We start from the raw sequence: 72,089 nt of genomic DNA, 5'->3' as shown, positions 1-72,089 counted from the left end.
GGCTCTCTCCTCTCGCGCTGTTTTCACTGTCCCGGCTCTCTCTCCTCTCGCGCTGTTTTCGCTGTCCCGGCTCTCTCTCCTCCCGCGCTGTTTTCACTGTCCCGGCTCTCTCCTCCCGCGCTGTTTTCGCTGTCCCGGCTCTCTCCTCCCGCGCTGTTTTCACTGTCCCGGGTCTCTCCTCCCGCGCTGTTTTCGCTGTCCCGGCTCTCTCCTCCCGCGCTGTTTTCACTGTCCCGGCTCTCTCTCCTCTCGCGCTGTTTTCACTGTCCCGGCTCTCTCTCCTCCCGCGCTGTTTTCACTGGCCCGGCTCTCTCTCCTCTCGCGCTGTTTTCGCTGTCCCAGCTCTCTCTCCTCCCGCGCTGTTTTCACTGTCCCGGCTCTCTCTCCTCCCGCGCTGTTTTCGCTGTCCCGGCTCTCTCCTCTTGCGCTGTTTTCACTGTCCCGGCTCTCTCTCCTCTCGCGCTGTTTTCACTGTCCCGGCTCTCTCCTCTCGCGCTGTTTTCACTGTCCCGGCTCTCTCCTCTCGCGCTGTTTTCACTGTCCCGGCTCTCTCCTCCCGCGCTGTTTTCACTGTCCCGGTTCTCTCCTCCCGCGCTGTTTTCACTGTCCCGGCTCTCTCCTCTCGCGCTGTTTTCACTGTCCCGGCTCTCTCCTCTCGCGCTGTTTTCGCTGTCCCGGCTCTCTCTTCTCTCGCGCTGTTTTCACTGTCCCGGCTCTCTCCTCCCGCGCTGTTTTCACTGTCCCGGCTCTCTCTCCTCTCGCGCTGTTTTCACTGTCCCGGCTCTCTCTCCTCCCGTGCTGTTTTCACTGTCCCGGCTCTCTCTCCTCTCGCGCTGTTTTCGCTGTCCCGGCTCTCTCCTCTCGCGCTGTTTTCACTGTCCCAGCTCTCTCTCCTCTCGCGCTGTTTTCACTGTCCCGGCTCTCTCCTCCCGCGCTGTTTTCAATGTCCCGGCTCTCTCCTCTCGCGCTGTTTTCACTGTCCCAGCTCTCTCTCCTCTCGCGCTGTTTTTACTGTCCCGGCTCTCTCTCCTCTCGCGCTCTTTTCGCTGTCCCGGCTCTCTCCTCCCGCGCTGTTTTCACTGTCCCGGCTCTCTCTCCTCTCGCGCTGTTTTCACTGTCCCGGCTCTCTCTCCTCTCGCCCTGTTTTCACTGTCCCGGCTCTCTCCTCTCGCGCTGTTTTCACTGTCCCGGCTCTCTCCTCCCGCGCTGTTTTCACTGTCCCGGCTCTCACCTCCCGCGCTGTTTTCACTGTCCCGGCTCTCTCCTCCCGCGCTGTTTTCACTGTCCCGGCTCTCTCCTCCCGCGCTGTTTTCAATGTCCCGGCTCTCTCCTCTCGCGCTGTTTTCACTGTCCCGGTTCTCTCCTCTCGCGCTGTTTTCAATGTCCCGGCTCTCTCCTCTCGCGCTGTTTTCACTGTCCCGGTTCTCTCCTCTCGCGCTGTTTTCACTGTCCCGGCTCTCTCCTCTCGCGCTGTTTTCACTGTCCCGGCTCTCTCTCCTCTCGCGCTGTTTTCGCTGTCCCGGCTCTCTCTCCTCCCGCGCTGTTTTCACTGTCCCGGCTCTCTCCTCCCGCGCTGTTTTCGCTGTCCCGGCTCTCTCCTCCCGCGCTGTTTTCACTGTCCCGGGTCTCTCCTCCCGCGCTGTTTTCGCTGTCCCGGCTCTCTCCTCCCGCGCTGTTTTCACTGTCCCGGCTCTCTCTCCTCTCGCGCTGTTTTCACTGTCCCGGCTCTCTCTCCTCCCGCGCTGTTTTCACTGGCCCGGCTCTCTCTCCTCTCGCGCTGTTTTCGCTGTCCCAGCTCTCTCTCCTCCCGCGCTGTTTTCACTGTCCCGGCTCTCTCTCCTCCCGCGCTGTTTTCGCTGTCCCGGCTCTCTCCTCTTGCGCTGTTTTCACTGTCCCGGCTCTCTCTCCTCTCGCGCTGTTTTCACTGTCCCGGCTCTCTCCTCTCGCGCTGTTTTCACTGTCCCGGCTCTCTCCTCTCGCGCTGTTTTCACTGTCCCGGCTCTCTCCTCCCGCGCTGTTTTCACTGTCCCGGTTCTCTCCTCCCGCGCTGTTTTCACTGTCCCGGCTCTCTCCTCTCGCGCTGTTTTCACTGTCCCGGCTCTCTCCTCTCGCGCTGTTTTCGCTGTCCCGGCTCTCTCTTCTCTCGCGCTGTTTTCACTGTCCCGGCTCTCTCCTCCCGCGCTGTTTTCACTGTCCCGGCTCTCTCTCCTCTCGCGCTGTTTTCACTGTCCCGGCTCTCTCTCCTCCCGTGCTGTTTTCACTGTCCCGGCTCTCTCTCCTCTCGCGCTGTTTTCGCTGTCCCGGCTCTCTCCTCTCGCGCTGTTTTCACTGTCCCAGCTCTCTCTCCTCTCGCGCTGTTTTCACTGTCCCGGCTCTCTCCTCCCGCGCTGTTTTCAATGTCCCGGCTCTCTCCTCTCGCGCTGTTTTCACTGTCCCAGCTCTCTCTCCTCTCGCGCTGTTTTCACTGTCCCGGCTCTCTCTCCTCTCGCGCTCTTTTCGCTGTCCCGGCTCTCTCCTCCCGCGCTGTTTTCACTGTCCCGGCTCTCTCTCCTCTCGCGCTGTTTTCACTGTCCCGGCTCTCTCGCCTCTCGCGCTGTTTTCACTGTCCCGGCTCTCTCTCCTCTCGCGCTGTTTTCACTGTCCCGGCTCTCTCTCCTCTCGCGCTGTTTTCACTGTCCCGGCTCTCTCATCCCGCGCTGTTTTCACTGTCCCGGCTCTCTCTCCTCCCGCGCTGTTTTCACTGTCCCGGCTCTCTCCTCTCGCGCTGTTTTCGCTGTCCCGGCTCTCTCCTCTCGCGCTGTTTTCACTGTCCCGGCTCTCTCTCCTCTCGCGCTGTTTTCACTGTCCCGGCTCTCTCCTCCCGCGCTGTTTTCACTGTCCCGGCTCTCTCTCCTCCCGCGCTGTTTTCACTGTCCCGGCTCTCTCCTCTCGCGCTGTTTTCGCTGTCCCGGCTCTCTCCTCTCGCGCTGTTTTCACTGTCCCGGCTCTCTCTCCTCCCGCGCTGTTTTCACTGTCCTGGCTCTCTCCTCCCGCGCTGTTTTCACTGTCCCGGCTCTCTCACCTCCCGCGCTGTTTTCACTGTCCCGGCTCTCTCTCCTCTCGCGCTGTTTTCACTGTCCCGGCTCTCTCCTCTCGCGCTGTTTTCACTGTCCCGGCTCTCTCCTCCCGCGCTGTTTTCACTGTCCCGGCTCTCACCTCCCGCGCTGTTTTCACTGTCCCGGCTCTCTCTCCTCTCGCGCTGTTTTCACTGTCCCGGCTCTCTCCTCTCGCGCTGTTTTCACTGTCCCGGCTCACTCTCCTCTCGCTGTCCCGGCTCTCTCTCCTCTCGCGCTGTTTTCACTGTCCCGGCTCTCTCCTCTCGCGCTGTTTTCACTGTCCCGGCTCTCTCTCCTCCCGCGCTGTTTTCGCTGTCCCGGCTCTCACCTTCCGCGCTGTTTTCACTGTCCCGGCTCTCTCTCCCCTCGCGCTGTTTTCACTGTCCCGGCTCTCTCTCCTCCCGCGCTGTTTTCACTGTCCCGGCTCTCTCCTCCCACGCTGTTTTCGCTGTCCCGGCTCTCTCTCCTCCCGCGCTGTTTTCGCTGTCCCGGCTCTCTCTCCTCCCGCGCTGTTTTCACTGTCCCGGCTCTCTCTCCTCCCGCGCTGTTTTCACTGTCCCGGCTCTCTCCTCTCGCGCTGTTTTCACTGTCCCGGCTCTCTCACCTCCCGCGCTGTTTTCACTGTCCCGGCTCTCTCCTCTCGCGCTGTTTTCACTGTCCCGGCTCTCTCTCCTCCCGCGCTGTTTTCACTGTCCCGGCTCTCTCCTCCCGCGCTGTTTTCACTGTCCCGGCTCTCTCTCCTCCCGCGCTGTTTTCACTGTCCCGGCTCTCTCTCCTCCCGCGCTGTTTTCACTGTCCCGGCTCTCTCCTCCCGCGCTGTTTTCACTGCCCCGGCTCTCTCACCTCCCGCGCTGTTTTCACTGTCCCGGCTCTCACTCCTCTCGCGCTGTTTTCGCTGTCCCGGCTCTCTCTCCCCTCGCGCTGTTTTCACTGTCCCGGCTCTCTCCTCCCGCGCTGTTTTCACTGTCCCGGCTCTCTCACCTCCCGCGCTGTTTTCACTGTCCCGGCTCTCTCTCCTCTCGCGCTGTTTTCACTGTCCCGGCTCTCTCTCCTCCCGCGCTGTTTTCGCTGTCCCGGCTCTCTCCTCCCACGCTGTTTTCGCTGTCCCGGCTCTCTCTCCTCCCGCGCTGTTTTCACTGTCCCGGCTCTCTCTCCTCCCGCGCTGTTTTCGCTGTCCCGGCTCTCTCTCCTCCCGCGCTGTTTTCACTGTCCCGGCTCTCTCTCCTCCCGCGCTGTTTTCACTGTCCCGGCTCTCTCCTCTCGCGCTGTTTTCACTGTCCCGGCTCTCTCTCCTCCCGCGCTGTTTTCACTGTCCCGGCTCTCTCCTCCCGCGCTGTTTTCACTGCCCCGGCTCTCTCACCTCCCGCGCTGTTTTCACTGTCCCGGCTCTCTCTCCTCTCGCGCTGTTTTCGCTGTCCCGGCTCTCTCTCCCCTCGCGCTGTTTTCACTGTCCCGGCTCTCTCCTCCCGCGCTGTTTTCACTGTCCCGGCTCTCTCACCTCCCGCGCTGTTTTCACTGTCCCGGCTCTCTCTCCTCTCGCGCTGTTTTCACTGTCCCGGCTCTCTCCTCTCGCGCTGTTTTCACTGTCCCGGCTCTCTCCTCCCGCACTGTTTTCAGTGTCCCGGCTCTCTCCTCTCGCGCTGTTTTCACTGTCCCGGCTCTCTCCTCCCGCGCTGTTTTCACTGTCCCGGCTCACTCTCCTCCCGCACTGTTTTCAGTGTCCCGGCTCTCTCCTCTCGCGCTGTTTTCACTGTCCCGGCTCTCTCCTCTCGCGCTGTTTTCACTGTCCCGACTCTCTCCTCTCGCGCTGTTTTCACTGTCCCGGCTCTCTCTCCTCCCGCGCTGTTTTCGCTGTCCCGGCTCTCTCCTCCCGCGCTGTTTTCACTGTCCCGGCTCTCTCCTCTCGCGCTGTTTTCACTGTCCCGGCTCTCTCTCCTCTCGCGCTGTTTTCACTGTCCCGGCTCTCTCTCCTCCCGCGCTGTTTTCACTGTCCCGGCTGTCTCTCCTCTTGCGCTGTTTTCGCTGTCCCGGCTCTCTCCTCCCGCGCTGTTTTCACTGTCCCGGCTCTCTCCTCTCGCGCTGTTTTCACTGTCCCGGCTCTCTCCTCCCGCGCTGTTTTCACTGTCCCGGCTCTCTCCTCCCACGCTGTTTTCACTGTCCCGGCTCTCTCTCCTCCCGCGCTGTTTTCGCTGTCCCGGCTCTCTCCTCCCACGCTGTTTTCGCTGTCCCGGCTCTCTCCTCCCGCGCTGTTTTCGCTGTCCCGGCTCTCTCTCCTCTCGCACTGTTTTCACTGTCCCGGCTCTCTCCTCCCGCGCTGTTTTCACTGTCCCGGCTCTCTCTCCTCCCGCGCTGTTTTCGCTGTCCCGGCTCTCTCCTCTCGCGCTGTTTTCGCTGTCCCGGCTCGCTCTCCTCTCGCACTGTTTTCACTGTCCCGGCTCTCTCTCCTCCCGCGCTGTTTTCACTTTCCCGGCTCTCTCTCCTCTCGCGCTGTTTTCACTGTCCCGGCTCTCTCCTCCCGCGCTGTTTTCACTGTCCCGGCTCTCTCTCCTCTCGCGCTGTTTTCACTGTCCCGGCTCTCTCTCCTCCCGTGCTGTTTTCGCTGTCCCGGCTCTCTCCTCTCGCGCTGTTTTCGCTCTCCCGGCTCTCTCCTCTCGCGCTTTTTTCACTGTCCCGGCTCTCTCTCCTCCCGCGCTGTTTATGCTGTCCCGGCTCTCTCCTCCCGCGCTTTTTAAATCTCCCGGCTCTCTCCTCACGCGCAAATATCTCCAATTTGCTGGGGTCGTGCTTTTGGTTAATAGGGCCGCTCCTCTTGGTTATAGTAACTGGTCCCATTTCAGTTCAATATCACTGAAATCTGTCAGCATTCCTCTGAACTCGTTGCCAGTACCCAATGAGAGTAGAGTTATAAATGGTGTTGTGTACATAATCCCACTTTGACACCATACTCTGTCCTTTGGCATTGTCCGAAAGACTCTTGGGGATGACCGGCGTCCTTTCGGACTCAATGGAATGATAAGTGCTGACTGGAGGATGGGTTTCTTCTCAGAGTTTCCTTGGCTGAAGCCTGACTTTGCTCCACACCAGGGAGTTGTCAGTATCACAGTGAGCGCTGTAATAGCTACAAGTGATGAGGGCACTGCTGAGGATGCTGTGCCTGGTTATGATGTCTAACTGGGGTGTGGGGAGTGATCTGAGATGTCTCCAGGACACCATGTGGCATAATCTGGTTTAGAAGTAGCCTCACAGAGCCTCCACTGTAACGGCCGAACTCCAGCAACCTATGTCAACTTACGATCATCTTACTGATTCCCCGCTGCACTGTGCACGTTGCCATGTTGGGTAGTGGATACCCACAATTGGGATGAAGATCCTGAGACGGTCCAGTCAATAAGAGCTGGGAATTCTTCTGGTAGTCGCATTAAATGTCTCTCAGCATTGATCCTTCACATCTGGGTGTAAGTGTTGGGACATAGATACAGATCAGGAAAACTGGACCCTGGCTTGATTACAAGTGACGATTTAGAAATCGCTATGAGATTTCTATGGAGGTTCACTCATCCCGATTAGAGTAATTTGTTTTGCAGTGAAACCGGCTGAATTCCCATTTGTTATCTCTAGGATTTTCCACTGTCACAAGAACGTGTCGTGTTTCCCTTTACGGGATACACATTGAGCGGCTCATGTTTCTTAGATTCAGTAATGACCAAATTGAGCCTTGTAAATTTATTAGCAGCAGCCGTCTTGTATACATCAACAACCTGCAGAAGGTCATTGGTCAGGCCAGGACACATTGTCCGTATTTCAGCTTGTGATGTTTTTGTAGAGTTTGGCTTGCCTGGTGCACAGATTAACAACCTGTCTGTTAAGAGAGGCTTCCCTGAGCTTCAGTAATCAATTGAAACATGTAGGCCGCCATGAGCTGAAGGATTGAGGACTATGGACGGTAGCTGATACTTTCTCCCACTGGCAACAGCAACCCCTGGTGTTCTGGCTCTGTGCCAATTGTGCCATTGTTTATAACCGACAAATGCTTCTTGCTATGTTGTGCCATCGGGAACCACGGAGCTGGAGTGACCTCTCCAGGGTACAGGCCTGTGTAGCCACCTGAGTTGGCCACTTCACGACTTAAAATGGAGATCCGCAAAGGATGCAGGGAAATTCAGCCAACGCAGGAGAAACAAGCAGGTGCAAAGTTTCCTGTGTATTAGAACTTGCAGAAACCCAGACAGCACTGAAACAAACAACCCTCTGCATAATAATTAGCGATCCCCAGGAACAATTGGAAATATTTAAGGTAAAGAAGGCCAAGCCAGACTCCTTGGTGCCAGCAGGAGCCAAGACAAAGGAAGGCCAACGGACACGTAGGAACCACCCAGCGATCAGGGAACAAGTCCAGTATTGGAGAAATCGATCCAAGTGATCGGAACGTAGTCCAGTCATTTGGAACCAGGTACGGGGTCCGCCCCGAATGGCACGAAGTCCCTGGGGACTATAAAATAGAGTCCCCAAGTTCAAATCGTCCTTCTTGGCAGGGTCACTCAGCAGCTTGAAACAACCCTTGACAGTGACCTGCCAAGCCGCCGCATCAACTAAGCAAGTCTCCAGTCAACGCACGCTCCGAGATAGGCGCTCCCAGCTATCAGTCTATTCCAGCTTTGAAGCCTGCAGAACTCAGAATTGAACGAAAGGCCTGGCCTGGTGGGCCAGTTCCGAAGTTAAGTATAGGCCTTTTAGTGATAGAGATAGTCTAGTAAGTAGAGTTTATGCACGAATAGTGATTGACTGTGTATCATAAATGTGTTTTGATTTGAAACTTACGAACTGGTGTATTGAGTTATTGATCAGCACTTGAACTTGAACCTCGTGACGGTATCATAAAGACACCTGGCGTCTCCAGAGCAAAGGTTATCGAAACAGAGCAAATTAAGTAAAGACACAACAGAGCAACATTTAAGAGCCAACCAAAGTTAGCAATACCTGGGTAAATAGTTTGCAGAATCTGAGTAGCCCAAGCATCAGGATCTCTCTCTGGCCATAGCTAGTATTGTTCACAGGGAAGGGTGAAATCAGTGCTGTTTGGTACCAGTTCTGATGCAGAGCTTGTCAGAAAGCTACCTGATAGATATCAGATGGCCACTGACAGGAATTCACTCCGGATTTTCTGTCAGGAAATTACTCCCTCTGGCTTACCTCCCGAGACTCCCACAAGGCAGTGTGATTATTCTCCTGTAGCTGGGGTCTGGGTCGAGGATACCGTGTCGTAACCACATGTCACTGGGACAGCAATGCACATGTTAGAATGCAAGGCCTCCTCCGACTACCCTGTAGCTGAGCCTGGGTCTGGGAGGTGGCCAGTTTAGGAAAGTCACCACAGGGATCTTCTAAACGGGATTTATTGATGAGGAGGCGCCGCGCTGACGGGAGAGGCTCCCAGGCTCACATCTCCTGCTGCAATAGTTCGACTGTTCGCCAGTGGGAGCTGGAAGCAAGCAGCGAAAACAACACTGAGCACTACACTGACACACTGAACACAGCACATCAACCGGGGAGAACAATCCTCCACATTGTTACACCGCAACAGTGTGGGAGGAGGCCCATTCAGCCCCTCGAGTCTGTTACACCAGAGCAGGAGGAGGCCATTCAGCCCCTCGAGTCTATTACACCAGAGCAGGAGGAGGCCATTCAGCCCCTCGAGTCTATTACACCAGAGCAGGAGGAGGCCATTCAGCCCCTCGAGTCTATTACACCAGAGCAGGAGGAGGCCATTCAGCCCCTCGAGTCTGTTACACCAGAGCAGGAGGAGGCCATTCAGCCCCTCGAGTTTGTTACACCAGAACAGGAGGAGGCCATTCAGCCCCTCGAGTCTGTTACACCAGAGCAGGATGAGGCCATTCAGCCCCTCGAATCTATTACACCAGAGCAGGAGGAGGCCATTCAGCCCCTCGTGTCTGCTACACCAGAAGAGGAGCGGGTAGCCATTGAGTCCTTTGAGTCGATTGCACAAAAAAGGAGCAGGAAGTAGCCAATCAGTCCGTCGAGCCTGTTACAGTGGAACACCTATGGGAGTTAGAGGCCATTCAGTACCTAGAGTCTGTTACTCCAGACCAGTATGGGAGAAAGCCATTCAGACCCTCCACCGTGTTAAACCTGAGCTGGAGGAGGAGTCGATTGAGGCCCTCCAATCTATTGCACCAGAAGAGGATGAGGAGACGGCAATTCAGTCCATCGAGTTTGTTACATAAGAGCGTAAGGTCGAGGGCATTGAATCCACAAGTTAAATAAGACAGAAGAGGTGGAGGAATAGGTGTCCTCAATCCTCCAATTTTTTACTCCAGAACAGTATGGGAGTAGGCCATTCAGTTCCTCTAGCCTGTGACACCACAACAAGAGGAGGAGGTGGAGGCCATTCAGTCACTCGAGACTGCAACACCACACCAGGAGGAGGAGGAGGAGTACACCAGAACAGTTGTAGGATGAGGCAATTGAGTTCCTCGAGTCTGTTATACCGGAACAGGAAGGGGAGACCAGTCAGTCTTTTTAGTCTTACATTTGAAGAGGAGGACGATGAAACAACTGAGAACTCGAGCCTGTTATCCAAGCGCTGTGGCGATGGTATGGTGTGTCCATGCCGCTGGCTAGGACACCGAGTCGGTCAAAGAAGAGATTACGCATCACGTGCGCGTCAGCCCAGCCGCACACGTTGCCCGGCCCTCTGTGCCTTCCCGGGTCCCATATCCTACCATCCTCATCCTGCTCCACACCCTCCTGATCATAGTTCATGGCGTTCATCCTCCTCCTCCAGCAGGCCGCCCCACTGCTGTGCTATGCACTGGAGGATGCAGCTGACCACCCGATGTGGGATATTCAAATTGCGCAATGCTACAGGGCCCCTCCAGAGCGAACATGCAACAGAACTGCATCTTCAGGAGCTGAAGTCCGCTCAATGACGTTCATGTTGCTGCGTGGACGTCATTGTAGTGGGTCTCATTGTTGTGGCCTCCTAGTATACGTCTTCAGCTCCAGCCGCAGAGGATATCTCCGTCACCCAGAAGCTAACTCATGAGTCTGGCGTGCGTCTTGAAAAGGTCAGGAAACGTCGGGTCTGCTGGATGAATGCATTGTGCACACTGCCCGGGTATCGGGCGCAGCCGGGCATGTTGTGCTTGTGATGGTCCCTCACCAGCAGCACGTTCAGCGAGTGGCACCCCTTTTGGTTGTGAAGATTGGCCTGTCGATGATGGTGCTCGTAGGACACATGCATGCCGGCGATCACGTTTGTGGCGAACTCCACTGCCCGGGCATAGTGGAGGGCTCAGTTCACATTGAAATGGATGCAATGTGCCGACTGGTCGTATAGGGCCTCCGGGTCAGCGCGGCTGATCTGTACACTGAGCTCTGTGAGGTTCCAGGCAGATCCTCACTCAGCACCTGGAACGACATGGGGCGTAAAGGTTCAGGGCCACCATCAACGTGTCGGCCTCCTGGAGCAGGTGCCTAATAAATGTCTCCAGTGCAAAATGAGGCCATTCGGTCCATCAAGTATGAACCGACCCATCGAAAGAACAATACATCCTTGCCAATGTGGACTAAGCCCTCCACTATACACGGGCAGCGGAATTCGCCACAAGCGTGGAGATGCTGTGCGCCCAGGTGGTAATGTGTCCTACGAGCACCACCTTGATAAGGTAATCTTCACAGGTTCCGACCTATTCCTGAAAACCCAACCTAAAGGGCTATTTCGCATGTCAATTCAACTAACCTGCATATATTTGGACTGTGGGAGGAGTGCGGAGCACTCGGAGAAACCCACCAGACACGTAGAGACTGAGCGAAGTCCACACAGCCAAGGGACCGAGGTCGGAGTAGGACCCGGGTCCCCGGCGCTGTGAGACAGCAGTGCTAACCACTGTGTAAATCATGCTGCCCTTTGATCCTCCCCATTCCCAGGCAGTGCCAGGTGCGCAATGATCTGTCAGATATATCCCACTTTCCTCGTGCTCTGCCGGAGTTTTCAACGCCGTCCCCAGCCGAGCAGGTCCTAGAATTACAGGCACTGCAGGTACACGCAATGACACATGCGGCACTTCTTCCCTCCTCCTATTCGGCCTGTTGGGCGCTTGCTCTCCACCCTCACTGGCTGGCTCATGTTGATCGGGGGCAGGCTCTCCTGCTGCAGGATTCTCCCCGAGCAGCCTCAGTGCACGCGAAGCGGCTCTGCTGACTAGAATGAAGGCGACCATTCCTGGCAGGATTCCGAAGTACAACGCATGATTAAGACGGAAGTAAGACATGTTAGAATAGTACATATCCCCGTGGCAAACCAGGTGCAAAAGCTCCCGATCTGCATTGCAGACATTGCCGCGCATGCCCTCTCCCCCGTTCTCCGCACCCACCCCCTGCCATTCCGCCTGACAGTCTGCCCTCCGCTCCCATAGTGCCATTGTTGCCCGGCGCCGTGGGGGCCTCTGGCACTGGCAACCGTCCTTGCTCCCAGGGGTACCATTGGCTGCCGCTACGATACCAGTGGTCCACTGAGGCTACTGCAGGGGCTGCAGGGGTGCAGGGGCTACTGAGGGTGCTGCGCTTGTGTGAGCGACGTGGTGCCCAGCCAGAGAGTGGCAGCAGTTTGTGGGGAGCGGGGGGGGGGGGGGGGGGGAGAGTTAGCACAATGGATGGTAAGGGAAGCGGGTAGAGGGATGGAGTGTTGGAGCTGGTGAGTGAAGGATGTGATGCAGGATTGTGGTTTCGGTGCAACCATGCAGTCTGTGTCAGGCCGCACAACCGTGTTAGTGGGGTGAGTAGCAATATTGCTGCCTCCCAGCCCGCGGCAATGTCGATCAATGTCTGGATACCCCGGTCCCATCCTGTCACCATCGGCTGAGGCTCCCGAGTCTGATAGACGTTCCCCACCTGCCAACCTTGCCTGTGGAAGACTAGGCAGCCCAACGTCGCGCCCCTGCATGCCCTACCTCCTCTCTCCCTCATCGGCCATGGCACCTGTTTGCCGATTTTTGAGACCACAAGCGACACGACTGATTCTCCGCCCAATCGCCTTTCCCGATTTTTGCGTTTGCCGAGATTGCGGGTTTGGGACAGGCAGAGTATGGATTGTCAGGCGGTGTTTCAGCTATTATTATTCAACGTCAGCAAACAGAAACCTTTGGGGGAAATGGAGAGAGTGTGGGAAAGTCATACGAACAATGTTATGGAGGGATGTGATCAGATGAGTGAGAGGTTAAGGCTTTGCATAAATAAAGAAAAGGAGTCGGGATGGTGTTGTTAGCTGAATAGGGGCAGCACGGTAGCCTTGTGGATAGCACAATTGCTTCACAGCTCCAGGGTCCCAGGTTCGATTCCAGCTTGGGTCACTGTCTGTGCGGAGTCTGCACATCCTCCGCGTGTGTGCGTGGGTTTCCTCCGGGTGCTCCGGTTTCCTCCCACAGTCCAAAGATGTGCAGGTTAGGTGGATTGGCCATGATAAATTGCCCTTAGTGTCCAAAATTGCCCTTAGTTTTGGGTGGGGTTACTGGGTTATGGGGATAGGGAGGAGGTGTTGACCTTGGGTAGGATGCTCTTTCCAAGAGCCGGTGCAGACTCGATGGGCCGCATGGCCTCCTTCTGCACTGTAAATTCTATGATCTATGAATACAATATCAGAGTAACATAGTGAGAGAGAATATTGGCTCAGAACATCTAGAAGTGCAATCAGTCTCAGTGGAACTAAATAGCAACAAGGAGTGGAAGATATGAGTGGGGGTTGTCTGTAGACCCAAGCAGTAGTAGCAAGAGATGATATGGAAGGAAACAGAACATTCGAGATGCAGGTAACAAGTGTGCGATAGTAATAATGGGTAACTTTACTCTCCATATAGTTTATACTAACAAAACTAGCAACACAATTGTGACAGATTTATTCCTCAAACGTCACATGATTTTAGACTGTTGAGGAATAAACTGGGCAACATTATATATAAGAGTGTTGTTTTTTTTAAAAATTCCATTTACAGTATGTGAGTGTCGCTGGATAGGCCAACATTTTTTGCTCATCCCTAGTTGCCTGACACAAAGTAATGGTGAGCTACCTTTTGGAAACGCTGCAGTCCCTGAGTTGCAGGTACAGACACCTTGCTGGGGGAGGGAGTTCCATTATTTTGTTCCAGGGACATTGAAGGAAAAGCGATATATTTCCAAGTCAGGGTAGTGAGTGACTTGGAGGAGAATGCCCAGGTGATGGAGTCCCCAGGTATCTGCTGTTCTTGACCTTCTATATGATTGTTGTGGGATTGTAAGCTGCTGTCTGAGGAACCTTGGTGAGTTACCGCAGTGCATTCTGTGGATGGTACACATGCCTGCCACTGTTGGCTGGTGGTGGACGTTGACTGATTGTGGAAGCGCTGTTATTCAAGAGGGCTGCTTCGTCCTGGATGGCATCGATCTTCTTGAGTGTTGTTGGAGCTGCACTCATCCCGCAAGTGGGGAGTATTTCATTACACTCCTGACTTGTGCCTTGTGGACAAGCTTTGTGACGCGGTGCCATAGCATTAATGTGGCCAGTCCAGTTCAGTTTCTGATCAATGTTAATTCCAGATGTTGTTTGTTTTGGATTCAGCGATGGTAATGCGGTTGGAAAGCAAGCAGCGACGGTTAGACACTTTTGCCGAATGTGTCTGGTACTTGCGTGGTGTGAATGTAACTTGCCACCTGTCAGCGCAAGCTTGGACTTTTTCTGGGTCTTACTGCATTTGGACAGGGACTGCTCCATTATCTGAGGAGTCGTGAGTGGTGCTGAACATTGTGCAGTCATCCGAAAAATCATCCCACTTCTGACCTGATGATGGAAGGGAGATCATTGATGATGCAGCTGTGGATGGTTGGGCCTAGCACACTATCCTAAGGAACTCATGCAGTGATGTCCGGGAGTTGAGGTGATTGACCTCCAACCAGCAGAGTTATCTTCATTTGTGCCAAGTATGACCAACCAGAGGAGAGCTTTCCCCTGAATCCCAGTGACTGTAATATTTCTTGATCCAATACGCAGTCAGGTTCTGCCTTGATGTCAAGGTCAGATTCTTGTTCTCATTGACCTCGCAATCAGGGTCACAGTGAAGCAGTCTGGAGTTTAAAATATGTGACCCACTGGAAGACGGGATGAACTGATAAACAGCCCAAATTATTGCAAGTCAGGGCTATTATAATAACGCAACATAACTGAACACAGTAGGGTTAGGGAAATAACGTTCGCGTAAGGGAGGTAAGTTAATAATAGTCTGATATGAACATAATTTTCTGTTAAAAAAGAGCAAACAAAGGGCCTGAGATGGTCATGTCAGGAGAGCTATCACCCGTTATAGGCTCCTCCTGTACTATGTGGTAAATCGTGGAAGATACCGTTGTCTCTGTTGACCACGTGTACATGAAGTGTGTCCAACTGCGGCTACTGGATAACCGCATTTCAGAGCTGTAATCATAGAATCATAGAATTTACAATGCATCAGGAGGCCTTTCGGATCATCGAGTCTGCACCGGCCCTTACAAAGAGCACCCTACTGAAGCCCACGTGTCTACAGAATTCCCATAACCCACTAACTCCCACTTAACATCTTTTGAACACTAAGGGAAATTTAGCATGGCCAATTCACCTAACCCTCACACCTTTGGACTGTGGGAGGAAACCGGAGCCCCTGGAGGAACCCCACGCAGACACGGGGAGAGCATGCAGACTCCGCACAGAGAGTGACACCGCTGGGAATTGGAGCTGCGACCCTGGAGCTATGAACCAACTGTGCTACGGTGATGCCCATAATTATCAGCTGGAGCTGAGCGTGGATACACTGTGAAGCACCCGTGATGTTGGCAACTCATGAATAGCCGTTCAGTGAGGTGGGCACACAACAGGTGGGATTGAAAGGCAGAAAGGGTGACCACGAGATAGAGTACAGGAATGCAGGTAGTGCAGATGTTCACTGTACCAACCATCTTTCCAACAGATATACGTTTTAGATACTGTCTGGGGGAAAGCAGCCGCAGCCTGGGTGTGTCTGCTGCACCCGAGTGGAGGGGGACGAATGGCAGGGCTATAGTGGGCGGGGATTCAATTGTAAGGGGAACAGGCAGGCAGTATATAATATAACATACAGTGCAGAAGGAGGTCATTCGGCCTTTCGAGTCTGCACCGACCCACCTAAGCCCTCACTTCCACCTCATCCCCGTAAACCAATGTGACAAGTGTCCTTGTAGGGAGATTTGTTACTGCTGTTATAGGTGGTTGATAGCGCAGTTGGGGAGGATTTCAACTAACTTGCCAACGGGCTGGGACCCTGAGAGGTTCGGCAGGGACAGATGTACATCCGAAATTATAAGAAAGCTCATGTGAGTCAAGAAGGCAGAGATTGTTAAGTCCCAATGGGCTTTGTCAAGGTTGAATAGTTTTTTTATTTTACTGTCAGTGGTTTGAAACCTGACGGTATAACATAGATCATAGAAGATACAGTGCAGAAGGAGGCCATTCGACCCATCGATTCTGCACCTATCCAATTAACCCACTTAAGCCCTCACTTCCACCCTCTCCCCGTAAACCAATAACCCCTGCTAACTTTTTTTTTTGGACACTAAGTGCAATTTATCATGGCCAATCCACCTCACCTGCACGTCTTTGGACTGGTAGGAAACCGGAGCACACGGAGGAAACCCACGCAGACACGGGGAGAACGTGCAGACTCCGCACAGACAGTGACCCGGCGGGAAATCGAACCTGGAATCCTGGCGCTGTGAGGCCACAGTGCTATCCACTTGTGCTGCCATGATGCCCCAAATGTGGTATGATGGCAGTGATGTCACTGAGACATGGTTGAGATAGGTACAGGCTTGACAGCTGAATATTCCAGGATACAGAATCATGCGAGATGGAGAAGGAGGTAAAAGAGGAGGAGAGGTCGATATATTGAGCAAGGAATCAATTTCTGCAGTAAGGAGGAACTGTATCTTATAAGGCTCGTCAACTGAAGTCATATCGGTCGAGCCTAAAAACAATAAAGGCGCACTCACAGTGCTGGGAGTGTTCTATTGGCCCCTAATAGTCCAAGAAATATAGAAGAGCAGATATGTTGGCAAATGTCAGAGAAGTGTAAAAGTAACGGGTCGCGATCGCGGGGAATTTCAACTTCCCAAAAATTAACCGGCGTGGTCATAGAGTGAAAGATTTAATTGGAGTGGGTTTCTGACAATGCATGCAGGAGACGATATTAAACCAGTAGAAGGTCGAACAAGACATAATTTAACGGAACAAAGCCAGGCAAGTAGAGAATGTTGCAGGCAGTGATCGGAACTCCATTAGATTCAAGATTGTTATGGACAAGGATTGACTTGAAATCAAAGTTTGAAACTGCGGCAAGGCCGATTTTAATAAGATCGGATATGATTTGCCCAGACTGGACTGGGAGATGACACTTTGAAGTAACTCTGTGACGGAACAGTGGGACGCATTCAGGAAGGAAATCGAGATGTTCAGGGCCAATTTTTTTTACAATCAGCGAAAGAGTGAGACAAGTAAATTCAGTGAACCCTTTATTTCGAAGGAGACAGTGTTGGATCAGTCGAAAAAAAGGGAGGACTGTGACAGACATCGAAGGATCCAACAGCAGATGTGCCAGAGGTGTACAGAATGTGGACGAGGGAACTTATAAGGGAAATTAGGAGAACAGAAAGCGGACATGAAAGGATACTGGTTGGTGAAATAAAGGAAAATCCGAAGTTGTTTTCCAAGTATATTAAGGACAAATTATATATAGTGATTAAATAATGTGCATTAAACATCAAAGTGCTAATTTGTGTCTGGAGCCGGAGTTCTAAAAGAAATACTTTGTGTTCATGTTCACTCGTGAGAGAGACAGTGTTGACTTGGAAATCAGGGAGAAGGACTGTCATAAAATTAAAGATATTAACGTGGACAGAGAGAGAGTTCAGCGTGGCCTGGCAGGCTTAAATTTAGACAATTCACCAGGTCCAGATGGAATGCATCTCAGGCTGTTGAAAGAGGCAATGGAGGAAATAGCAGGAGCACTGACATTAATTTTCAATTCCTTTTTTGAATAAAAATTGAGAGTAACCAATTCATTTTTTCCAATTAAAGGGCAGCTTAGTGTTGTCTATCCACCTACCCTGCACATATTTGGGTTGTGGGGGCGAAACGCACGCAAACACGGGGAGAATGTGCAAACTCCACACGGACAGTGACCCAGAGCCGTGATCGAACGTGTGACCTCAGCGTCGTGAGGCAGCTGTGCTAACCCCTGGGCCAAGGTGCTGCCATTATAATTTTCAGCACCTCTCTGGCCACCGGGGAGGTCCTGGAGGATAACGAGTGTGGTATCATTATTGAAGGAGGAAGAGATGAAGCAGGAAACTGCCAGCCAATCAGTTTAACCTCAGTAGTTGCGAAGCCATTGCAAATAATTATGAGAGACAGAATGAATCCGCATTTGGAGATTGGGGCTAATTAAGAACAGCAAGCATCGTTGTATGAAGGCGAGGTCATGGCTGAATAACTTGACTGACTTTTTCGAAGAGGTTGCCAGATAAATAAACGAGTGGAATGGATTTGACAAATTCCGTTGGGACTTAAGCAAGACTTTTGATAAGGTCCCACATGGGGACTGAAAGCGAAGGTAGGACGCCATGGGAACCAAGTAAATTTAAAAAGTGGATCCTGGGCTAGTTGAGTAACAGGAAGCAGAGGGGGATGATTGAGGCATTTTTTCTGAACGGAAGCCTGTGTCCAGTCGTGTCACTCAGGGATTAACGTGGGGCTCATTCTGTTTGTGGGTTATATAAAATATTTAGATATGGTTCTCGGAGGGCTGATCAGTAAGTTCGCAAACGATACGCAAATCGGTGGGGTGGTAAATCGTGAAGAGTATAGCTATAGACCAGAGGAGGATAGAGGCGGGCTGTTAAGATGTGCTGATCAATACTGTTAGGTACAGAGAATCAGGATTATTATTTTTTTTTAAAATTTAGAGTACCCAATTATATTTTTCCAATTAAGGGGCAATTTAGCGTCGCCAATTTACCTACTCTGCACATATTTGGGTCATGGGGGCTAAACCCACGCAAACACGGGGAGAATGTGCAAACTCCACAGGGACAGTGACCGAGGGCTGGGATCGAACCTGGGACCTCGGCGCCGTGAGGCAGCAATGCGAAGCACTGCGCCACCGTGCTGCCCCGAGTACCAGAATTATTACTGGAAATTGGTCAGTTCATGTTTTATCGGTAGACCACCTTAGGCCCGACCTCATCAGAAAAGGTAAACTCCGTTGTGACGTCAGAGTCTTCCACTGGGCTTCGTGGGTGGTGGTTGCACCACCAGCAAGACAGCGGCTGCTGCAAGAGTTCTGCAGCGCATTATCTGGCCGCACAAAGATGGGAATGTTGGCCAGGTGCTACACATGGTGGCCCAGCATCAATAATGATGTTGAGCAACTGGTGCACCAGGGTGATTTCTGCCAGGAACCACAAACCATTACCAACCACAGCCGGCCTCGCTCCAAGGAAATAACCTGGTCGTCCATGGGCACTTACATATTGATTCCGCACACCCTTTCCTGGGAATCACGGTAGCATTGTGGATAGCACAATTTCTTCACAGCTCCAGGGTTCCAGGATTGATTTCCGGCTTGGGTCACTGTCTGTGCGGAGTCTGCACGTTCTCCCCGTGTCTGCGTGGGTTTCCTCCGGGTGCTCCGGTTTCCTCCCACAGTCCAAAGATGTGCAGGTTAGGTGGATTGGCCTTGCTAAATTGCCCTTAGTGTACAAAATTGCCCGTAGTGTCGGGTGGCGTTACTGGGTTATGGGGATAGGGTGGAGGTGTGGACCTTCGGTAGGGCGCTCTTTCCAAGAGCAGGTGCAGACTCGATGGGCCGAAAGGCCTCCTTCTGCACTGTAAATTCTATGAAGTTACTGTTCCGAGAGGACACCTTCTCCAATTGGTTGATGTGCAGGGGATGGGGAAGAGAAGCTCAGCAGACACCATCGGCAATCTGACTGGAATTTTGTATTCCACGGCCTTCGTGGTATTGGTGCAGAAAATGGGACCGTGTTCCAGGGAGGACTGTCAGCACTTTGTCAAAACAAACAGCCTCCCCACATTCAAAAAACTCCGGCCCACCCGGCCTCAGGCGGATTAATAAAAAGAGAGCAGTTCAGACGTTCAGAGCATAAGAACATAAGAACTAGGAGAAGGAGTAGGCCATCTGGCCCCTCGCGCCTGCTCCGCCATTCAATGAGATCATGGCTGATCTTTTGTGGACTCAGCTCCACTTTCCGGCCCGAACACCAGAAGCCTTTAATCTTCAAAAAACTATCTATCTTTATCTCAAAAACATTTAGTGAAGTAGCCTCTACTGCTTCACTGGGCAAGAAATTCCATAGATTCACAACCCTTTGGGTGAAGAGGTTCCTCCTAAACTCAGTCCTACATCTACATCCGCTTATTTTGAGGCTATGCCCTCTAGTTCTGCTTTCATCCGCCAGTGGAAACAGCCTGCCCGCATCTATCCTATCTATTCCCTTCATAATTTTATATGTTTCTATAAGTTACCCCCTCATCTTTCTAAATTCCAACTAGTACAGTACCAGTCTACTCAATCTCGCCTCGTAATCCATATCCCTCCAGCTCTGGAATTAACCTAGTAAATCTCCACTGCACACCCTCCAGCGCCAGTACGTCCTTTCTCAAGTAAGGAGACCAAAACTGAACACAATACTCCAGGTGTGGCCTCACTAACACCTTATACAATTGCAGCAGAACCTCCCTCGTCTTCAACTCCATCCCTCTAGCAATGAAGGACAAAATTCCATTTGCCTTCTTAATCACCTGCTGCACCTGTACACCAACGTTTTGCTACTCATGCATTAGCACACCCTCTCTGCACAGCAGCATGTTTTAATATTTTATCATTTAAACAATAATCCCTTTTGCTGTTATTCCTACCAAAATGGATAACCTCACGTTTGTCAACATTGTATTCCATCTGCCAGACCCTAGCCCACTCACTTAGCCTATCCAAATCCCTCTGCAGACTTCCAGTATCCTCTGCACTTTTTGCTTTACCACTCATCTTAGTGTCGTCTGCAAACTTGGACACATTGCCCTTGGTCCCCAACTCCAAATCATCTATGTAAATTGTGAATAATTGTGGGCCCAACACTGATGCCTGAGGGACACCACTAGCTACTGATTGCCAACCAGAGAAACACCCATTAATCCCCACTTTTTGCTTTCTATTAATTAACCAACCCTCTATCCATGGTACTACTTTCCCCTTAATGCCATGCATCTTTATCTCATGCAGCAACCGTATGTGTGGCACCTTGTCAAAGGATTTCTGGAACTCCAGATATACCACATCCATTGGCTCCCCGTTATCTACCGCACTGGTAATGTCCTCAAAAAATTCCACTTAATTAGTTAGGCACGACCTGCACTTTATGAACCCATGCTGCGTCTGCCCAATGGGACACTTTCCACCCAGGTGCCTCGCTATTTCTTCCTTGATGATAGATTCCAGCATCTTCCCTACTACCGAAGTTAAGCCCACTGGCCTATAATTACCCACTTTCTGCCTACCTCCTTTTTTAAACAGTGGTGTCACGTTTGCTAATTTCCAATCCGCCGGTACCACCCCAGAGTCTAGTGAATTTTGGTAAATTATCACTAGTGCATTTGCAAATTACCTAGCCATCTCTTTTAGCACTCTGGGATGCATTCCATCAGGGCCAGGAGACTTGTCTACCTTTAGCCCCATTATTTGCCCATCACTCCCTCCCTAGTGATAACAATCCTCTCAAGGTCCTTACCTGTCATAGCCTCATTTCTGTCAGTCACTGGCATGTTATTTGTGTCTTCCACTGTGAAGACCGACCCAAAAAACCTGTTCAGTTCCTCAGCCATTTCCTCATCTCCCATTATTAAATCTCCCTTCTCATCCTCTAAAGGACCAATATTTACCTTCGCCACTCTTTTTTGTTTTATGTATTTGTAGAAACTTTTACTATCTGTTTTTATATTCTGAGCAAGTTTACTCTCATAATCTATCTTACTCTTCTTTATATCTTTTTAGTAGCTTTCTGTTGCCACCTAACGATTTCCCAGTCCTCTAGTCTCCCACTAATCTTTGTCACTTTTTCTGCCTTTTCCTTCAATTTGATACTCTCCCTTATGCCCTTAGGTATCCACGGTCGATTTTCCCTCTTTCTACCGTCCTTCCTTTTTGTTGGTATAAACCTTTGCTGAGCACTGTGGAGAATCGCTTGCAAGGTTCTCCACTGTTCCTCAACCGTTTCAGCATAAAGTCTTTGCTCCCAGTCTAACTTAGCTAGTTCTTCTCTCATCCCATTGTAATCTCCTTTGCTTAAGCACAAAATACGAGTGTTTGATTTTACCTTCTCAACCTCCATCTGTATTTTAAATTCCAACATATTGTGATTGCTCCTTCCGAGCAGATCCCTACCTATGAGATCATGAGTCAATCCTGTTTCATTACACATGACCAGATCTAGGACCGCTTGCGCCCTCGTAGATTCCATTACATACTGTTCTCGGAAACTATCGCGGATACATTCTATAAACACCTCCTCAAGACTGCGTTGACCAACCTGGTTAAACCAATCGACACGTTGATTAAAATCCCCCATGATAGCTGCTGTACCATTTCTACATACATCCGTTATTTCTTTGTTTATTGCCTGCCCCACCATACTGTTACTATTTGGTGGCCTATAGATTACTCCTATCAGTGACTTTTTCGCCTTACTATTCCTAATTTCCACCCAAATGGAATCAACCTTATCCTCCATAGCACCGATGTCACCCCTTACTATTGCCCTGATGTCATACTTAAATAACAGAGCTACACCGCCTCCCTTACCATCCACTCCGTCCTTCCGAATAGTTTGATACCCTTGGATATTTACCATCCTTTAACCATGTTTCAGTAATGGCCACTAAATCATAGTCATTCACGATGATTTGCGCCATCATTTACCTTATTCTGAATACTACGAGCGTTCAGGTAAAGTACACTTATGTTTGCTTTTTTACCTCTGTTTTGAATCTTAACACCTCGATCAGTAACCTCTCCTATGTTATATTTCCTCTTAACCTTTCTCCTAATTTTCCTTGTCGTTGAATCCCTATCTTCATGTAACAACGCCGCTTCGCTTACCATTAATGTTTTCACTTTCCGTTTTATTCCTTTTAGTATTACTGGGCCCATTCACTGAGCTCCCCTCAGCCACTGTACCTTCTACTGTCGCCCTTTTTGATTTTTGACTATGGCTTCTCTGCCTTACACCCGCCCCCCCTCCCCGCCCACGGACATCGGTTCCAGTCCTGCCCAGGTGCAGACCGTCCGGTTTGTATTGGTCCCACCTCCCCCAGAACCGGTTCCAATGCCCCAGGAATTTGAATCCCTCCCTCTTGCACCATCTCTCGAGCCACGCATTCATCCTATCTAGCCTGACATTCCTACTCTGACTAAGTCAACAATGAAGCAGTAACCCAGCAGACAATGAAACATCAAGTTGGCTAAAGACCTCCTCTCACATCACACTACCCCACCGTGCCCCCACCAAATCTTACGTCCACTGGAATCACTTAGCAGAGCTATGAAACACAATTTTCCCAATGTGGCGGGGAGGCTGGAGGTGCAGCAGGTCTCTCAAAAGACGCAGCAGGACTCGGTTAAAGGAGACACGTTATTTAAAGTGGGTGGCCTCGACTTTGATATAAATTTTGCATCAGGCGCAATTTTGGTACAGAATTGAGGCGAAGTCTGGACCAGTCTCATACACGATGGACCTGCAAGGCAGCCGGTGACCTTGTAAGGAGCAGTGAGGCTAACACCCAATGGCTGAACAGTTCGAGCCATCTGGCATCACAGTGCCCCCTGCATCAGATCCGGAAACGAGGCAATTGGAGGGTTCAAAAGCGGACACACCGATGACCGCCGAGGGAGCAGTAAAGGGGGAACCAAATGTAGTGGTCGAATCCTCCAGGTAAATTCCTGCTGCTGGCAATGACACTCTCCATTGCTGGGGAGGCCGGGTAGCGGGCTGAGGCGAGCGACCGTGTCTCAGAAGATCCTGACAGATTAGCCGTATGAAAGACTGTTCTGAACTGCCGGATTTTAATCTCAACCTTTCCTTGTACACTGTAAATGACCCATGTTGTATGCATGTTACAGGGTAACGTTAGGGGGTAATGTGACAGCGCTGCTACTTTAACGAGTGACCTCTTTCTGCTCACGTAACCAGCTCAGGACATATCATGTGTGAATGTACGAACTCCGACCAATGGGGAAAAAGTGGGGGAGGGGGGGGTAAGAAGTGGAGGGACAACGTGGACTCGGCAGCTGCAGAGTGAACACCTGTTTCTGAGCCCTCCTTGCTTGTATATAGTTCGCCCTTTCCTTGTTCTCAATAAACCCGTTTTGTTATACAAGAATCCTCCGCAGTGCTGCCTCAAATCGCCGAAGTTTCATGGTCACCATGGCAGAGGCGAGCTTTTCCATTCTGGATAAAGAGAACGTCAATGCAGCAGTCACCTGAATGAGCACTGGCAACACCATCCTCACCCTGAGTGAGAATCCAGGTCATACTGAAGGAGGTGACACAGCGCTGTGACAATCTCCTGGTTGAATCAGATCGCCACATACTCTGCACCTGGCCTACGTGTGGGCTAAAGTGTAAAAGTGTTCTTGTAAAGCCCCCTTCACGTCTCTCTACACCGAGCGTCCCCTCTATGAAGTCTTTGCTCCATGTGTTAGTCATGTTCCAGGTCCAGAGACACTGTAACTACGGTCCCCATACCTCTTCCAAAGCTGTGTCATCAAATCCTCTGACCTCCCTGAATATAAGCAGCACGCAATACAACCTCTAGAAACACCACTAACGTTCCAGTTACACAACTGGACAAGTAATGTAAATTAACTCATTTCACATTGAATGGAAATGGACATGGGAATGGTATAAATTGGTGGGAGAGAATTTCAATCACAAAATGAAAATATTTATATTGAAATATTGCCAGACTGGAAACCAATGTCGATCAGTGAGCACAGCGGTGACAGGTGTTAGGGATAGGGTGCAAGTTAGGATCTGGACAGCTGAGTTCAGGATGGGCTGTGCTTCATGGAGCTTTGCAACAGGAATTGTGTGCGTAGAATATCACTGGTATAGTAGAATCTGGATTTCTCAAAGAAACAGAAGATGGTTTATTCTGCAGCCGTGATAATACTAAGGTGGCGATAGCACGTTGTAGGATTGGGAATGTAGAGACGATTTGGATATAAATCATTTCAGTGTCAATGAGAGGATGGAGGTTGGAAACAGCCACCAACATCAATGCGAGAGCGGAATGAAAAGACAGCACAAAAAATGGCATTAGTGATTGGAACTAAAGAACACGGATTCAATCTTTCCAAGAAGTAAATGACTACAGCAATAATCCACTTAATGTGGTTTATACAATAAATAACTTACCAGGTACACCAACAGTAGCCAGGAGAGGATAATAACCCCTTTGAATTCTGCCAAGTATGTCCATGATCCTCCATGCTAAAGGGATATAACCGAGAGTGTAAAAGAGGAAACCCAGGGCTAAACTCCCGTCTATTGTTGGAAGGTTCCATTCGAGTGTTCTGAGATTCTGATCCCTTGTTGCAACGTTCCCATCGATTGTTCCCAGACTTTGATCCATTGCTGCAATGTTCCGATCGATTGTTCGCAGATTCTGCTCCCTCCTCTCGGTCTCTCTGGAGCCGCTGATCTCCGTAATAGTTGGAGTTGATGCTCCCGCTGACAGGTTGGATAACACATTGAAAGGAATCCCTTATTTAACAGAAGCGGGAAACCCTCCAGCGACACGATTGGGTTCCATGGAGACTGACATTAATTACAGTCACTAAACAAACAGGGTCAGTTAACCCTTTTCAATCCAAAACATTTATTTCGTTTTGGGTGCTGTTAGACGATTGTAGTTTAGTCGGGCAGCATGGTCGGCACGGGATTGGAGGGCCGAAGGGCCTGTTCCTGTGCTGTACATTTCTTTGTTCTTTGTTTTGTTCTGGCACTGATCTTGGCCCTGTGACACAGAAGGGAAGGGAAGAGAATAGAACATCGATAGTGATAGCGGATTCAATGGTTCGGAGGACGGATAGTATATTCTGTGGTCGCGAAACGAAACTCCCGGAAGGTATGTTGCCTCCCGGGTGCGAGGGTCAGCAACGTCTAGATCGAGCCGACAGGATGCTTAACGCGGGGGTGGGGGGGGGGGGTGCGGCGGGACTGCGGGTAACCAACATGAAGTCGTTGTGCACATTGGCACCAAAAACATAGCTCAGAAAGGGGTTGAGGATCTAAAAAGTGATTTTCGGGAGTTAGGTTGGAAGCTAAAGAGCGGGACCAGCAGAGTAGTAATCTCAGGATTTCTGCCGGTGCCGCGTGCTAGTGAGGCAAGGGACAAGAGAGCGAGTGCAGCTGAACGCGTGGCTACAGAGCTGGTGCAGGAGGGAAGGTTTCAGATATGTAGACCATTGGGATACATTCTAGGGAAGGTGAGACCTATACATGAAGGACGGGTTGCAACTAAACTGGAGGGGCACCAATATCTTCTGCGGGAGGTTTTCTGGAGCTCTTCGGGAGCTAGTTTGGCAGGGGTACGGGAAACAGAGCTACGGATGAGATGAAAGGGTAGCTATTGAACGGGCAGAAACCGTATGCAGCGAGTCTGTGAGGAAGGATAGACAGTTGATAGGGCAATGTTGCACTGAGTGGGATGGGTTAAAGTGTGTCTGTTTCAATTCAAGGAGTGTCAGGAATAATGGAGATGAACATAGAGCATGGATCGGTACTTGGAACCACGATGCGATTGTCATTACGGAGTCATAGATTTCACAGGGGCAGGAATGGTTATTCGATGTTCCGGGGTTTAGATGTTTTTAGAAGAACCGGGAGGGAGCTTAAAGAGGAGGGGGAGTGGCACTGTTTCATAGGGAGTGCATCATAGTTGCAGAAAAGGAGATAGTCTAAGAGGTTTTGTTTACTGAGTCAGTGTGGATGGAAGTCAGAAACACGAAAGGAGCAGTCACTTTATTGGGATATTTCCCCAGACCCCCAAAGCAACAGAAAAATTGAGGAAGAGGTTGGGCGGCAGATCTTGAAAGGTGCAAAAGTAACAGAGTTGTTGGCATGGGTGACCAACTTCCCTGATATTGACTGGAACCTGCTTAGTGCAAATGGTTTGGATGGAGCAGATTTTGTGAGTTGTGTCCAGGAAGTATTCCTGACTCAATATGTAGATAGGCCGACAAGGCGGAAGGCTATATTGGATTTGGTACTTGGCAACTAAACAGGCCAGGTGTCAGGTGTCTCGGCGGGATAGCATTTCAGTGACAGTGACCACATCCCCTTCACCATTACCATAGTCATGGCGAGGGATAGGAACGGACAGTATGGGAAGGTATTTAAATGGGGGAAGGGATATTATACCGCTATTAGACAGGAGCTGAGGAGCATACATTGGTAACAAATGTTCTCAGGGAAATGCACAGCAGTAATGTGCGGGTTGTTTAAGGATCACTTGCTGCGGGTGCTGGATAGTTGTGTCCCACTGAGACATGGAAGGGATGATAAGGTGAAGGGACCTCGGGAAACAAGTGATGTGGAGCTTATAGTCAAGAGGAATAAAGAAGCTTCCGTAAGTTTGAGGAAGCAAGGAACTGGCACGGCTCGAGAGGGTTACAAGGTAGGCAGGAAGGAACTCAAAATTGGCCTTAGGAGAGCTAGAAGGGGGCATGAAAAAGCCCTGGTGGGAAGGATTAGAGGAAACCCCAAGGCGTTCTACAATTATGTGAGAAATATGAAGACGATCAGAGTGAGAGCTCAGGGATAGTGGAGGGAACTTGTGTCTAATGCCGGAGTAGGTTCAGGAGGCCCAAAATGAATATTTACCTTCAGTATTCGCGAAAGAGAAGGACCTTGTTGGTCGTGAGAACAGTGTGAATCAGGTCAACAGGTTCGAACAGTTTGATATTGAGAAGGAGGATGTGCGAGGAATTTTGAAAAGCATCAAGACAGATAAGTCCCCGAGCCAGATGGGATATACCCAAGGTTGCCATGGCGAGCGAGGAAGGAGATTGCTGCGCCGTTGGCGATGATCTTTGCGTGCTCACTCTCTGCTGGAGTAGTACCGGATAATTGGAGGGAGGCAAATGTTGATCCCCTGTTCAAGAAAGGGAATAGGGAACTCCCTGTGAATTACAGACCATTGAGTCTTACGTCCGTGGCAAGCAAAATACTGGAAAGTATTCAGAGATACAGGATTTATCATTATTAAGAAAAAAAAACATAGTTTGATCAGAGATAGTCAGCATAGTTTTGTGAGGGGCAGGTCATGCCTCACAAGCCTTATTGAATTCTTTGAGGATGTGATGAGATACATTGAGAAGATCGGGCAGTGGATATAATGTATATGGATTTCAGTAAGGCATTTGATAATGTTCCCAATGGGAGGCTCAGTCAGAAAGTCAGGGGGCATGTGATAAAGGTAAATTTGACTGCCTGAATACATAATTGTCTGGCTGAAAACGACAGCGAGTGGTAGTGGGTGTAGAGTATTCCGCCTGGAGGTCGGTGACCATTGGTGTCCCTCAGGGATCTGTTCTGGAACCTTTGCTCCTTTAAATGACTTGGATGAGGATGTTGAAGGGTGGATTAGTAAGTTTGCTGATGATACTGACGTTGATGGAGTTTTAGATAGTGTCGAGGGCTGTTGCATGTTACAACAGGACATTGACAGGACGCAGAGTAGGGCTCAGAAGTGGCAGATGAAGTTCAACAGAGATAAATGTGAAGTGAATCATTTTGGAAGGTCTAATTTGATAACTTACAGTGATCTCTGGGTAGTCTAACATTATTACCATTAGCCCCAGTGTCGTATAGCATTATTTGCAGTGGTCACTGCGGCGCATATCATTATTTACAATGGCACGGCCGAGTATATCGATATTTACAGTGAACTCAGGGTAGTATGTCTTCATTTCCAGTTGTCCCAGTGTAGTATGCCATTATTTACAGAGGCCACTGTGTAATGTATCATTATTTACAGTGCCTGGATAGTATATCGTTATTTATAGTAGTCCCGGTAGTATATCATAATTTACAGTGGTCCCTGGGTAGTATATTATTATTTGCAGTGGTCCCAGGTTAGTTTATCATTATTTAAAGTAGTACCTGTGTTGTATATCATTATTTACAGTGGACCGTGTGTAGTATACCATTATTAACAGTGGTTCTTGGGCGGTATATCATTATTTTCAGTGGTCGCTGGGCAGCGTTTCATTAATTGCAGTATTCCCTGGGTAGTGTAACTGTATTTACAGTGATTCCTGGGTAGGATATCATTATTTACACTGGTTCCTGGGCAGTAAATGATTATTTACAGCGGTCTCTGGCTGGTATTTCATTATTTACAGTGGTCACTGACTGGAATATCATTACTTACTGTGTCCTTGGATAGTATCCCATTATGTTCATTGCTTCCTGGGCAGTAGGTCATTACTTACAGCGGCTCCTGGCTAGTATATCATTATTTACAGTGGTCCCTGGACAGTATATAATTATTTACATAATTCCCTGTGCAGTATATTAGTATTTACAGTGGTCCCTGGGTAGTATATCATCATTAGCAGTGGTCCCTGGGTAGTGTTTCGGTATTTTCAGTGGACCATGGACAGTATATCAGTATTTAGATTGTTCCCTATGCAGTATATCAGTATTTACATTTGTCTCTGGGTAGTATATCACTATTTCAGTGGAGCGTTTGATAAGGTTCCCCACGGTAGGCTATTGCAGAAAATATGGAGGCTGGGGATTGAGGGTGATTTAGAGATGTGGATCAGAAATTGGTTAGCTGAAAGAAGGCAGAGGGTGGTGGTTGATGGGAAATGTTCAGAACGGAGTTCAGTTACAAGTGGCGTACCACAAGGATCTGTTCTGGGGCCGTTGCTGTTTGTCATTTTTATCAATGACCTAGAGGAGGGCGCAGAAGGGTGGTTGAGTAAATTTGCAGACGACACTAAAGTTGGTGGTGTTGTCGACAGTGCGGAAGGCTGTAGCAGGTTACAGAGGGACATAGATAAGCTGCAGAGCTGGGCTGAGAGGTGGCAAATGGAGTTTAATGTGGAGAAGTGTGAGGTGATTCACTTTGGAAGGAATAACAGGAATGCGGAATATTTGGCTAATGGTCAAGTTCTTGGAAGTGTGGATGAGCAGAGGGATCTAGGTGTCCATGTACATAGATCCCTGAAAGTTGCCACCCAGGTTGATAGGGTTGTGAAGAAGGCCTATGGAGTGTTGGCCTTTATTGGTAGAGGGATTGAGTTCCGGAGTCATGAGGTCATGTTGCAGCTGTACAAAACTCTGGTACGGCCGCATTTGGAGTATTGCGTACAGTTCTGGTCACCGCATTATAGGAAGGACGTGGAAGCTTTGGAGCGGGTATAGAGTCCCCTATTACTATTTGTAATAGTAATAGGGGACTCTATAGTCACGGGCACAGATAGGTGCTTCTGTGGACGTGAAATAGACTCCAGGATGGTATGTTGCCTCCCTGGTGCCAGGTTCCAGGATGTCTCCAAACGGGTAGAGGGAATCCTGAAGGGGGAAGGCAAACAGGCAGAGGTCGTTCTACATATTGGTACTAACGACATAGGCAGGAAGGGGCATGAGGTCCTGCAGCAGGAGTTCAGGGAGCTAGGCAGAAATTTAAAAGACAGGACCTCGAGGGTTGTAATCTCGGGATTACTCCCAGTGCCACGTGCCAGTGAGGATAGAAATAGGAAGATAGAGCAGATAAACACGTGGCTAAACAGCTGGTGTAGGAGGGAGGGTTTCCATTATCTGGACCACTGGGAGCTCTTCCGGGGCAGGTGTGACCTGTATACGAAGGACGGGTTGCATCTAAACCGGAGAGGCATAAATATCCTGGCCGCGAGGTTTGCTAGTGTCACACGGGAGGGTTTAAACTAGTATGGCAGGGGGGTGGGCAGGGGAGCAATAGTTCAGAAGGTGAGAGCATTGAGGGAGAACTAGGGAATAGGGACAGTGCGGCTCTGAGGCAGAGCAGACGGGGAGAAGTTGCTGAACACAGCGGGTCTGGTGGCCTGAAGTGCATATGTTTTAATGCAAGGAGCATTACGGGTAAGGCAGATGAACTTAGAGCTTGGATTAGTACTTGGAACTATGATGTTGTTGCCATTACAGAGACCTGGTTGAGGGAATGGCAGGATTGGCAGCTAAACGTTCCAGGATTTAGATGTTTCAGGCGGGATAGAGGGGGATGTAAAAGGGGAGGCGGAGTTGCGCTACTTGTTCGGGAGAATATCACAGCTGTACTGCGAGAGGACACCTCAGAGGGCATTGAGGCTATATGGGTAGAGATCAGGAATAAGAAGGGTGCAGTCACAATGTTGGGGGTATACTACAGGCCTCCCAACAGCCAGCGGGAGATAGAGGAGCAGATAGGTAGACAGATTTTGGAAAAGAGTAAAAACAACAGGGTTGTGGTGATGGGAGACTTCAACTTCCCCAATATTGACTGGGACTCACTTAGTGCCAGGGGCTTAGACGGGGCGGAGTTTGTAAGGAGCATCCAGGAGGGCTTCTTAAAACAATATGTAGACAGTCCAACTAGGGAAGGGGCGGTACTGGACCTGGTATTGGGGAATGAGCCCGGCCAGGTGGTAGATGTTTCAGTAGGGGAGCATTTCAGTAACAGTGACCACAATTCAGTAAGTTTTAAAGTACTGGTGGACAAGGATAAGAGTGGTCCGAGGATGAATGTGCTAAATTGGGGGAAGGCTAATTATAACAATATTAGGCGGGAACTGAAGAACATAGATTGGGGGCGGATGTTTGAGGGCAAATCAACATCTGACATGTGGGAGGCTTTCAAGTGGCAGTTGAAAGGAATACAGGACCGGCATGTTCCTGTGAGGAAGAAAGATAAATACGGCAATTTTCGGGAACCTTGGATGACGAGTGATATTGTAGGCCTCGTCAAAAAGAAAAAGGAGGCATTTGTCAGGGCTAAAAGGCTGGGAACAGACGAAGCCTGCGTGGAATATAAGGAAAGTAGGAAGGAACTTAAGCAAGGAGTCAGGAGGGCTAGAAGGGGTCACGAAAAGTAATTGGCAAATAGGGTTAAGGAAAATCCCAAGGCTTTTTACACGTACATAAAAAGCAAGAGGGTAGCCAGGGAAAGGGTTGGCCCACTGAAGGATAAGCAAGGGAATCTATGTGTGGAGCCAGAGGAAATGGGCGAGGTACAAAATGAATACTTTGCATCAGTATTCACCAAAGAGAAGGAATTGGTAGATGTTGAGTCTGGAGAAGGGGGTGTAGATAGCCTGGGTCACATTGTGATCCAAAAAGACGAGGTGTTGGGTGTCTTAAAAAATATTAAGGTAGATAAGTCCCCAGGGCCTGATGGGATCTACCCCAGAATACTGAAGGAGGCTGGAGAGGAAATTGCTGAGGCCTTGACAGAAATCTTTTGATCCTCGCTGTCTTCAGGGGATGTCCCGGAGGACTGGAGAATAGCCAATGTTGTTCCTCTGTTGAAGAAGGGTAGCAAGGATAATCCCGGGAACTACAGGCCGGTGAGCCTTACTTCAGTGGTAGGGAAATTACTGGAGAGAATTCTTCGAGACAGGATCTACTCCCATTTGGAAGCAAATGGACGTATTAGTGAGAGGCAGCACGGTTTTGTGAAGGGGAGGTCGTGTCTCACTAACTTGATAGAGTTTTTCGAGGAGGTCACTAAGATGATTGATGCAGGTAGGGCAGTACATGTTGTCTATATGGACTACAGTAAGGCTTTTGACAAGGTCCCTCATGGTAGACTAGTACAAAAGGTGAAGTCACACGGGATCAGGGGTGAGCTGGCAAGGTGGATACAGAACTGGCTAGGCCATAGAAGGCAGAGAGTAGCAATGGAGGGATGCTTTTCTAATTGGAGGGCTGTGACCAGTGGTGTTAAACAGGGATCAGTGCTGGGACCTTTGCTCTTTGTAGTATATATAAATGATTTGGAGGAAAATGTAACTGGTCTGATTAGTAAGTTTGCAGACGACGCAAAGGTTGGTGGAATTGCGGATAGCGATGAGGACTGTCGGAGGATACAGCAGGATTTAGATTGTCTGGAGACTTGGGCGGAGAGATGGCAGATGGTGTTTAATCTGGACAAATGTGAGGTAATGCATTTTGGAAGGTCTAATGCAGGTAGGGAATATACAGTGAATGGTAGAACCCTCAAGAGTATTGAAAGTCAAAGAGATCTAGGAGTACAGGTCCACAGGTCATTGAAATGGGCAACACAGGTGGAGAAGGTAGTCAAGAAGGCATACGGCATGCTTGCCTTCATTGGCCGGGGCATTGAGTATAAGAATTGGCAAGTCATGTTGCAGCTGTTTCGAACCTTAGTTAGGCCACACTTGGAGTATAGTGTTCAATTCTGGTCGCCACACTACCAGAAGGATGTGGAGGCTTTAGAGAGGGTGCAGAAGAGATTTACCAGAATGTTGCCTGGTATGGAGGGCATTAGCTATGAGGAGCGATTGAATAAACTCGGTTTGTTCTCACTGGAACGAAGGAGGTTGAGGGGAGACCTGATAGAGGTATACAAAATTATGAGGGGCATAGACAGAGTGGATAGTCAGAGGCTTTTCCCCAGGGTAGAGGGGTCAATTACTAGGGGGCATAGGTTTAAGGTGAGAGGGGCAAGGTTTAGAGTAGATGAACGAGGCAAGTTTTTTACGCAGAGGGTAGTGGGTGCCTGGAACTCGCTACCGGAGGAGGTAGTGGAAGCAGGGACGATAGGGACATTTAAGGGGCATCTTGACAAATATATGAATAGGATGGGAATAGAAGGATACGGACCCAGGAAGTGTAGAAGATTGTAGTTTAGTCGGGCAGCATGGTCGGCACGGGCTTGGAGGGCCGAAGGGCCTGTTCCTGTGCTGTACATTTCTTTGTTCTTTGTTCTTTGTGTGCAGAGGAGATTTACCAGGATGTTGCCTGGTATGGAGGGAAAATCTTATGAGGAAAGGCTGATGGACTTGAGGTTGTTTTCGTTAGAGAGAAAAAGGTTAAGAGGAGACTTAATAGAGGCATACAAAATGATCAGGGGGTTAGATAGGGTGGACAGTGAGAGCCTTCACCCGCGGATGGAAATGGCTAGCACGAAGGGACATAGCGTTAAACTGAGGGGTAATAGATATAGGACAGAGGTCAGAGGTAGGTTCTTTACGCAAAGAGGGGTGAGGCCGTGGAATGCCCTACCTGCAGCAGTAGTGAACTCGCCAACATTGAGGGCATTTAAAAGTTTATTGGATAAGCATATGGATGATAATGGCATAGTGTAGGTTAGATGGCTTTTGTTTTTTGACTTCCCATGTCGGTGCAACATCGTGGGCCGAAAGGCCTGTACTGCGCTGTATCGTTCTATGTTCTATGTTCTATTTACAGTGGACCACTATAGTATATTTTTATTTTCAGTTGTCGTTGGTGGTATATCATAATTTAGCACACTTGCGTAGTATATCATAATGTAGCAACATTGGCGAGTTTTGGCTCCCCAGACCTAGAATACCTGACGCTAAAACGCCGCCCCTACTCCCTTCCGCGGGAGTTCAACTCCATCATCCTGTCGGCAGTTTACATCCCACCGCATGCGAGTGTGAAAACCGCACTGGACGGAATATTCACCACGACAAATCGCCTTGAAACGAAACATTCAGAGGCCTTGTTCATTGTAGCTGGAGTATTCAGTCAGGACAAGCTCAAGTGCGTACGACCAAATTACCACCAACACGTCACCTGTTCCACGAGAGGCCCAAACATTCTGGACCACTGCTACACAAATATCAAACATGCCTCCCTCTGTTTCGCCCGCCCAAACCTTGGCAAATCTGACCACAAGGCTCCTGCTCCCGGCCTATAAGCAAAATCTGAAGCGGGAGAATCCGTCAAAGAAAGTTGTGCATTGTTGGTCTGAGAAATCGGATGATCTCCGACAGGACTGCTTGGAGTCACTGGACTGGTCAGTATTTTAAACTCTACGGCGAGCCTGAACGAGTGCGCCACTACAGTCAATGACTTCATTAGTAAGTGTGGAGAAGACTGCGTGACAAAGAAACAAATCTGCGTGTTTCCTAACCGGAAACCCTGGATGAACAGGGATATCCACTGTTTGCTGAAGTCTAGATCTGAGGCATTCAGGTCAGGGGACCCTGACCAATACAAGAAAGCCCCATATGATCTAAGGAGATCCATCAAAGATGCCAAAAGACAGTCCCGGACCAAGCTCGAAACCCAGGCCTGCCACACGGACTCCCGCCCAATATGGCATGGTCTGCAAGACCTAACGGGCTACAAGATGAAGGCAGCTAAAACCGCCGGCTCCAATGCACCCCTCCCTGATGAGCTCAACGAATTCTATGCGCGCTATGAACAAGAGGTCAGCGAGAGCAAGCCCTCCACCCCAGAAGCCTCGGATAAACTTGTATCTGAGATCACCATTGCATGTGTAGAGCAGCCTTCTCGAAAGTCAACCCTCGGAAAGCCACTGGCCCAGTTGGGGGACCCGGACATGCTCTCAGGTCTTTCGCGGATCAGCTGGCGAGTTTATTCGCAAACATCTCCAACGTCTCTTCACAACAATCTGAGGTCCCTATCTGCTTAAAGAAAACGACCATCATCCCTGGACCAAAAAAAAGCCAAGCAGCATGCCTTAATGACTATCATCCAGTGGCTCTGACATCCATCATCATGAAGTGCTTAGAAAGACTAGTGATGGCACGAATCAACTCCAGCCTCCCGGAATGCCTTGATCCACTAGTTTGCCTGCTGCTGCAACAGGTCCAGAGCAGACAGCATCTCCATAGCCCTGCACTCTACCATACAACACATAGATAACAAAGTCACCTATGTCAGACTCCTATTTATCGACGACAGCTCAGCTTTCAACACCATCGTTCCTACGAAATTCCTCTCCGACCTGCGTGGCATTGGTCTCGACTCCTCCCCTTGTGACTGGATGCTGAACTTTCTAATCCACAGGCCACAATCAGTAAGGATAGGCAACAACACCACCTCCACGATCATCCTCAACACCGGTGCCCCACAAGGCTGTGTCCTCAACCCCCTACTATACTCCGTATACACCTATGACTGTATGGATAAAATTCCCCTCCAACTCGACTTTCAAATTTGCTGATGACACCACAGTAGTGGGTCGGATTTCAAACAATGACGATACAGAGTACAGGAATAAGATCGAGAATCTGGTGAACTGGTGCGACGACAATAATCTCTCCCTCAATGTCAACAAAACGAAGGAGGTTGTCATCGACTTCAGGAAGCGTAGTGGAGAACATGCCCCTGTCTACATCAATGGGAACGAAGTAGAAAGGGTCGAGAGCTTCAAGTTTTTAGGTGTACAGATCACCAACAGCCTGTCTTGGTCCCCCTATGCCAACACTATAGTTAAGAAAGCCCACCAACGACTCTACTTTCTCAGAAGATTAAGGAAATTTGGCATATCAGCTACGACCCTCATCAACTTCTACAGATACACCACAGAAAGTATTATTTGTGGTTGTATCACAGCTTGATGTGGATTCTGCTCTGCCCAAGACCGCAGGAAATCACAAAACGTCGTGAATGTAGCCCAATCCAACAAGCAAACCAGCCTCCCATCCATCGACTTTGTCTACAATTCCCGCTGCCTCGGAAAGTCAGCCAGCATAATTAAGGACCCCACGCACCCCGGACATACTCTCTTCCACCTTCCTCCGTCAGGAAAAAGATACCAAAGTTTGAAGTCACGTACCAACCGACTCAAAAACAGCTTCTTCCCTACTGCCATCAGACTTTTGAATGGATCTACCTCATATTAAAGTCAACATGCATGTAGCTACTTCCTTAATGTTGCTGAGGTCCTGGAATTGAATTTCTAAGTATGAGGCTTGTAAAGTATTGTTGTAATCCACGAATATTTTCTGCGCTGAAAGATGAACAATGCTTTGGACAGTTAATTAACATGTTGGTTAAACGGTGGTGCTCCTTCTGGGAGGATAGGGTTCTGTGGGTTGGGGTGCATGTGGGTGGTGCTGCTATGTGCGAGGGTGCGTTTGTGGTGGGACTTTAATTTCGGTCACTGAATTCTCTGACGTCTACAAGCATTCCCGCACTCCACCTAGCCACCCCCCCTCCCTCCACCTGCTCTACCAGATTTAAAGAGGGACAAATTCCGGCTGGGATTGTTCAAACAATAAGGCGTGTTCCACGCTTACCTAGCTAAAACAGTTAGCGGTTGTTAGAATTTAGCTTTCCCTGCGCACAGTCCGACAGAAGACTGTCAATATTTTCATACCATCATTTGGTTGCATCTAACACACACAAGGTAGATGCAACAAGAGTCACACAGATAATACAATTTTCACTTTCCGAATAAAACACGCAGAAGAGAGGAAATTCACGTCGTGAATGCATCGTGTCTATCAGTGGGTCAGTCACTCACTCTGCACATATTTGGTTCACATCCGCCTCCTCACTTTCACTTTCGCTATAATATGGCGTTCAGTTTAACTCTCTGTACTGATTTCTGCAGGTGTCTTTCTGCGTCAAATTCGGAGGAACCATTCAGGGATTTGTATTCTGTTGTCTCAGGTCGGAGTGTATGGTCACAAGCAAAACTGAAATAATATCGAAATCTGATCATGATATTACATATTATTTTCAGTTATGTATTTAGTATTTAATATAATGTACTATTTTATAAAGAGGAATATACACCACATTTTTGAATTGCTTCCTGAAATTCCTCTGTGTGACAAACAAGTGTTTGTGCAGCAGCTTAGGAGCTGTATCGTGAAACCTATTTCCAATACAAAGACGGGCATATGTCCATAAATCGCTGCCATATTAAATATTCGCCACCACACAGGATAAGTCATGTACACAGACCATAAAACTATGCAGTTCCCGGAGATCGCAAACCGTAAAATTATGGATTTTCTTCGACTCTCCATCTTTGGGTATTTCTGACTGTTTACATTGCTTTCATTTCGCAGACTTCTGCGTGCTCTGCTGCTCACTAAAATGTGCCGGACCGTTAAAACATTGAGGAGTAAAATCGGAACAAATGGGAACCCTGGCATGAAAATATTATGTAATAACTCAATGGCGCCCCAAAACCGTGAGATCATAGTTATGGTATTCATGTAACAAAACCAAATATTATTGTTCATCTAGTACCAAGCTGTCAGCATAAAATACCAGGTGGTGTCCTTTAAAGTGCTCAGAACAGCCACTGTTCCCAAGATCAAGGCCGCCATTTTATCGGTGCTGTATCTTCTTTTCAGCTTCTGACAACAAATGACAATGAATCGATCAAAGGTGAAAGCGACGGTGAACCAGCAAAAGCAATCAGCAACCGCATAAAGCGTGAATTTTGCACACTGGAATGATCTTCACACTTCTTAACTGATACGCAATTGGAATTTGCCTCAATATCAGGTCCAGGAAATCGATCTGCCGATGCCATGGCCACCAGGTAGCAAGTAGTTGAACTGGAAAGTCAACACTTTACCCGAGACAATATCACAATCTTCACTCCGTTGACTGTGAGGATAAATAATACAATTACGAGAAACTGCGACAACGTGCAATCTGAACAAACGAGATGGAGAGAATGGTGTGTGTTCAATTTCTTGATTAGCAAATCTGCGGTGATGGAAGTTACCGTGCATCCCATGAAAACCGTTTTGATATCATCTTTGTGCAGTATTGGGAAGCAAACTCATTAACCCATTTTCCCTGTAACGTCTTAAAGGAAACGGGGTCAATAACATGGGAAAAATCCGTGATAATCAAGACGAAAAATAAAGTAATCAGGTACATCAAATTATGAAGTAGGAGTGCCAATGAATAGGATTATCATTAATGCTTGTTCTCCAGTCCCTGACCATTACTCGTTCAGGAGATAGTATCATGCAAATACATTTTGGTTGAGAAGTTGAAACCATTTCATTGGAAATTACTCTTAAGGCTCAAGTGTGGCAGAAGTGGTCAGCAGCCGAGCAAATGAACCCTGCAGCCAATTTAGAAATGCGTATAGCAGTACATGAATAGCAGAAGATGAAATGTAAAAAGGGAAAACGAGTCTATGGGAACAGTGAGCTAATTATTAGAACGCCTGATTGCACGTCCAGGCAAAGTGAGACATTGATGAGGCAGAACACAAGAAACAGAAGGATCGGCAAAGAATTAGGGTCTAGGCACTGGAGCCTCTATCGGCATCCTATAGCTGTTTGGACTGAAGTTGACCTTCATGCCTAATCCCCATCTTCCTCGCTCAGAGACGTACATTTATCTGATACTAAAAAAAAATCGATTTTGGAACAACCTATCCATTCCCGGGACAATGATCCCAAAGGTAAGGGGCAGCACGGCGGCACAGTGGTTAGCACTGCTGCCTCACGCCGCCGAGGTGCCAGGTTCAATCCCGGCTCTGGGTAACTTTCTGTGTGGAGTTTGCACATTCTCCCCGTGTTTGCGTGGATTTCGCACTCACAACACAAAGATGTGCAGGCTCGGTGGATTGACCACGTTAAATTGTCCCTTAATTGGAAAAAATGAATTGGGTACTCTAAATTTTTTTTAAAAAATGATCTCACAGGTTCGCAACACTTTTGTGCAGAAGTTTTCTTGCATCTAACACATACATAATTGGTCACTGTCTTGAGTATCTGACTGTTCGATGTAGACTGAATACCTTCAGGTCATATAAATTCTAATTGTCTACCCAGTCAAACGCCTTCAAAATCTACTGCTGCATTGTGATCACCTCTCGGTTCTTTCTGGAAACTAAAAAGAAAATTACACCCCATAATATGTATTAATTCACAATCCGTCAGTGTGCATAACCGATGGGTCAAATTAATGACGCACATTCGACTAGCTCCAATAGAAGCATGTTCTGTCTGAGATATGGACACTGGAACATCGCACATTTGCCAGGTAGTATCCCAGTGAAATCCGGTCACGTTGTTAATTCATCCTGATTCTGTTCTCCAATTGACTTGCAAGAAATACCAAGATGCAATTTCCCTTCCCAATCGTTCACTCCACGAGCACGCTAATGGTAAACCTGACGATTATAGGCCGCTCAATCTGATTTATGTGTTGGGTATACAATTACAATTCATTATCAGAGACATGATAAACTGTCGCGTAGAAAGCACGGATTTATCAGAGATAACCATATTGAAGAATGTCAACTCTTACTAACTCAGTCGAACGTATTAGTTATAGAATCATAAAAGCTACAGTGCAGAAGGAAACCATTCGGCCCTTCTAGTCTTCACAGGCCCTTGAACAGAGCACCCTACCCAAGCTCACACCTCCACACTATTCCCGTAATCCAGTCACGCCACCTGTCCTGACCTTTTTTAGCACCAAACGTAATTTCGCACGGCCAATGCACCTAACCTGCACACCTTTGGACTGTGGGTGGAAACTGGAGGACCCGGAGGAAACCCACTCAAACACGGAAGTCCAGACTCCGCACAGACAGTGCCCAAAGCCGGAAGTCGAACCTGGGACCCTGGAGCTATGAAGCAACTGTGCTAACCATTGTGTTACCATGCCGCCATTTTCTGGAAGAAAGCACGAGGTATGATGAGGCTGGTGCAGTGACATTTGACTATATGGTTTTTCGTAAGGTTCACACATGTGAATCCCCATCGGCTAAAAAGGAAGTTAGCGCTCCCATATTTTTCCGATTTTTATAAATAACTTAGAAGTGGGAGTCACGGGCAAAATCTCTAACTTTGCAGATGATTCGAAGCTAGAGGCGGCATAGTAGCGCAGTAGTTAGCACTGTTGCTTCACAGCACCAGGCTTGGGTCCCTGTCTTTGCGGAATCCGCACAATCTCCCCGTGTCTGCATTGGTTTTCTCCAAGTGCTTCTGTTTCATCCCACAAGGCCCGAAGGACGTGTTTCATAGGTGAATTGAATATTCTGAATTAACCCTTTGTGTACCCGAACAGGCGCCGGAATGTGGCCACTAAAGGATTTCACAGTCACCTCATTGCAGTGTTAACGTAAGCCTACTTGTGACAATACTAAGGATGATTATAATTAATGTGAGTAGCTAATTGTGAGAATGACGCTGAGTGACTTGAAAGAGACATTCACTTGGCCAACTAGGCAGGCCGCTGGCAGATGAACGCCAATGCAGCGGAATATTAAGTAATGCATTTTGGTAGAAGACACACGGGGAGATAATACAGACTGAATGGTAGAACTTCCTACATCTTATTGAACTTCGAATCCATTCTGCCAGGGACCCATTGATCCCAAACATTTTCATTTGTAAACCAACTTGCCACGTGGCACTGTATCAAATGCTTTCTGAAAGACCAAATATACAATATCCACGGCACTACCTTTATCCACTGCCGGCTTAACTCGTCAAATTCCCAAATAATTTGTCCGACATTGCTTTCGCTTGACAAAGGCTTGTTAACTGTCCAATATTAAATTATTTTTATCTCAGTGAATATTTGTCGCTACTGGTAGTGCAGCCTTCACCCGTTTTCTGCGTCACCCTTTGCCCCTTTCTTAATCAACAGCGTCGCACGTGCAATCCTCCAAGTCGACCGGGATTTATCCTGTGTTCAGAGATGCCTAGAACTTTTCTGTCAATTGGTCCGCAATTTGCTTCCTTAATCTCTCCGAAATCTGGAATGTCTCCCTTTCGGAGCAGCCGCCTACTCCACAATGTGCACTGCCAGCCGTTTTAGAACATTTACTTTTCTATCATTATACTACTCAGTTGCTCAACACCACATTTTCAACTGGGCCATTGCCACCATCTTGTAAATTATTACAGACAGAAGCAAAATACTCATTTGCAATCCTGCCACACTCGTTGCTTTAGTTTGAAGTTTACCGCGCTTGTTCCATTCGAATTCTTGAAGAATTGCTATTTGTTTTAGCACAGAATGCAATCCTGTATTCATTCTTCCCCTTTGCCTTTCTTACTCCAATTTAACCTCTCTCCTGCACTTGAGATACTCTTCCTGATTTCTATTGCTATTATTATTCCGGCATACATCATATGCCTCTTTTTTCTTCCTCAAATAATCAATATCCTTCGTCATGCAAGGTAGCTTTGGTTACTATGTATTTATTTCTTATTGGTTACAAAACTAGCTTGCACTCTATACATCACTCCTTTGAATATCTCCCGTTATCCATTGACTGTTTTATCCACCAATATGCATTTCCAATCAACCTGCTCCAGTTTAACTTTCAGACCCCTAAACGTTGCCGTATTCCACTCTGGGATTTTAATACGCGACTGATTTTTATCCTTTTACAACTTAATATAGAATCCAATTATTTTATGATCGCTAGTTACCAACGGCTCTTCCACTCTGATGTTTTCCAACTGCCCTGCCTCATTCCATACGGCCAGATCCAGCACAGTTTTCCATTTGAAAATACTGGAAATGTACTGTTCTAGAAAATTCTCCTGCACACACTGCACGAATTTCTCCCTCTCCCTGCCCCTCTCCCTCCACGCCCCACATCCCACCCGCTTCCCCGTCCAAATTAGGATGACTTAAATCCACAACTATTACAACCCTGCTTACCCTGCAGGTTTCCATAACCTGCCTACAAATGCTATGTTTCCCTTTCTCCCCACTCTTTGGAATTCTATAGTAAATAGTAAAGACGGTTTCTGCTCGATTCCTGTTTCTGACCTCCAGCAACTGCATCTGATAGCAAGAGCTCTGATATTTTCTCTGAACAAGACTACTGCACCTCCTCATTTTTACCCAACCTGTTCCTACTAAAATCCTTTTAACCCGGGATGTTAATTATCCAGTCCTGTCCTGGTGTCAGCCATATTTCTGTCAATACTGCTATGTCGCATGGCCCTAGTCCAATTTCTGTTTGTATTTCCTTAATTTTGTTCACTCCATTCCGAGGATTTACATGTATGCAATTTAACCATGCCCTTATCTCTTTCAGGATCTTTGGAAGGTGAGCCTTTCCTTGTTTCCTTTCAGAACTCAAGAGTTTTCTGACTCCTTTTCCGCATTCCCCACCTTCTCTCTTTTTCTTCCACTCGTACATCTAAAATTGAGTCCATCAGTCAACCCACCCCCTGCTGTACACGTTTAAGTCCACCCCCGCTACATTATCTATTTATATAAATGTTCAATGCAGCAATACGTCAACAGCAATGCTATATAGAATCCTATCATCCTTGAAAAGTTACAGCACAGAGAGAGGCCATTCGGCCCATCTTGTCCATGTCAGCTTGAGGACACTCAGGTGCCCTTTCCAATCCAACCATCCTGTGACCGGTCCATAGCTCTGTAACTTCGAGCTCTTAAGGTGTAGATCCAATTACCTTGCACAATAGTTTAGTGTCCCTGAGGTTTCACGTGTTTCCAAATGTCCGCTCCACACCTTCTGCCACTTGTCTTGACTCTATGTCCCCTGGTTATAGAAATCTCCTTCAAGGGAAACAATTTAATGCTGTCCACCCCATCTCTTGCCCTCAAAAGTTTGTACATCTCTGTGAAAGTCAATATTTTCGCTTCTGTGAGAGAAAAATTCAACACACTCGTTAAGACAGAATAACAAACTTTATTGTCGAAAACAACTGCCTGCAGTAATGGCTGAAACTTGAAGGCAGAGAGAAGTCAACAAAACTGCTGAGCCTGTCACAAGTCCTCTAACCTAAAAATAAGACCCATTGGTGTGAGGTAAGTGCCATATTATTATTAAATATATATTTTTAAAAAATTATTTAACAACTAGATCTTGGTTGGAGGTTAGAGGGACGGCAGGGAAGGGAGTGCAATGTTCCTCCTGCAGGATGTTTGAGGTGAGGGATGCCGTTAGTGTCCCTGCTGATTTTACCTGCAGGAAGTGCAGCCATCTCCAGCTCCTCCAAGACCGAGTTAGGGAACTGGAGCTGGAGTTGGATGAACTTCGGATCATTCGGGAGGCAGAAGGGGTCATAGATAGCAGCTTCAGGGAATTAGTTACACCAAAGATTGGAGATAGATGGGTAACTGTAAGAGGGACTGGGAAGAAGCAGTCAGTGCACAGTGCAGGGATCCCCTGCGGTCGTTCCCCTGAGTAACAAGTATACCACTTTGGATACTTGTGGGGGGGGGGGACTTACCAGGGGTCAGCCATGGGTTACGGGCCTCTGGCACGGATTCTGTCCCTGTTGCTCAGAAGGGAAGGGGGGAGAGGAGCAGAGAATTAGTAATTGGGGACTCGATAGTCAGGGGCACAGATGGGAGATTTTGTGGGAGCGAGAGAGACTCACGTTTGGTATGTTGCCTCCCAGGTGCAAGGGTACGTGATGTCTCGGATCGTGTTTTCCGGGTCCTTAAGGGGGAGGGGGAGCAGCCCCAAGTCGTGGTCCACATTGGCACTAACGACATAGGTAGGAAAGGGGACACGGATGTCAGGCAGGCTTTCAGGGAGCTAGGATGGAAGCTCAGAACGAGAACAAACAGAGTTGTTATCTTTGGGTTGTTGCCCGTGCCACGTGATAATGAGATGAGGAATAGGGAGAGAGAGCAATTAAACACGTGGCTACAGGGATGGTGCAGGCGGGAGGGATTCAGATTTCTGGATAACTGGGGCTCTTTCTGGGGAAGGTGGGACCTCTACAGACAGGATGGTCTACATCTGAACCTGAGGGGCACAAATATCCTGGGGGGGGGGGAGATTTGTTAGTGCTCTTTGGGGGGGGGGTTAAACTAATACAGCAGGGATTGTAGTTTTAGGGAACGAGAGATTGAGAGTATAGAGGTCAGGAGCACAGAATTGACTTCGCATGAGGGGGCCAGTGTTCAGGTTGGTGGTTTGAAGTGTGTCTACTTCAATGTCAGGAGTCTACGAAATAAGGTAGGGGAACTGGCACCATGGGTTGGTACCTGGGACTTCGATGTATTGACCATTTCTGAGACATGGATAGAGCAGGGACAGGAATGTTTGTTGTAGGTTCCGGGGTTTAGGTGTTTTAGTAAGTTCAGAGAAGGAGGCAAAAGAGGGGGAGGTGTGGCACTGCTAGTAAAAAACACTATTACGGTGGCGGAGAGGATGCTAGATGGGGACTCTTCTTCCGAGGTAGTATGGGCTGAGGTTAGAAACAGGAAAGGAGAGGTCGCCCTGTTGGGAGTTTTCTGTAGGCGAAGATGGCGAAGATGATTCTGGATAAGAGCGAAAGTAACAGGGTTGTTATTATGGGAGACTTTAACTTTCCAAATATTGACTGGAAAAGATAAAGTCTGAGTACATTAGATGGGTCGTTTTTTGTACAGTGTGTGCAGGAGGGTTTCCTGACACAGTTTGTTGACAGGCCAACAAGAGGAGAGGCCACATTGGATTTGGTTTTGGGTAATGAACCAGGCCAGGTGTTAGATTTGGAGGTAGGTGAGCACTTTGGGGACAGTGACCACAATTCGGTGACGTTTACGTTAGTGATGGAAAGGGATAAGTATACCCCGCAGGGCAAGAGCTATCGCTGGGGGAAGGGCAATTATGATGCCATTAGACATGACTTGGGGGGGATAGGATGGAGAAGTAGGCTGCAAGTGTTGGGCACACTGGATATGTGGAGCTTGTTTAAGAAACAGCTACTGCGTGCTCTTGATAAGTACGTACCGGTCAGGCAGGGAGGAAGGCGTCGAGCGAGGGAACCGTGGTTTACCAAAGAAGTGGAATCTCTTGTTAAGAGGAAGAAGGAGGCCTATGTGAATATGAGGTGTGAAGTTTCAGTTGGGGCGCTTGATAGTTACAAGGTAGCGAGGAAGGATCTAAAGAGTGAGCTAAGACGAGCAAGGAGGGGACATGAGAAGTATTTGGCCGGTAGGATCAAGGAAAACCCAAAAGCTTTCTATAGGTATGTCAGGAATAAAAGAATGACTAGGGGAAGAGTAGGGCCAGGCAAGGACAGGGATGGGAAGTTGTGTGTGGAGTCTGAAGAGATAGGCGAGATACTAAATGAATATTTTTCGTCAGTATTCACTCAGGAAAAAGGTAATGTTGTGGAGGAGAATGCTGAGACCCAGGCTATTAGAATAAATGGCATTGAGGTACGTAGGGAAGAGGTGTTGGCAATTCTGGACAGGCTGAAAATAGATAAGACCCCGGGGCCTGATGGGATTTATCCTAGGATTCTCTGGGATGCCAGGGAAGAGATTGCTGGGCCTTTGGCTTTGATTTTTATGTCATCATTGGCTACAGGAATAGTGCCAGAGGACTGGAGGATAGCAAATGTGGTCCCTTTGTTCAAGAACGGGAGTAGAGACAACCCCGAAAACGATAGACCGATGAGCCTCACGTCTGTTGTGGGTAAAGTCTTGGAGGGGATTATAAGAGACAAGATTTATAATCATCTCGATAGGAATAATATGATTAGGGATAGTCAGCATGGGTTTGTGAAGGGTAGGTCATGCCTCACAAACCTTATCGAGTTCTTTGAGAGGGTGACTGAACAGGTAGACGAGGGTAGAGCAGTTGATGTGGTGTATATGGATTTCAGTAAAGCGTTTGATAAGGTTCCCCACGGTAGGCTATTGCAGAAAATACGGAGGCTGGGGATTGAGGGTGATTTAGAGATTTGGATCAGAAATTGGCTAGCTGAAAGAAGACAGAGGGTGGTGGTTGATGGGAAATGTTCAGAATGGAGTTCAGTTACAAGTGGCGTACCACAAGGATTTGTTCTGGGGCCGTTGCTGTTTGTCATTTTTATCAATGACCTAGAGGAGGGCGCAGAAGGGAGGGTGAGTAAATTTGCAGACGACACTAAAGTCGGTGGTGTTCGCGACAGTGCAGAAGGATGTAGCAGGGTACAGAGGGACATAGATAAGTTGCAGAGCTGGGCTGAGAGGTGCCAAATGGAGTTTAATGTAAAGAAGTGTGAGGTGATTCACTTTGGAAGGAATAACAGGAATGCGGAATATTTGGCTAATGGTAAAATTCTTGGAAGTGTGGATGAGCAGAGGGATCTCGGTGTCCATGTACATAGATCCCTGAAAGTTGCCACCCAGGTTGATAGGGTTGTGAAGAAGGCCTATGGAGTATTGGCCTTTATTGGTAGAGGGATTGAGTTCCGGAGTCAGGAGGTCATGTTGCAGCTGTACAGAACTCTGGTACGGCCGCATTTGGAGTATTGTGTACAGCTCTGGTCACCGCATTATAGGAAGGACCTGGAAGCTTTGGAGCGGGTGCAGAGGAGATTTACCAGGATGTTGCGTGGTATGGAGGGAAAATCTTATGAGGAAAGGCTGATGGACTTGAGGTTCTTTTCGTTAGAGAGAAGAAGGGTAAGAGGAGACGTAATTGAGGCATACAAAATGATCAGGGGGTTGGATAGGGTGGACAGTGAGAGCCTTCTCCCGCGGTTGGAAATGGCTGGCACGAGGGGACATAGCCTTAAACTGAGGGGTAATAGATATAGGACAGAGATCAGAGGTAGGTTCTTTACCTAAAGAGTGATGAGGCCGTGGAATGCCCTACCTGCAACAGTAGTGAACTCGCCAACATTGAGGGCATTTAAAAGTTTATTGGATAAACATATGGATGATAATGGCATAGTGTAGGTTAGATGGCTTTTGTTTCGGTGCAACATCGTGGGCCGAAGGGCCTGTACTGCGCTGTATCGTTCTGTGTTCTATGTTCTGTTCTAAGTTCCACGCATTGCAGAGAATTAAGTTAATATTTATCCATTAACTTTATCACGGTTATGTGACAACAGTTTGGTCGGGAGTGTGATCGGAAATACAAACAGAAGCAAAGACCAGACCGTGTTTGTTCATATCACTCATACCATTATTTTTAATCCTCGGAGGGAACATTGAAAGGTCAGAATAGACTTGTTTCTTCCTGAACTATCTTTGTTTTAAATTCCTGGGTGATGACGAGTTAGTTTATCAGGAGTTGCCGAGGTCCGGTGTTTTGGAATTGCTCTACATTCGCTGATCTTTTCAGACTTCAAGTTATGCAGAGATGGCCCATGGCCATACAGCTCTGAAAATGGTTAGGGCAGCATTCTTTACCTGGGCCTGGGGAGCTGGAATGAGTAGTTTCAGTCTATCTGGTACTGTCTCAAACCTTTTGACCAGTTTTCCCATTGACCAGTTTTCTCATCATGCCATTACTTAATTCGTACCATATCACATTCCCTCCTTTTGCCATATCATGACAACGAGTTAAATAGGTATATCAATGACTCGTTTGAAAATGCATTTACACAAGCAACCAAGCAATCCTATCCCCAGTAGAATTAGGAGCAGTAGAATGAAGGCCTTAAAGATCCAATCAAATAATCCGTGACCCAACCATCCTAGCCAATTTGCCGGGTTATAGTCATGAAATTCACTGCCAATCTCTTGAATTTGAGCAGCCTATCACTTAATATGGTCGGCCAGGTTAGTGATATTTTCAGAGTCATCTGGAATATAAGTACAGCACTCCTGACCTATGATAGCGCACGTTCCTCCCTGCGAGACTAACAGATAATCCAAAGCCAGTCGACTTTGTAATGCCACGGTCCAGACAGCTACAAGCTCAGCTGAGACCTCAGCCAGTGCCTGTCCAGTTTCCCTGGCTTCTGCTGCCGTTACGTTCGCTAGTTGTTCCAATGCTGTGGCCATGTGGATCAGTTCGGTGGATGCCTTGCCTGTTCCGTACAAGGGAAAGGCCATCATAAAGAACTGTTCCGTTTTAGAAATAGTATTTTTTGCTCGCGACGGGGTGTGCTTAAGGGTGGGTAGGTGACGCATTTGAGGTACAACATAGCCCAAAAATCAGGATCCTGTCCAATCAATGGGGAGCCATGGATATGCTTTCGTGCCGCATATGAAACAGGTTCCATTATAGGCCGTAAAATTATCAGCTGACGTCATCCAGGGGATTGGGGATGTCTGTCCCTATGAAATGTTAGAGGTTATATTCCATACCCTGGACCAATCACAGTTAAACATGCCCTTGTTGGATATGCCTGGTACCGGTCCTTGCCAGTCAACTGTAAGGTTGCACCTACTTTGCCCCATTAACTTTCCTTTCCCTGATTTATTAAAACACATGGAACCTTGAAAATTATACGAGTGGACAGTGAGGGAGGGAGGAGTCAAGGCATGATTATAGGTAGGTTGATACGAAGCTGAAAATGTAGTCATGTCATAGCCAGCAGATCTCCATATTTCCATATCCCCCCATCTCCCCTGCTCCCTATTTGATTTTGTCGTAAAATCCATTCAAACGTCTCTGCGATATGAAAGGGGAGGGATTGGAGAGGTATTCCTTCCCTCGAATGGACGGGGATGTGGGTACAAACCCAACACTTGCTTACGTTCAATTTTTCGGCATAAAGATATGACATATATAAATTGGTATTGGAAGGCAGATCTCATTTAGGTCGTTTTTTTAGTGGCCATTAAGGCTAAATAGTCCAGAGAGTTCAAAAATTATAATGAAGATCTTCATCCTGTGTTCTCGTCTGGGTTGGAGACTATCTTCTTGCAATCAGATAGATGTACCAACTTGAACGTCCTTCAAGTTTGATGGAAGTTGGTGTAGTCAGCAGTACGAGGAAGGGTCCGCTCCAGCGTTGTCCTAGTTTATTTCTGTCCCAGTTTTTCACCAACACATGTCTCCGGGTTTGATCACTGGATATCGAGGGACGGCTGTCCCTGCCGTTACTGGGAGATGTGCCTGTTTTATCTGTGAGTGGAGAAACTTCAGAGAAAGTGTTAATTGCTTCAAATAATTCTCCATTTGTTCCCCCATCACGTGGAGGTCTACTCCCTCTAGGGGTTTTTCATGGGCATCCCAGGGAGTCCTCATTGGCCAATCATAGACTATCTCTGCAGCTGACAGTCCGGTCCGCGAATGGGGAGTCACTCGCATGTGAAACAGTGCCAAGGGTAATACTTTTAGCCAATTTAACCCAGTTTCTTCAGTTAATTTAGATAATTTTTCTTTTAAAGTCCCGTTGGCTCTTTCCACAATTCCTGCAGCCTGCGGGTGATACGCGCAGCGCAGTTGCTGTTTAATTACGAGTGCTTCGCACAATTCAGTATTGATCCGAGCTACAAAATGTGGTCCGATGTCTGAGATCACCATTTTGGGTACCCCAAAACGAGGAATGACTTCCGTTAACAACAACTTCACCACTGTATGTGCCGTACAATTAGTGGTGGGGAAGGCTTCAATCCATTTACTAAACACATCGATTACTATTAAACAATATTTATAGCACTGTGCTTTTGGCAATTCGCTAAAATCAAGCTGTATACAGGCAAACGGGCCATCTGGCAAGGGTGTGGTTCCTGGAGGGCATTTAATGCCTTTACCCTTATTATGTTTCATGCAAATAACGCATCGATCCAGCCGCGTTTGCGCTGCTGTATTCAAATCTGGGTGTCACCAAGTTTTCAGGAGTAGCTGTACCATTCCCTCCTTGCCAAGATGGGTACAAGAATGCAAATAATCAATAAGTACCGGCAATAAAGAATTCGGAATACAAACTTGACCAATGGGAGTAAGCCAGACGTCTCGTGTCAAGGAGTGTGAACACCCCATTGACCTCCATAGTGTGCGCTCCGAATCAGAGGCGTCCCTCTGTAAATTATGAACTTCAGTTTTGTCTGGCATGCCCTTCGTTCCTAATGCAGGTACCTGGTTTAGAGCCTGATTATCCCCACTGGGAACAATCAGAGCGGCTGATGTCGCCGCAGCCTTAGCAACCCAATCAGCACGGGCATTCCCTAATTGAACAGGAATGTCCCCCTTTGTGTGCGCAGCACATTTAATAATTGCCAATTGATGAGGAAGATGAATAGCATCGAGGAGATTTTGAACCCAAAGAACATTTTGAATGGGAGCTCCCGCAGAGGTGGCCAAAATACATGCTCGAGTAAGGGCAAATAGCTCGGCTTTTTGTGCAGACAGGGGTCTGGAAGGCTGCTGCTTCCTGCATGTCAGAGTCGGTTACCACGGCATATCCCGACTGTGGGATGCCAGTGAGAGAAATGGAGGAACTGCCATCAACATGAAAAATTAGATCTGGATTAACAATAGGCCGGTCCGTTAAATCCGGGCGAGGCGCGGTAAGGAAGTGATTCCGAAGCAAACAATTGTGTGCCGGGTCCACAAGGTTATCAGGGGGCTGATCGAGGAACACAGCAGGATTTAAGGTAGAACAGTAATGAAAAGAGAGGTAGGGGTTTTGCAATAGTGAAACCTCATAGCGGCTCAAGCGTGCTTGAGTCAGATGCTGGGTTTGCTGAGACGTTAGGAGAGCCACAATAGCGTGCGAGATATGCACTTGTACTGGCTGGTGAAGGGTCAGATTAGAGGCTGCCTGGGCTAACAAATGGACAGTTGTAAGAATTTGGGTACAGGGAGGTAGACCGCAAGCTGCAGGATCCAATTTCGTAGAATAGTAGGCGACCGGGTGATGCCGGTCACCGTGTTCTTGTGTAAGAATACCAGTGGCACATTCATCAAGGACATTAACGTACAACTGAAAGGGTCTGTCATACATAGGTCGTCCTAGGGCTGGGGCGGTAGCCAGGGCGTTTTTGAGAGTAACAAAATTGTTTTGCTGAATCAGGAAGTTCAAACTTAAGAGGAGCATTTTGCGAGGAGTACGGAGTTAAATCTTTAGTATGGACAGTAACATTCGGAATCCATTGTCTGCAAAAGTTCACCAATCCTAAAAAGGCTCGCACCTGCTTGGGCGATGTAGGAAATGGGGTCTGCAGTATCGGAGTAATGCGTTCCTGAGTAAGGGAGCGATCCGTAGCACTTATTAGGACACCCAAAAATCACATATCCCCATGAATGGAGACGGATGAGCAGGTAAACGGTGTCACGCTGGTTAGCGTTGACGTCAGGGCTGGCAAGGAGTAAGTCATCAACATATTGGATGATGGTGGAGCCACCAGGAGTTGATAATGTCGCTAACTGGGAGTGCAATGCTTGTGAGAAAAGGGTTGGAGAATGAGTGAAGCCCTGTGGGAGCCTAGTCCAAGTGTATTGGTTGCCCTGAAATGTAAAGGCAAACAAATACTGTGATTCAGGGCGAGGGGTATCGCAAAAAAGGCATGTTGTAAATCAACAAGGGTGAAAACAGTCGCTTCCGGTGGGACATTACTAAGGATTGTCGCCGGGTTTGGGACAATAGGATGTAAGGGTTCCACTATCTGATTAATACGTCAGAGGTCTTGGACCAAACGCCATTCGGATGTTTTTCCTATCTTAGAAATTGGAAGAATCGGGGTGTTACAGGGCGATTGGCATGGTACCACAATTCCCTGTTGAAGGAACGATTGAATCATGACCGAGACTCCTTCTTCAGCCTCGGGGCGCAAAGGGTACTGTGCAATCGAGGGCAAAGGCATGTTAGGTTTAACTTTAATAACAACGGGAGGGACATTAGTGAGACCAACCTCGTGTTTGGAGGGCGCCCATAAATCTGCGGGTAGTTCAGAAGTCGTTGATTGGACTGAACGATGGTGTTGCAGTGTGCCAATAAGGACAAATGGGCGTTGAAAATATTCTAAAGTGCCTGAGGGTAGGATTTGACTTCCATTAAAGAAAGGATCAGCATGTACTTGCAGTGCAGCTGCCAGAAATCGCAAGGACTTGGCACCTGGGGTGACACAAGTCCCGACTGACGCCAGAGGCCATGGGGTAAATTGACAAGAAAGGCAGACCCTTCTTTTTCCTTAGCGAGGCAAAGAAAGGAAACGGATTGTAGAGAACAGAGGGCATCTTGGTAAATGCTCTCTAAATCAGGCGAGCATCCTGCATGATCGTAGCAAAGAGTGACATGTGGATCGGGAATATCTAAGGGAGGTGAAAAGTGTGAGGGATCAAAATCAACCGACCACCACTGTGGAGCAGTGAAAAGGGGAACATTTCGATGCTGGGCCGACCACCACTGTGGAGCAGTGAAAAGGGGAACATTTCGATGCTGGGCCGACCACCACTGTGGAGCAGTGAAAAGGGGAACATTTCGATGCTGGGCCGACCACCACTGTGGAGCAGTGAAAAGGGGAACATTTCGATGCTGGGCCGACCACCACTGTGGAGCAGTGAAAAGGGGAACATTTCGATGCTGGGCCGACCACCACTGTGGAGCAGTGAAAAGGGGAACATTTCGAAGCTGGGCCGGCCACCACTGTGGAGCAGTGAAAAGGGGAACATTTCGATGCTGGGCCGACCACCACTGTGGAGCAGTGAAAAGGGGAACATTTCGAAGCTGGGCCGACCACCACTGTGGAGCAGTGAAAAGGGGAACATTTCGATGCTGGGCCGACCACCACTGTGGAGCAGTGAAAAGGGGAACATTTCGATGCTGGGCCGACCACCACTGTGGAGCAGTGAAAAGGGGAACATTTCGATGCTGGGCCGACCACCACTGTGGAGCAGTGAAAAGGGGAACATTTCGAAGCTGGGCCGACCACCACTGTGGAGCAGTGAAAAGGGGAACATTTCGAAGCTGGGCCGGCCACCACTGTGGAGCAGTGAAAAGGGGAACATTTCGATGCTGGGCCTGCGGGATAGCTGATATAGTAATGCGGTTATCAAGGCAAACAGTTTCCACCTGCAAGGGACACAGCAAGTCACGTCCGGCCAGGTTGACACTGAGGACGAGGGTAACTGTGAAAGGGATGCAACATTCCCAGCCCTCAAATTGAACAGAGAGCGGCTTCATAAGCGGATAAACAAAACCTTCCCTCATGAAACAAGCAAGTTTCACATGCTTATCAGAAAGGGGAAAGCAATTTTTCTGAATTAATGTCCAGTCTAGCAGAGAATGAGTCGTGCCTGTGTCAATCAGGAAGGGGATAGGCTCGCCCTCTATGTACATCGCAGCGGTGGGCTAGTCAGAGTGGTCTGTTAAGAGGACCAGAAAGTTCGATCGGGCTAGTCAGTAGGGGTTAGAGGTAGTAAAGGGTGTCTGCCGACGGGGTTGAAATCTACCTTGTCATCGGGGTGCTGGACAATCGCTAGCGTAGTGCCCTGTCCATTGACAGTTGAAGCAAGTGACATTATACTTGGCAGGAGGACGACGCGGAGGACACTGTCGAAATCCTCCATGTGCGGAGTGAACGGGTAAGCAGCCTGTGGGCTGTAACCAAATTCAGGAGGGTCCGTGCAATCTGTGCGATAGTAACGTGAATCTGTCTGACAGTTCTGACCTTTAGGAGCTCTTCTTTGAGAGGGACGTTGGATGGATTCGGATTTAATTCTCGGCGAAGTGTCTTTGTAACAGGTCTCACGGTTGCGGCCATTGCTCCAATAATAAGGCACAGCCCGTTTCATTTGATGTTTAGAATTGTCAGACCAGTCCATGTTATCAGTTTTAATACTGGATGCTACGCGGTCAGGCAAAACCTGCATTAATAGTGCATTACATTGGGGAGACTGTGTGCCTGCATTGAAAGCAATGTCCCCGGAGTGTACACGCCACAAAAGCGATCAAAAAATTCTGTACCATCTTCCTTAGAAGTGGGGGTACATTGAAGGAGTTCGGCGATGTCAACAGGTTTACGGAGAACCCGTTTTTGTGCAGGGAACATTAACGTACGCTGATCGTCCTCCGTTTGGTGTGCGGCGCTGAAGGTCGTCCACGTGTCCCATGAAGTCCTAATTCATTTTCCCATTTTCCCCCTAATTCTGGGGAAGGGATGAATGAATCAGAGAATATTGATCATGTGCGGTAGCACCGTACATGGTCGCAGTTCCCCTCAAAAACTCAGTGAACCCCTCTGGGTCATCTTTGCAGGAGGGCCGTTGGGCCATGATCAAACATAGCTCATGGGGTTTAAAAGCCTCAATGAATATGCAGGTACCACCCACACCTCAATGAATGGGTCGTCATTATCACCAGCGTGGGGATTAATAACACTCCTAATGGGATAATTTGCGAGGGGTGGCGGTGGCGTAAAAGTTTCCTCATCCTTAGGTTGGAGTGATAAATCAAGAAAAGCCTGATTAACAGAGGTAAAGGGTTGTTCCATATACGGCTTGCGTATGTGACCGAGTGCGTGTTGCTACGGGGGATGCGTTATCAGGAGTTTCATTGGCAGTGGGATCATAAGGGGGAGTCTGGCCTTCGGACAGGGGAATTGTAGGGTCAGGGTGTGCAGGATGAGGGTGGGGTCCAGGGGTTAAATCCTCCTCCTCTTCCGTATCGTCTGAATAGGGAAACATCGGCATGCCAGAGCAACTGGGAGGATCCTCCTTTCGTTTAATCTGCTTGGCTAGTCCTCTCTGCCTATTGGTTGGAGAATATTATTTATTTTCGCCTTGTTGTTTATGCTTTCTATCCCAAAGTTCACATTCCAATTTTAAAGTCTCCCAATTCTTTGCTTTACCATCCACACAATTATCAATCCCTTTTCTACGGGCATTGTCTCTCCAACTCATTAATAGTGATTGTTCGTGGAGCTTAGTGGACTGCTCCCTCCACTCTGAGATTTTAAACTTCCACTTAAAGCCTGCATTTCTCTGCCAAATGATTTTCTCAGCATAAATGCAATTATCGTAGTTCCAGGTACCCCATGGTGGCCAAATATCGTTACCCAATTTATTGTTCAGCGCTGCAGATAATTTTCGGAAATTACGTTAATGGAAGGGTTTTCAGAACACATGCAAAATAGAGGGGAATTGCCCCTGGTTTTGTCTAAACTCTGTCCCATAATGTCAATAAAATGGGCCCCTGGCAATCAAAAAAAATTCCTGGTACCAAATCAGATTTCAGGGTTCCTGCCCCAAATTGTATAGAGGTTCCTGACCCAAATTTAAACCTGTAAAACAAGCAAGAGGTCCCTGACCTAATTGGGGTCCCTGACCCGCTGTACTCTACTAACAATTTAATAAGTACAATATAGATTCGAGTACCGTCACCTGTTTAGTTACTCCCATCAGGGATGAGGGGTCGAACCACTAATCCGAGAGAGAGAGAGACCAAGGTTAATCTTACCTTGTGTCAGCGTCTGTCTCTTTCCTCCGGGTGTGGCTCGATCACTTCTTCAGTCCCCCACGGAATTCACTCAGGATATTGGTAACTGCTCGCTTGCGCCAAATTGTGAAAGTCAATATTTTCGCTTCTGTGAGAGAAAAATTCAACACACTGGTTAAGACAGAATAACAAGCTTTATTGTCGAAAACAACTGCTTGCAGTAATGGCTGAAACTTGAAGTCAGAGGGCTGTCAACAAAACTGCTCAGTCTGTCACAAGTTCCGTGCTTTGTGGAGAATTAAGTTAATATTTATACATTAACTTTATCAAGATTATGTGACAACAGTATGGTCAGTAGTTTAATCGGAAATACAAACGGAAGTAAAGACCAGACCATGTTTGGTCATATCACTCAAACCATTATTTAGTCCTCGGAGGGAACATTGAAAGGTCAGAATAGACTTGTTTCTTCCAGAACCTATCTTTGTTTTAAATTCCTACGGCCCTGGGTTATGACGAGTTAGTTTTATCAGGAGTTGCTGAGGTCCGGTGTTTTGGAATGGCTCGACCTTCGCTGATCTTTTCAGACTTCAAATTATGCAGAGTTGGCCCATGGCCATACAGCTCTGAAAATGGTTAGGGCAGCATTCTTTACCTGGGCCTGGGAGCTGGAATGAGTAGTTTCAGTCTATCTGGTATTGTCACAAACCTTTTGACCAGTCTTCCCATTGACCAGTTTTCCCATCATGCCATTACTTAATTCGTACCATAATCACACAGGGAGAGTATATCATTATTTGCAGTGGTCCCTGTGTAGTACATCTTTATTTACAACTGTCCCAATGTGGAAGTTCATAATTCACAGAGGTCCCTTGAAAGTATATCATTATTTAGAGTGGACCCTGGGTAGTATATCATTATTTAGAGTGGTCCCTGGGCAGTACATCATTATTTACAGTGGCCCCTGGGCAGTATATCATTATTTAGAGTGGGCCCTGGGTAGTATATCATTATTTCCAGTAGTCTCTGGGCAGTATATTATTATTTACAGTGGTCCCTGGGCAGTATATCATTATTTCCAGTGGTCTCTGTGTAGTACATCATTATTTACAGTGGTCCCTGGGCAGTATATCATTATTCACCGTGGTCTCTGTGTAGTACATCATTATTTACAGTGGTCACTGTGTGGAATATCATTATTTACAGTGGTCCTTGTGCAGTATACATTATTTCCAGTGGTCTCTGTTAGTACATCATTATTCACAGTGGTTCCTGGGCAGTATATCATTATTTCCAGTGGTCTCTGTGTAGTACATCATTATTTACAGTGGTCCCTGGGCAGTATATCATTATTTCCAGTGGTCTCTGTGTAGTACATCATTATTCACAGTGGTCCCTGGGCAGTATATCATTATTTCCAGTGGTCTCTGTGTAGTATATCATTATTTACAGTGGTCCCTGGGCAGTATATCATTATTTACTGTGGTTTCTGTGCAGTACATCATTATTTCCAGTGGTCACTGGTTACGATATCATTATTTACAGTGGTCCTTGTGCAGTATATCATTATTTACAGTGGTCCCTGGGCAGTATATCATTATTCACAGTGGTCCCTGGGCAGAATGTCATTATTTATATTGGTATCTGTGTAGTACATTATTATTTGCAGTGGTCCCTGTGGAGTACTTCATTATTTACAACGGTTCCAGCGTGGAATGTCATTATTTACAGTGGTCCCTTGATATTATATCATTCTTTCCATCGGTTCCTGGTAAGTATATCATTATTTACAGAGGTCCCTGTGTGGAATATCATTATTTACACTCATTCGTTGGTCGTATATCATTATTTACAGTAATCTCTGTGTGGTACATCATAATTTACATGGTCCCTGGGTAGTATATCAAAATTTACAGTTGTCTCTGAGCAATATATCATGATTTACAGTGGTCGCGGTGGAGTCTAGCATTATTTACAGTGGTCCCTGTGTAGTACATCATTGTTTACAACGGTGCCAGGTTGGAATGTCATTATGTACATGGTCCCTGGTTAGTATATCATTATTTACTGTCGCCTCGAGGTAGTATATCATTATTTACAGTGGTTCCTGGGTAGTATATCTTTATTCACAGTGGTCCCTGGATAGTATGTCATTATTTACAATGGTCCTTCGGTAATATGTCATTATTTTCAGTGGTCCCTGGGTAGAAAATCATTATTTACAGTGGTCCTTGTGCAATATATCATTATTTACAGTGGTCCCTGGGCAGTATATCATTATTCACCGTGGTCCCTGGGCAGTATATCATTATTTACAGTGGTCCCTGGGCAGTATATCATTATTCACCGTGGTCCCTGGGTAGTATATCATCATTTAAAGTGGTCCTTGGGCAGTATATCATTAAGTATAGTGGCCCCTGTGTAGTACATCGTTATCTACAACGATTCCAGGGTGAAATTTCATTATTTACAGTGGTCCCTGGATAGTATATCAATATTTACAGTGGACCCTGGGTAGTATGGCGTTATTTGCAGTCCTCCCTGGGTAGTATATCATGATGTACAGTTGTCCCTGGGCAGTATATCATTATTCACACTTGTCCCTGCGTATTTTATCATTATATACGGCGGTCTCTGTCCGGTATATCATTATTTGCAGTGATCCATGGGCAGTGTCCCATTCTTTACTGTGGTTCCTGGGCAGAATATCATTATTCACAGTGGCTCCTGCGTAGTGTATCCGTATCTACAATGGTCTCTGGGTGTTATATCATTATTTACAGCGGTCCCTGGGTAGTATATCATTATTTACAGTGGTCCCAGGGTAGTATATCCGTATCTACAATGGTCACTGGGTCGATTATCATTATTTACTGTGGACCCGGGGTTGTATGTCATTATTTACAGTGGTCCCTAAGTAGTATCTCATTGTTTACAGTGGTTCCTGTGTAGTATATCCGTATCTACAATGGTCACTGGGTAGTATCACATTATTTACAGTGGTCCCTGGGTAGTATATCCGTAGTTACAATGGTCCCTGGGTAGTATCACATTATTTACAGTAGTCTCTGGATAGTATCTAATTATTTACAGTGTTCCCTGGGTAGTATATCATTATTTATAGTGGTCCCTGGGCAGTATATCACCATTTACAGTGGTCACTGGATAGTATTTCATTATTCACAATGGTCCCTGGTTATAATATTATTATTTACAGTGGTCCCTATGTAGAATATCGTTATTTACAGTGGTCCCTGGGTAGTATATAATTACTAACAGTGGTTCCTGGTTAGTATATCATTTTTTACAGTGGTTCCTGGGTAGTATATCATTATTTACAGTGGTCCCTGGGTAGTATATCATTATTTTCAGTGGTTCCTGGGTAGTATATCATTATTTCCAGTGGTCCCTGGGTAGTTTCTCCGTATCTACAATGGCCCCTGGGCAGTATATCATTATTTACAGTGGTCCTTGGGTAGAATATCATTATTTACAGTGGTCCCTGGGTAGAGTACCATTATTTACAGTGGACCCTGGTCAATATATCATGATTTGCAGTGGTCGCAGTGCAGTGCATCATTGTTTACAACGGTCCCAGGGTGGAATGTCATTGTTTACACTGGTCCCGGGATAGTATATCATCATTTAGTGTGGTCCATAGGTAGTATATCTTTATTCACAGTGGTCCCTGGGTAGTATGTCATTATTTGCAAAGGTCCTTTTGTAATATGTCATTATTTACAGTGGTCCCTGGGTAGAATATCGTTATTTACTGTGGTCCCTGGGTAGTATATCATTATTTACAGTGGACCCTGGTCATTATATCATGATTTGCAGTGGTCCCTGTGTAGTGCATCATTGTTAAATATCGTTATTTACTGTGGTTCCTATGTAGTGTATGATTATTTACAATGGCTCCTGGGTAGTAATTCATTCTGTACTTTGTTCCTTTGTCGCTTATCAGTATTTACAGAGGTCCCTGGGTAGTATTTCATTATTTGCAGTGGTCCCTGAGCAGTACATCATTACTTACAGTCTTCCTGGGTCGTCTCTCATAATGTGCAACATTCCCTGTGTAGTATATCATTACTTACAGTGGGTCTTTTATGTTATATTATTATTTACATTAGCCCATGTGTTTTATATCATTATTTACCGTAGTCTGGATAGAATATCATTATTTACAGTGGTCCCAGGATAGTATATCGTTATTTACAGTGGTCCCTTTGCAGTATATCATTATTTATAGTGTTTCCTTGGTACTATTTCATTACTTACAGTAGTGCCTGGGCAATGGATATTTATTTACAGTGGTTCCTAAACTGTATAGCATCATTTTCAATGGTCTCTGTCTAGTGTAATCATTATTTACAGTGTTCCCTCTGTAGTAAATCATTATTTACAGTGGTCCCTCGTAGTATATCATTATTCACAGTGGTTCCTGGATTGTATATGAATATTTACAGGGGTGCCTAGGCAGTATATTACTAGTTATAGTGGTCCTGGATCGTATTTCATTATTTACAATGTTCCCTCGATAGAATATCGTTATTTACTGTAGTCCCTGTGCAGTATACCATTATTTCCAGTTGTCCCTCTGTCGCATATCATTTTTACAGTGGTTCCTCGGTATTATATTATTATAATACACGTCCCTGAGCAGTATATTGTCTTGTAAGAGCACCTTTAAGAAATGGGTATTCATAAATGGGTTTGTATATAATATCTGTAGTGAGAGTATCTTTAAGAAATGGGTGTTTAATACTGCAGTGATGTCAGAGAGTGGGTGGAGCTGGGCTGTCTGTCAGCGTTTTACTTTCATTTTAGGCTGTTTGCTGCACGATGGGTTTTACCTTTGTTTTGAGTGTTGGAGCTGAAGCCAGACAGTGTAGGTGACCTGCTGTTGTCTCTGCCATCAAAAGACTATCTCTTGATCATTTGGTGAATTCAGAATTATAAATGTTCTCAGTAGTGAATGTAAACCTAATGTGCTTCTCGTAAAAGTTGGCTTAAGTCTTCTGGATGTTAAAAGGACAGCTTAAGCATTCTTTGAATACTTTTAAATTTCTGCTGTCCACACTTGTAGAGGGGGCCGTGTGCTCCCCATACCACAATCTAGTAAACGTTGTGGGTCAGGTGAACTCCATGATAAACTTTAGGCTTCTCTATACCCTGGCCCAGAACAAATCGGGGGCTCGTCCTGGAAAAACGTCCATCTATTTTATTGGCTTAGTGAACTTAAACACAGTGAGGGGTGAGAATATTGGGGTTGCTTATCAGGTGTGTTTTACTAGTCTAAGTGGGGAGCTTGTTGTGGACAATGGCTCTTTAAGAGGCTCTGAGGTTTTTGGGGGTGGGGACGGTCACACGCCGTACCTTACGGACAGAGACTAAAAGCAGACTGTTAGATTTGGAAAAAACATTGCAGAAAACATTCCTGACAAAATGCGAAAAGATGAGGTACTTATGGCGGTGGTTGAGCATTTAAAGTTGCCTGAGATACAGTTTCATTCATTGGAAATGGCAAATATTCAGTTACAACTTAAACAAATGGAACATGAGAAAGAATTAAAACAGCTTGAATACGAAAGAGATAGAGAGGAAAATGAAAGAGAAAGGGAGATACAGATCAGGGAAAAAGATAAAGAGAGAGTGTTTGAACTTCAGAAAATGGCCATGAAACATGACAGTCAGTTAAAATTGGCAGCCGCAAAGGGAAACGAACAGTTGGATGATAGTGATGAGGATAGTGAGAAAGAGCGTCATAGTCGAAGGCTTGCTGGGAATCTATTTAAATATGTCCAAGCATTGCCAATGCTTGAGGAGAAGGAGGTAGAAGCCTTTTTCAGTTAATTTGAGAAGGTGGCTAAACAAATGAGATAGCTACAGAACATGTGGGTGTTACTGATTCAAACAAAGCTGGTAGGTAGAGCTGGTGAAGTGTTTGCATCACTACCGGAGGAGGTATCTGGGACGTATGAGGAGGTGAAGAAATCCATCTTGGGTGCATACGAACTAGTGCCTGAAGCCGACAGACAAAGGTTTCGAAATGTAAGGAAAGAATTTGGTCAAACATACATGGAGTTTGAAAGGCTCAAACAGAGTAATTTTGATAGGTGGAGAAGGGCTTTGAAAATAGACCAAACGTATGAAGCTCTCAGAAAAATTATACTGTTGGAGGTGTTTCAAAATTCAATTCCTGATGTAATGAGAACTCACGTGGAAGAACAGAGGTTTAAAACTGCGAGTTTAGCAGCAGAAATGGCAGATGATTATGAATTAGTTCATAAATCAAAGCTTTGTTTCCGACATCAGTTTCAGCCGGTGAGGGATAGAAACTGGGGACATGAGAAATACTCAAGTGGTAAAGGTAAAGGTGATCTGATGGGAGATAATAAGGAGAGTGTACTTCAGATTTAAGAAAGAAATCCAGGAGGGTGGAAAAGAAATGAAAATATTCAAATGTTTTCACTGTAATAAACTAGCCATGTAAAGTCACAGTGTTGGTGGTTGAAAAAAAGCACTAGGAAGGCTGATGTGCTAAAACAGGATAAGACAGTGGGGTTTGTTAATGTGGTAAAGGAAAGCCCAAATGAAGCGAAGGAGGTGCAAAAGATTGTGCAGACTGATCAAAGGTGATTGATAAGAAGGTGCCAGATCTCTGTAAACAGAGATGGGTAAAGTTCACTCATGTGTATCAGGAGGAGTAGGTAAAGAAGTCACAGTTTTCAGAGATACGGGAGATACGTATGTAGTTTGGGAACAATGTTGCCAGTAAAGGTGGTAATATGTGGAATTCAGTGTGAGAGGAGTAGAGTTCAATTTTATAAGGTAAGGTTGGAAAGTCCAGTGAAGAGTGCTGAATTGGTATTAGGAGTAATAGAGAAACGATCTTGTCCAGGAATACAGTTTATCTTGGGTAATGACCTAGCTATATCGCAGGTGAGAGTGATGCCTACTGTGGTTGACAAGCCAGTTAAAAACCAGACAACTGAAATGTTGAAGGACGAATATCCTTGGATTTCTCCGGATTGTGTAGTAACAAGGTCGCAAAGTCACAGGTTAAAACAAGAGGAGAAATTAAAGAGTGAAGGTGAAGTTGAAGCGCAATTAGCAGAAACAATTTTTGATCAGATTGTTGAAAATGACCAAGAACAGGTGGAGGATGAGACGGATATTTTTAGTTCAGGAAAATTGGCGGAGTCACAACAGGAAGACACAGAAATAAAACGGATGTATCAGAGAGCATACACGGAAGAGGAATCAGCGTGTTTACCAGAGTGTTATTACCGCAAAAGTGATGTCTTGATGAGAAAATGGGCAGGTTCATCAAGTAGTATTGCCGGTAAGGTACCGAAAGGAGGTTTTGCGAGTTGCACATGAGGTACCAGTGGGAGGGCATTTGGGAATAAGGAAAACTCAAGCTAAAATATAAAAACATTTTTATTGGCCTGGACTACATAAAAATGTAGTTAAATGTTGTCAATCAAGTCACACATGTCAAGTGATAGGGAAACCTCAAGCAGTGATAAAACCAGCGTCCTTAATACCCATACCAGCATTTGAGGAACCTTTGACAAGGATCCTAATTGATTGCGTAGGATCGCATCCTAAAACAAAAAGTGGGAATCAATATCTTTTGACTATAATGGATGTATCTATTATGTTTCCAGCGGCCATTCCACTACGTAATATTATAGCTAAAAAGATTGTGGAGGAATTACTTAAATTCTTTACTGGATATGGACTACCCACAGAAATACTATCGGATCAAGGATCAAATTTTACCTCAAGGTTATACAAAGAAGTTATGGATGGTTCAGGAATAAAACAATTTAAATCAACTGCGTACCATCCAGAATCGCAGGGAGCGTTAGAAAAGTGGCATCATACATTACAGACAATGTTGAGGGTGTATTGTCAAGATCATCCAGAGGATTGGGAGAAAGGAATTCCATTCGTGCTGTTTGCAATTAGGGATGCACCTAATGAGTCTACCAAATTCAGTCCTTTTGAATTAATTTTTGGTCATGAGGTAATAGGACCACTTAAATTCATTATCGATAAATTGTTGAGTGTGAAATCGGAAATTATATGATTGGATTACGTGTCAAATTTTAGGGAAGGATTTAATAGAGCAGGTTAATTGGCTGGACAACATTAAAAACTTGCACAAAATGTGATGAAACGGGTAGCGGACAAGAAATTCAAACTTCGTAGTTTTGCCAGTGGGGATAAAGTTTTAGTGTTGTTACCAGTGGTAGGTGAACCATTAAAAGCAAGGTTTTGTGGACCGTATCAGATTGAAAGGAAATTAAGTGAGGTAAATTCTGTGGTAAAAACACAAGATAGAAGGATGACTCACCGCGTGTGTCATGTGAATATGCTTAAAAGGTACTTTGAAAGGGAAGGAGAGAAAAAGGAGGTTTTAATGATCCTAACTCAAAGTGACGAACCAAATCCAGATGCCTGTGAATGTGATAGACCTCAAATTAAATTGGAAAACGAGGATGTTCTTAAAAATTGGGTAAATTGTTGAGTTACCTTCTAGCGGAAAATGAACTGGCCTAAGAGAGTTATTGATATCACATGGGCAAGTTTGTGGAGATAAATTGGGAAGTACTAAAATGGCTATACATGATGTAGATGTGGGAAAGCCTGTTCCAATCAAACAACATCCATCCAGACGTAAACCTTTAAAATTGGCACAGGGTAAAAAAGAGATTGAGAGTATGCTTAAAAATGGCATAATTGAAGTGGGTTGCAGCCAATGGAGCTCACCCACAGTGATGGTACCTAAACCAAACGGTACCCAACGGTTGTTTGCGGACTATAGAAAGGTAAATGCAGTTACAAGAGCGGACTCTTCTCCCATCCCAAATTTCGAGGATTGCATTGAGAAAGTGAGACAATCAGCTTTTATTTCCAAATTGGATTTACTGAAAGGCTACTGGCAGGTACCTTTATCCGAAAGGGCGAAGGGGATTTCAGCTTTTGTGAGTCCAGATGGTATACACCAATTTAAAGTTATGCCATTTGGCATGAAAAACGCCCCAGCCACATTTTAACGATTAACTGACAAAGTTGTTTCAGGATTACCCAATTGTGCGGTATACATCGACGATCTGGTAATTTTCAGCCAGTCATGGAAAGAACATTTAAAACATCTGATGGAGTTACTCGATCGACTTCAGGAGGCGGGTTTGGTGATAAACTTAGCCAAAAGTGAATTTGGAAAAAACGCAAGTCACTTTCCTTGAGGAGTTTCCGATACCCTCAAGACGAAGCGAAATAATGCGATTTCTTGCCATGAATGGATTTGATCGAACATTTCTGCAACATTTTTGCAGCGTTGTGGCTCCGCTGATGGACTTTCTCAAGAAAAGTAACAAATTCCAATGGACAGCGGAGTGTCAACAGGCATTTGACTGCCTGAAAGCTGTGATAACCACTGCTCCTGCGTTGGAGAATTACAAGGGATTCTGTGATCAGATTGAAATAAAGTATCTGACTTTAAAGAGAAATGCCGAGACGTAGAGAAACGGACGGATCGTGCAGAGACCTACTTGTTCAAAGAGACTGTCAATCAGGAAGGATTTCAGTTGGAGAAAGAAGAACAACAGTTGACGATATTACTGTACCTGTTTGCACGTGTTGATTTTTTTGAAACACAAAAGCATATTTACTGTGTGCATTTCTTTAAGTATAGTGAAAAGGTGAACAATGAAACCATCTTGAAGTTGATGATTTTTTTTTCTTGGGGGGAGGTGTCATATGAGAGTATCTTTAAGAAATGGGTGTTTATAAATGGGTATGTATATAAATATTTGTACTGAGAATACATTTAAGAAATGGGTGTTTACTAATGCAGTGATGTCAGAGAGTGGGTGGAGCTGGGCTGTCTCAGCGTTTTACTTTCGTTTTAGGCTGTTTTCTGCAGGGTGTGTTTTAGTTTCGTTTTCAGTGTTGGAGCTGAAGACAGACCAAGCAGGTGTACTGCTGTTCTTTCTGCCATTAAAAAACGATCTCTGGATCATTTGGTGAATTCAGAATTATAAATGTTCTCAGTAGTGAATGTAAACCTAATGTGCTTCAGGTAAAAGGTGTTTTAAGTCTTCTGGATGTTAAAAGGACAGCTTACGGATTACTCAGTTTTGTTATCTTTGGGCGTTGTATTTGAATTAATGGTTACTAACTTGTTCATTGTTTGTTTCAAAAAGGTCAACTTGAGTTCATAGAATAAACATTGTTTTGCTTTTAAAAATACTTTTCCATTTCTGCTTTACCACATCTTTAGACTAGGCCTAGTGCTCTCTATACCACAATCTACTAAACTTGTGGGTCAGGTAAACGCCATGATACACTCTGGGGTTCCATAATCCCTGACCATAGCAATATCATTAGTTACAGTGTTCCCTATGTAGTATGTAATTATTTACAGCGGTTCTTGTGCAGTACATCATTAAAATACACTGGTCCCTGGGCAGTATATCATTCTTTACAGGTCCCCTGTGTAGTATGCAATTATTTACAGTGATCACTGTCCAGAATCTTATTATTTACCGTGACCCTTGGTGGTATATTGTGATTTACAGTAGTTCCTGGTTAGTATACCATTATTTAGAGTGATCTCTGCGTAGTATATCGTTATTTACAGTGATCCTGGGTAATATATCGTTATTTACATTGGTTCCTGCGTCGCATATCATTATTTACATTGGTCTCTATGTAGAAGATCATTATTTACAGCGGTTCCTGCATAGTATATCATTATTTATAATGGGCTCTGGGTAGTATATCATTATTTACAGTGCTTCCTGAGTTGTGTATCATTATTTACAGTGGTCCCTGTGCAGTATATCATTATTTACAGTTTCCCCTGGGTATGATATCATTATTTACAGTGGTCCCTGTGTGGTATATACTAATTTACAGGGAATCCTGGGTAGTATATCATTATGTACGGTGCCCCTGGGCAGTATATCAATATTTACAGTGGTCCCTCTATAGTGTACCGTTATTCACAGTGTTCCCTTGGCTTTATAACATTATTTTTCGTGGTTCTGGGTCGTATATTTTTATTTACACTGGTCGCTGACTCGTATATCGTTGTTTACAATCTAGCCTATTACAGGGAGGTAGCCCTACCCAAGGTGCTGGACAAGAGTATCTAAAACAAACATTACACAACCAATTATTATTTGTGCAGCATCAATAGAAAATACCAAATTAGTTTTCAGTCCATTTAACACAGCAAATACCTAAAAACATTGCATTGCATCTTTCACTGTGATTGTCAAAGGATTGTTCATTGCAATAATCACAGGCGTTTCTAATTATTGTTCAGACCATAATAATTAACTTCCCACAATAATATGTATTTGGAAATATTTCCCATGTCTATGATACCAGCAATTATATCTCAGGGTTTAATTCCATTAATCATAGTTGTGCCATGACTGAATCGTGTGAGAATTCTCTCTGCCTGTTTCTACCAAAGAAAACTGAGCAAATCAGGCAGCACGGTAGAATAGTGGTGCCACTATGACGTCACAGCGCCAGGGTCCCGGGTTCGATTCCGGCTTGGGTCACTGTCTGTGCGGAATCTGCACGTTCTCCCCGTGTCTGCGCGGGTTTCCTCCAGGTGCTCTGATTGTCTCCCACAGATGTGCAGGTTAGGTGGATTGGACACGTTAAATTGCTCTTAGGTTGGATGGGGTTGCTGGGTTATGGGGATAGGGTGGAGGTGTGGGATGGGTAGGGTGCTCTTTCCAAGAGCCGGTGCAGACTCGATGGGCCGAATGGCCTCCTTCTGCACTGTGAATTCTATGATCTCTGAAATCCAATGATGGAAGGCAGGATGACATATATTACACCATCATGTTTGCACAACATTGATAGAAAGCATCACATTCGTTTTCAGTCAATTGAACACAGTAAATAATGAAAAACATTTAATTGCAACTTTGAAAGTGATTATTGAAGGATTGATTATTCCAGTAATCAGAGGCGTAAATTAATATTGTTCAGACAATAATCATAATACGATTGTTCTTTCAAATAGAGTCAGTAATTCCTGACCTTCCTATAATAACACAATAAACTGAACATGCACATTTCTGCTCACAATTAAATAAGCTGTGATTATCTTTCTATAGAATCATCATGCCAGGAACATGATTACTTTCCGTCCAATGATTAGTGAATATGTCTAGAAACCTTTATGCTTTTCACAATAATATGCATTTAGAAATGTCTATGAGTACCAGAAATTATCTTTCAGGTTTTAATTCCATTAGTTACTAGACATATCGCTGCTATGTGGTGGAATACATTGTGATCTCTCTGCCCGTTTCTACTGAAGACGTCCCAGCAATTTAAATAATGGAATCCGGGAAGTAATGGCTGAGAAACAATTATATATTGTGTCACATATTTATTTAAATTATTGAGGCTACCTGACTGCCACAACTGGATAACTACAAACTCCCGCTGGTGTTGTTGGGGAGACTGGTCCTTTTGGTTCCCTTCTGTATCCTCTAGGGTTTCTCCTCGGGAAAATACTGACTGTTTCACAATAAGAGAGTGATCAACCATTGTTTCCATTCATTATTTATCAAGTAGAGTCTGTTCCCCAGGTTTAATGGACTGATGGATGCCGGGGTATAATGCGATGGTTAAGATTGGAGCTGGCGGATTGGAGGAGAATCAAACCCTGCCATGGCCTTGGTGATTTATTTCTCAGTATTACACAGCAGATCCACAGCTCTCCGTGATACCGACACTCTCCCAATTCTTCAGGATTCCTGATTTGAAGGCCGGCACTGTAGCACAGTGGTTAGCACACTGGCTTCACAGCTCCGGGGTCCCAGGTTCGATTCCCGGCTTGTGTCACTGTCTGTGTGGAGTCTGCACGTTCCCCCCGTGTCTGCGTGGGTTTCCTCCGGGTGATCCGGTTTCCTTCCACAAGTCCCGAAAGACCTGTTGTGTGGTGAGTTGGACATTCTAAAATCTCCCTCTGTGTATCCGAACAGGTGCCGGAGTGTGGCGACTAGGGGATTTTCACAGTAACTTCATTGTAGTGTTAATGTGGGACTACTTGTGACAATACATATTTTTATTATTAATAAAGATTATTATTATCATATTAATAGTTGAACACATGATGCCTTCTCTTCCGCTGTCTGGCCCGGAAGGTATGGGATTATCTCCTCCAGTCTCTCAGTCCCATTACCTCGTGTTCGTTGTTCAAGACAAACACTTGTAACATAGACTATTGATTGCGATTTTGGTCTCCGGGCTCAGCAATACCTGATACAAATAGTTAGAACAAGGAACAAGGCACAAATAAAAGTACAGTATAGATAAGAGAGGAGGGGGAGTGGCGTTTTTGATTAGGGAGAACATTACGGCAGTACTTAGAGGGGATATCTCCGAGGGTTCGCCCTCTGAGTCTATATGGGTGGAACTGAAAAATAAGAAGGGAGAGATCACCTTGATAGGACTGTACTACAGGCCCCCAAATAGTCAGCGGGAAATTGAGGAGCAAATATGTAAGGAGATTACAGATAGCTGCAAGAAAAAGAGGGTGGTAATAGTCGGGGACTTTAACTTTCCCAACATTGACTGGGACAGCCATAGCATTAGGAGCTTGGATGGAGGGAAATTTGTTGAGTGTATTCAGGGGGAATTTCTCATTCAGTATGTGGATGGCCCGACTAGAGAGGGGGCAAAACTTGACCTCGTCTTGGGAAATAAGGAAGGGCAAGTGACAGAAGTGTTAGTGAGGGATCAGTTTGGGACAAGTGACCATAACTCCATTAGTTTTAATATAGCTATGGAGAATGATAGGTCTGGCCCAAGAGTTAAAATTCTTAATTGGGGCAAGGCCAATTTTGATGGTATCAGACAGGAACTTTCAGAGGTAGATTGGGGGAGACTGTTGGCAGGCAAAGGGACGGCTGGTAAATGGAAGGCTTTTAAAAATGTGTTAACCAGTGTTCAGGGTAAGCACATTCCCTTTAGAGTGAAGGGCAAGGCTGGTAGAAGTAGGGAACCCTGGATGACTCGATATATTGAGACTCTGGTCAAAAAGAAGAAGGAGGCATATGACGTACATAAACAACTGGGAGCAAGTGGATCCCTTGAAGAGCATAGAGATTGTCGAAATAGAGTTAAGAGTGAAATCAGGAGGGCAAAAAGGGGACATGAAATTGCTTTGGCAAATAATGCAAAAGGAGAATCCAAAGAGCTTCTACAGATACATAAAGGGGAAAATAGTAACTAGGGACAGAGTAGGGCCTCTTAAGGATCATCAAGGACATCTATGTGCAGAGCCACAAGAGTTGGGTGAGATCCTGAATGAATATTTCTCATCGGTATTCACGGTGGAGAAAGGCATGGATGTTAGGAAACTAAGGGAAATAAATAGTGATGTCTTGAGAAGTGTGCATATTACAGAGGAGGAGGTGCTGGAAGTCTTAAAGTGCATCAAGTTAGATAAATCCCCGGGACCTGATGAAATGTAACCCAGGATGTTGTGAGAGGCTAGGGAGGAAACTGCGGGCCCCATAACAGAGATATTTGAATCATCAGCAGCCACAGGTGAGGTGCCTGAAGATTGGAGAGTAGCGAATGTTGTGCCCTTGTTTAAGAAGGGCAGCAGGGAAAAGCCTTGGAACTACAGACCAGTGAGCCTAACGTCTGTAGTAGGTAAGTTGCTAGAAGGTCTTCTGAGAGACAGGATCTACAAGCATTTAGAGAGGCAAGGACTGATTCGGGGCAGTCAGCATTGCTTTGTGCGTGGAAAATCATGTCTCACAAATTTGATTGAGTTTTTTGAGTGGGTGACCAAGAAGGTAGATGAGGGCAGTGCAGTAGACGTTGTCTACATGGACTTTAGCAAAGCCTTTGACAAGGTACCGCATGGTAGGTTGTTGCAGAATGTGAACGCTCACGGGGTCCAGGGTGAGGTTGTCAATTGGATTCAAAATTGGCTGGACGACAGAAGACAGAGGGTGGTTGTAGAGGGTTGTTTTTCAAACTGGAGGCCTGTGACCAGTGGTGTGCCTCAGGGATCGGTGCTGGGTCCACTGTTATTTGTGATTTATATTAATGATTTGGATGAGAATTTAGGAGGCATGGTTAGTAAGTTTGCAGATGACACCAAGATTGGTAGCACAGTGGGTCGTGAAGAAGGTCATCTAGGATTGCAACGGGATCTTGATCAATTAGGCCAGTGGGCCGACGAATGGCAGATGGAGTTTAATTTAGATAAATGTGAGGTGATGCATTTTGGCAGATCGAATCAGGCCAGGACCTACACAGTTAATGGTATGGCGTTGGGGAGAGTTATAGAACAAAGAGATCTAGGAGTACAGGTTCATAGCTCCTTGAAGGTGGAGTCGCAGGTGGACAGGGTGGTGAAGAAGGCATTCGGCATGCTTGGTTTCATTGGTCAGAACATTGAATACAGGAGTTGGGACGTTTTGTTGAAGTTGTACAAGACATTGGTACGGCCACACTTGGAATACTGTGTGCAATTCTGGTCACCCTATTATAGAAAGGATATTATTAAACTAGAAAGAGTGCAGAAAAGATTTACTAGGATGTTACCGGGACTTGATGGTTTGAGTTATAAGGAGAGGCTGGATAGACTGGGACTTTTTTCCCTGGAGCGTAGGAGGCTTAGGGGTGATCTTATAGAGGTCTATAAAATAATGAGGGGCATAGATAAGGTAGATAGTCAACATCTTTGTCCAAAGGTAGGGGAGTCTAAAACTAGAGGGCATAGGTTTAAGGTGAGAGGGGAGAGATTCAGAAGGGCCCAGAGGGGCAATTTCTTCACTCAGAGGGTAGTGGGTGTCTGGAATGGGCTGCCAGAGGTAGTAGTAGAGGCGGGTACAATTGTGTCTTTTAAAAAGCATTTAGACAGTTACATGGGTAAGATGGGTATAGAGGGTTATGGGCCAAGTGCGGGCAACTGGGACTAGCTTAATGGTAAAAACTGGGCGGCATGAACTGGTTGGGCCGAAGAGCCTGTTTCCATGCTGTAAACTTCTATGATTCTATGATTCTATATTGGCCCTTCGGCCCTCAAGCCTGTGCTGAACTTGCTGCCCATCTGACCTATAATCTTCTGCGCTTCCTGTGGTCCGTATCCCTGTATTCCCATTCTGTTCATGTGTTACTCATGTAATTCAGGTTCTATACAACTGCAGTAACTAATTCATTAAATGGGCAGAGGAGTAAGTAAACCTGAGAGCAGGGATTAGAATTTAACATTTAATTTACAGTAAACATCCAGCGCAGAACCATATAGTTAATTGTAACTTAATCTGATCATAATTTAAGTGATTATTTTGAATGAATTAACTAGTGCATAAATGTCACTCAGAGGGTGCAGTGCTCTAACTGTGAGATGTGGGCGAACCGTGACGCTTCCAGTGTTCCGGTCAACTGCGTCTGCAGCAGCTGTAGCCAATGGCAGCTCCTCACAGACCGCGTGGTTCGGTTCGAGCAGCAATTGGATGCACTGAGGAGCATACAGGTGGCGGAAAGCATCATAGGTAGACGTTCTGGAGACGTGGTCACGCCTAAGGTGCAGGCAGATAGTTCGGTGGATGACTGCTGGAACGGGCAGGCAGTCAGCGCTAGAAACCCCTGTGGCTGTCCCCCTCTCTAATAGGTATACTGTGTTGGATACAGTTGGGGGATAGCATCTCAGGGGGAAACAACAGCAGCCAGAACAGTGGCACCACAACTGGCTCTGTTACTCAGCAGGGGAGGGTAAAGTGCAGGAAAGCGATAGTTACAGGGACTCTATAGAAAGGGACACAGATCGGCG

This window comes from Scyliorhinus torazame, chromosome 23 (assembly GCF_047496885.1).
Source record: "Scyliorhinus torazame isolate Kashiwa2021f chromosome 23, sScyTor2.1, whole genome shotgun sequence".
In the NCBI taxonomy this organism is placed as follows: Eukaryota; Metazoa; Chordata; class Chondrichthyes; order Carcharhiniformes; family Scyliorhinidae; genus Scyliorhinus; species Scyliorhinus torazame.
Note: the sequence above shows the minus strand (reverse complement) of the source record.